The sequence below is a fragment of the Lygodium microphyllum genome, chromosome 29 (assembly GCF_053477565.2).
Source record: "Lygodium microphyllum isolate KBCC chromosome 29, Lygodium_microphyllum_v1.1.10, whole genome shotgun sequence".
Lineage (NCBI taxonomy): Eukaryota > Viridiplantae > Streptophyta > Polypodiopsida > Schizaeales > Lygodiaceae > Lygodium > Lygodium microphyllum.
The window spans coordinates 88,524,802-88,596,890 of NC_141163.1; positions in this window are offsets into that span (position 1 = coordinate 88,524,802).

Here is a 72,089-nt window from a genome sequence, read left to right on the forward strand (position 1 = left end):
TCCTCTAGGGAGATGTCACCAAAATTCTTATCAGCTATACATTGCCAAGAGCTAGGCGCATTGCATAACCCAAAGGCCATCACATGATACGTAAAGGTATCGAAGATAGTGATAAACCTCGGTTTCATCTTGTCTTCCTCCGAATAGCCATTTGATTGTATGCAGCAAAGCAATCCATAAATGAATAGATTTTTCTACTCGTCACTAGTTGATCTAAAATGTCATCAATGAATGGTAACAGATAGTGATCCTTAACCATCTTCTTATTAAGATCTCTGAAATCTACATAAAGCCAAATTTGATTATTATTCTTCTTTCCTAATAACAACTAGTGAACATCATTATGTGTGCTGAATCGGAAATATCAAGCAAGCTTGTTGTAGTAGCCCGTCCCTTAGTTCAAAAGGCATACGCCTTACTTTTTTACGCACAGAGTGACTATCTTCATTTAGGGGAATGGTATGAGTAGCTAGGCTAGGAGGAGTATCTTTTAGCTTGCCATAACTCCAAGCAAAGATATTGTGGAATTCTGCAATCAAGAACACATAATCCTTTCTTTCTTTCAAACTGAGCATGGACCCTAACTTAATTAGTTATGAATCATTCATCATACCAAGGTTTAACTCAATTACATCCACATCTCTTATCCTCTATTAAGCCTCTATTGGCTTATTCAAAGTTACTTGATAGATATCCTTTGTAGTGGGCCCCTCGTTGGATTCATCACTTGATGATGTCTCACTAGCAGATGGAGCATCTAATGTATCTAACTCTAACGAGGACAGATGAACTCTCTCACTTTGAGGAGATTCAGATAGGTGTCTACTACTATGTGTCTAGCACCTCTTCCAAATATCAACTAACCAACTGATATTTCAATGTGAGAGTCTACTTGTAAGATCCATGGCCTACTTAGCAATACTTGATAGCTAAGATCCCATCTTACAAACATGATAACCCTAAAGTTAAAAATGCATTCCACATTGGTAACAGTCACATGGACTTTGAATTGTCTTAAACTCATAATGTTGATGGAGGATTGTGTGTCTATAATGGCATGATCCACTAATATTCCATCAACATATGTTGCTACCCTTGGACAATGCTTTTGACATGCTCAAACCAATCATGTCTTATTATTCCTAAGGGCTAAATGATATATCATGTGCGAGGAATCTTCTTGAATTCCTTACGCACTGCTCGACACAACTTGATTAACTGTAGGAGGTTTACATACGTCTTAACTTTGCAAAGAGAACTCACTAAATCAAATTCATGATAGCTAGCAAGGGCCCTTTTTTCTTGGCAGACCATTTGCTGTTTAGATCTTTAAACCAGCTTTGGTGCCTCTTTCTTGGCTTTTTCCTTCTTCTTTGGCAACGCTTTATCCTTCTTGGGGTCAGTTTTAGCATCTAAAGCTTTTAGAGATTTTCCTTTCATATCAAGATTAAGGACTTGCGTCCCCTTATCATCTTGCTTTAGGGTTTTCCTAGACAAGTTTCAACTTGTCTTCATTAGTGTTTTTACCCTTTCGACCTCTTGTAAAAACCCGTAGGTTAGAAGGTTCAGTACCATTGACACAAACAACCTCAATAAGTGTAACTCCACTACCACTAGGCAGCTCCTCTACCATAGCTTTCCCTCTTTGTAGTATCTCTTTCAATCCTTCATCTTGTTGGAGATTATTTCCTTACGCTTGATGGTTAACTGGACCTAATTGTTTACTTCCTTGCTAGAGAGATCTAATCTTACTCCAACAGGTACTAGCTAAGTGGTCGGACTTTTTGCATATGTCACACTTGACATTTAGACAATTCGTAGGGAAATGTTGGCTGGCACACCACTTACAACAACTGAATCTTGAGGGGGCACCCTCTTCATAGCATCGACTCCTTGATCAAATTTTACTACTTCTTCAAGTACTTGAAGTAATAGCTATTTTCCTATATTGTTCAATGATCACGACAGTACTGTGCTTTATTATATCTTTAACTTCACCAAGGACATTAGAGGCACTTGACTCATAGTCAAGATTGTCTACATGTCATTCCATTGGTCGAACCACTTGATTGGGAATTTGTTATTGCTGATTCCCTGGAACAATGTTATGGTTTATTTTTTGGCCTCCAACACTTCGTGGAGACATTTGACTAGCCATAGGCATGGTCACACTAGGAGGAGTTAGCAACATGGGCACATTTAGAATCATGCTTCCTCTCCCATTGGAACTACTCATTCATGAGTGTCCCTTGACCTCCATTTATCAGTGCTAAAGTCCAAACCCTAAACTCGGATTCCAGTTTTCCCTAGAGGTATAGACCACTTGTAATCGTGACTCTACCTCCTCTGCTCATGTAATGGCCATATCAATGTTGGCAAGAGCAACATTGATCAATTGAACTTGAATGTTAGAGTCCAGTCCATTCAAAAAGTATTGTAATTGAGCAGCAACTACAATAGGAATATAGATTTGTAACTTATAGAATACTTCCTTTAGTTTCTTGGCATAATCACGAACATTCTCATGAGGTTCTTGACATGTGACATTGAGAACACGTAGCCAGTACACTTACCTCCCCTTTTAGGGGCAAACTCTCTTCGCAAGGCTGCAAAGAATAGGTCAATTGTAGCTATGTTTCTAGCCTCTAGGCTATGATACCACACTATAGCTTGTCCTTTTAGAGTCATATTGAAGAACATCATCAAGTGTCCCTCATATTGGATTAATAGTTAAACATTAAGTTTTGGAACTCATTGAGATTAACTTTCGCGTCTTCCTCTTCTAGCACATTAAAAATGGGTAGAGGGAATCCTAAGGTTGGGAAGTTTGGTGTTCTTGCTAGGATTGAAATGGGTTCCACCATCATAACAACTAGATTCGCCAAAGGGGTTTGAATGATGGGAGCTATTAGTCCACTTGAAGTGGACTGACTAACTAGGAGAGGGAAAGTACTAGAACTTCCTCCTCCTCCTAACCATTTATGCGAAGAGCTAGGGTTACTAAGATCCCTCTTGTATAGGGTTGTGGGACCATTCCTTTGCAGAGAAATTCTTCTAATAATTTCAACCCACTGTCTAGCTCGTTCAACTCTTTCTTGCTTCAAAAACTCAGCTTGATGGTCTTTTAAATCTAGCTCACTGCCTTTTGGAATACACTAATAAATTGGTCCCTATTGATTGAGATTCGAAAACTGCCACTTATTAGCGGATCCTAGCAAATGTACCACCTATTGGGACCTAGAACGGGCCTAACACTAGCTCTATGGCACTAGACAAGCCTCTACTACACACACCTCAAACTACCCCCACACGGCCTCGCGGTCAGGAGTGTTAAAGAACTTTGTGTTTGTATGTTTCGTAGTCCAACAAATAATTATTTTCTCACACTCCTCAGAGGGAGTCCCTAAACATATTGGTGTTGCATACCACGTAAACACCCACAAAGGGAGTGCCCCCCGTCAACTGATTATCGTGGCTCCACTATAGCTCTCCTACATGTCGGGGATTAGCACCAAGTTGTGTCATGAACATCGAACACATTCGAGACATAGTCTGCTTTTTTAATTGAATTAATTAAGGAGGTAATAGATAATTTTCACTAAACATCCCCCAAGGAATCGAATATCTAGCCTTATGACTTAGCGTACCTCACACTCTCCCACGTAGGTCATCATTCATAAAACAAGTGCCATGCATCCAGGATACGATAGCATATGGAGCATGCAATGCAATTCTGTATGACCAACGTACTCAAACAAGTTTATTGATTAACAATCTGTATTGTGAAAGTGCAAAGACGATTCTTTTCATGCTTTTCTTCTAATCCGAGAGTGCTTAGGGCTAGTAACGAGCTTTCTCATGCTATTAGACCCTTTTTAATTTAAACCATATGTGTACTATATGTAATGCATCATAAAAACATCAGAATTCAGCATACTTTGACCATTTAAAAACCCCTTCTCCCTAATGTTTAAAGTTATGCATTTGTTGGTAGGTTTAAGGCATATTTTTCTTGTATTTTTATTTCACGAAAGCAATAAAAATCCACTTTAACATGGACATAGGGTTGTAAACTAAGACTAAACCTCATGCTTCAGCTCTACCACACATTCACAAACACAAATCTTATTTTTTCTTATTTTTCAAATGTAAAAAAACTATTTCTTGTAATTTTTTATTTTTTCATTATTTATTTATTTTTAAATATTAATATTTTTTCATTTTATTATTTAGATCTCTTCATAGAATACATAATTTCTTCTCATTTTTGCGGTAATGGATGGCAAGGAAATTGAAGAATTTGTTGCCCGAAGCTTGCCTCTAACGATCAACAGGCTGAAAATAATTTAAAAATGGAATTTTTTGGGGTGCCGAAAAACATATGACCCCCCCCCCCCCCCCCCCTTCCCCCACATTTAATGAAAGGTATATATGGAGTAGCGAGTAGGTTATGAGGATTTAGAGCATCCCAAATATAAGTAGCTAGTAGGTATATATGAGTAGCTAGTAGGTGTATATGAGTAGCTAGTAGGTTATGAGGATTTAGAGCATCCCAAATATGTGTGTAAGCTAAAAACTGTGCTCTATGGATTGAAGCAAGCACCTAGAGCATTGTCTAACAAGATCAAAGCATTGGCTTTTATATTTCTAATGTTTATCACTCACTTTATGTGAGAAAGGGAGATGCGAGTTCGGTCATCATTGTCATCTATGTGGATGACTTGATTATTACAAGTGATAATGATGGTGGGATTGTTGAAGTTAAAGACTTTTTGAAGAAGAAGCTTGAGATAAAGGATTTGGGTGAGTTGAGGTACTTTCTAGGTATTGAGGTGATTAAATGTGATGATGGTATATGGTTGCCCCAAAGGTAGTATGGCTTTGATATGCTATCCAAGTATAGTATGACAACTTGTAAGCCTCTTTTAGTGCCCTTGGAGCAAAATGTGAAGTTGAATGATAATATTGGTGATGAGATAGAAGACCCTATTATGTTCATGGAGGATGGTAGGAAATTTGCTTTATATGACTATCACAAAGCCAAACTTGAGTTATGCTATTGGATTTGTTACTCAGTTTATTGAGATGCCTAGAAAGCGTCATTTGGATGCAGTTAGACACACAATGAGGTATGCGAATTTCACTTTGCATTATGGAGTTTTTAATGAGGCAAGTAAGGATAAACAGGTGTAAATTGGAATGATGGTTTGTCTCTAATAAAAGATCTACCAACATATTCATATTTTCTCTTGGTAGTATAGCAGTTATGTGGAGGAGCAAAAAGTAAACTACATTTGCTTTATCAAGTATAGAGGTTGAGTATGAAGGTGCTAATATGGCATCATGTGAGGTGGTATGGCTGAAAAAATTAGTGGGTGATTTGGATGTGCAAGGAGGTGGTCCAGTTATCATTCATTGTGATCACATGAGTAGCATACAGTTAGCTACGAACCTACATTGAGATGCACTACCACTGTGAGAAACCACTCCTAGAACAAGGAGAAGAGGAAGTTCATGGCTTCCTAAAGAATCCACCATAGGCATCACCTTCACCAATCAAGTAAGGAATATCTAAGCCACCTCCCTCTATGTGACTAACCTGAAGCATCAATTCCACTTGCCAAAGATCGATGCATCTAGTTTCGAGATAGATGCCCAAAACACCCAAACCTTGATCAAGACAACTTTGCATTTTCCATGTCCCTGAAGCATGCCATTTGGTTTGGAGACATATGTGTGAAAATCTCCTAAAGCTCCTCATCTATATGTTGTCTGTTCACCTAACTCTCCAGATGATCTATAGTGACTTCGACAACCAAAAATAGATATCAGGAGATTCAATACAAAGGTGAAAGTGAAGTATAATGGCAATATATATATGTGGATTTGCAAGTAAGTTATAAAACATGTAATAAAGTATCAATGAGAGCTAAATTTTAGTGCCAAATTTAAAGTGCAATAGAAGCTCCAGATCTATAAAAGTGGCATTTTTTGTAGGAAATGCTTCAGCCAAAAATCAAAGAGCTCATGTTTTCCTAGGTGTATTTTGACGTCAGAAATCCAACAGAAGCATCTGTTTGTCGATCAAAGTTAGTTTGACCCCCTATTCAATCATCGTAGGGTGCATTATAAAGTAACTACTTGATTCAGAAGTCGAAAATAGAGTTTTAGATGGAATTCCAAGGTGCTTGTGAGAGCAAAAATAGAGTTTTAGATGGAACTGCAAGGCATTTGTGAGAGCAAAAATAAAGATTTTAGGCTCCAAAGTGATTCGTGGTTCAAAGTGATTAGGGCACAAGAAACAAAGCATTTTGAAGTTTGAGGTGCAGTAAAGTGTCAACTTAGGTCTATAATTAATGAAGAACCATCTAGCCATCACTTGGGCATTAATTCCACATGCTTGGGGTTGAATTTAAGGCCATAAGACCTTATTTATAGGGGAATGCAGAGTGGATAGCGAAGGAGGTCAAAAAAGGCTCAAAAATCATGTGGACATACCCAATTTCAATGGGCACTTATGGTAGGCCTCAAAGGGGTGCTTTTTCTTACTGTGTCTAGTCATTTTGAAGAGAGAAAGAAGGGGAAAAAGTGGGCAAAAAACAAAAAATGCCATCATGTTGGATTTCCAATGATTGCTGCGTGTGACATCCTCATCATTTTTCGTGTGTGATGGATGAAACAAAGCCTCATTGCCGTCCTCTATGTGATGATGTAAATTTTGTGGCTTAACATGAAGAATAAATGCTTGTTTTTTTAGTTTTTCTCTCTCCTCCCTCAAAACAATCTTTCTCTCTCCTTCCTTTTCTATTGTATAATGGCTATTCTTATGCGAGAAGGTCGATGGGTGAAAGAGAGGGAGAGGTGAGAGTTATGTGAAAGATACAGTTTGTGGCATATTACTAGAGCATTGTGGACTATCACCAAGTGTGTTAGTGGCTATCTCAAGCGTCACTGGCCTTTGAATCCACATGGCACCTCATTCATGTCACGACGTGCAAGTAATTTTTAGGTAAGCTCATTAATTTTCATAGTAAATGTAATGGTATTGGAAAATTATTTTAGAGGGTGGAAAAGAGATATTAATACTTATATTTCAACACTTCATATTTATTGTTTGCTATTTTTTGAATTTTTATTAAATAAATAGATAACAACAAGAAAATCTACAAAATAGAGAAAAATACAAATATAGTGGAATACTGAGAATAAACCTGAGAGCTATAAAATACATTTATATTTCATGTATAAATTTAAAAATAATTAAAATTTTTATTTTGTATCTAAATAACACCTTTTGGTAGCAAGAAAGTGGTCCCAATGCCATTCGTGGCATGCTAAAGGAGTCCATGTGTAAAAAATTAGAGAATAATTACTAAAAATAATGATTTTTTATTGCACTTCATGAGTAGGATGGTCGTGTGTTATTTATGTTCCCAAAGATAGCATGAGTTGGGAGAACTTAGTGCCTTTTGGGTGTGTTTAGCAACCCCGCAACAAGTAGAAAATTCATGGAAAGATATAAAGGAATGATTGTTGCACATTCACACTTGGGTTGTCTTATTAAACATATTTATGCATATCCATTCACATTTTGCATACAAGCATATTCTTGCATATAGCGTTGCACTACAATTGTATTTTATTGACCAAGCGTGCAAGATATATCCAAGACATTAAGATACAGGGTCATATGGAATATTAGTAAGGAAAGAGCAAAGTATGTTTCATTGTTCTTCATATATTAAGAGGGCATATCCTGGGGCCAATCCCGGGGTGTAGGAGAGTTGTAGGAGCCATATCAATTAGCTAGGGGATGCTTTGTATGTGTGTGCAATGCAGTATTAGTCACCTATATGTGTGGGATACTCCCTCTTCTTGGAGTTGGGAAGGGAAAATTTTGTTGGACTATAAATCAATAGAAATGCATGATTTAGCTAGATTAGTGTGTATAGCTTCTAGACACTCTTGGTCACCGCAAGGGTGGTTTGGTGAGCATAAAAGGCATGTGCCGGCTAGAGCCCTAGAGCCAGTGCCAGGCCCATTTTTGGTCCCAACAAGTGATGCATTTTTCAGGAGATGCTAATAAGTGGAAATTTTCAAATCTTAGTTAATAGGGATGAGTTTTTCAATGTATGCCAAAGAACCTTGAAATAGATCTATTATTTCCTAATAGATAGCGTCAACATTAAGAAAAAGATGAAAGAGCTGGATGATAAGCTAAGATTCTTAGGAGATATTCTCCTAAGCATAATAGTTTGATATCCTTGAGAAGGAGATGCTAATAAGTGGCCGTTTTCAAATCTTAGTTAATAGGGATGAGTTTTTCAATGTATGCCAAAGAACATTGAAATAGATCTATTGTTTCTTGATAGATACCGTCAACATTAAGAAAATATGAAAGAGCTGGATGATGAGCTAAGATCCTTAGGAGATATTCTCCTAAGCATAATAGTTTGATATTATTGAGAAGGAAATATCTTATTGACCCTATTATCCTAGCTAGCCTACTAGGGGAAGGAGGAAGCTCTAGCCTACCTTCTACCTCGATAAGTTAGCCTACCTTGAGTGGGGATATAGTACCAAGGGATTCCACCTTATAGAACATGTAAGATACCATGTGAGTTCAAAAGAAACGGTATTATATTTAGTAAAATTTACAACATTATAATTTAAAAAGAGGTCTTTTAATTTTAATTCAAAAAAAATTATAAGTTTAGTAAAGTAAAAGGGGTTTTTTAAAGTCCTTATAGATGTAAAGAAAGGTTATTTCATAATATCCTTTGAATGCACATTATATAGATGATTTCTTATAGGTGGACCCTCTGGGGTGTAATCCCACTGATAAAGACCCCTGTAGCAAATCCGGTCATCATTATCGTGTAGCCATTGCAATACTTGCAAGAACACCGAATTCTCCAGCCCTAAGTTTCTCTCTATCCATTTTTAATGGGTTAGGAGAAGAAGGTACAAAGCTCCATATAATCGAGTTTTAGAAATTAATGCTCAATTGCCAAATTCAAGACGAACGATATCTCGTGATGTTTTTCAACATAACTTTGAGAGGAAGAGCTACAATGTAGTATTATGGCTTGAAAGTCAAAACCATAACCTTGATAGATCTATTTTATGCAACTTTTCGAAGAGAGTTTGTCCCTAAGAGAGGTGCCTATAGATACCACTTCACTAGATTGATTGTGACTGCTTACTCGAATCATCTCTATTGGAGCTTATAGGAGATGGATCCCCATATATCCCAAGAGGATTTTATGGAACAACTTGTTGGAGTACTTCACAACTTAGCTACCATGTATTTTCTCGACACATGCACCTATTTCACCCCTCGCCAAGCAAGAATGTTCCATAGAATAGATAGTATGACAATGAGTGCAAGGAAATCTGTCTTCATCTCCAACAAGGAAAAGCATGAGGGACCTACATATGTAGCTAGACATGCTTGATCTATCACTGCCTATCATGGCAGAAGAAGAGGGCATTTCTATCAACTCTAGAGCACACATTTTACCATCTATTCTTAGGAAAAGATAACAAGGAGACATGGAAGGCATTCTAGGAGTTGGGATCCCATACACCCACCATCACCTCCTCGAATACATGGCATGCATATGTTACCTCACTATATCAAGTACATGGGCAACTCCTATTGCGTTAACCACCAAAGGACAATAAACCCATCTCATTTTACCTTCTTTAGCATAGAGAGGGTTAAAAATGCCATCAATAGACTCTAGAATGTCCAAGCCCAAGACCATGATGGACTAGTAGCAAAGCATATATCACATGCCAAAGATATCCTCACACCCCTTCTAGCCCATCTATTCATCAAGACCCTGTATGAAGGCTTCCTTTTGCTAGTTGGTCAGCTAATACTATAGCACCGATCTTGAAAGCTAGAGGCCCCATGGTTCCTACAAACTATAGGATGGTCATGAGTGGCCACATGCTAACCAAGATTTATGAATTGATACTAGAGCATGAACTAAGAAAATGGGCAAAGAAGCACCAACATCAAGCATGTGGACATGCAGGGTTTATCAAGGGCTAGTCCACTCTTGATCATATCTTTATCCTCCAAGCCATCATCGAGGAGAGAAGGACATAGGGGAGGTGCATATATTGTTGCTTTGTGGATTTGCACAAGGCCTTTGACATAGTACCACATGCTAGACTTATGCAAAGACTATGGACTTAGAGCTCCCTATGGGAGATGAGATTGGGGATACTAGCACTATATGCGTTTGTTATAAGATAGGTACGAGCACTAAGAGGGCTTTTGCAGGAGATAACCAAAACCATTGGAGTGAAATAGGGATGCTCACTCTCACATACTCTATTGAGATTTTATATTGATGAGATATTAGATTACATTGATGGATGTGGAGGGGAGAGAGGTGGCATGTGGGGAGCATTGATACCCATATTACTATATCCCAATGACATAGTCCTCATCTCTAGCACACTAGAGGGATTGCATCCCACCTAGATACACTATAGGCCTTTTATTAGGACATGGATCTCAAAGTGAACCTTGGGAAAATCAAGGTTATGGTATTTAACGTTTCCTTCTAATGGATTTGGCAATCAGTACTCCATTTTACATATGGAGGGGAGGTAGTGGTCCAGATATATGTTTACTTAGGGATTACATTTTTAGGGTCAAGATTTACTTTGAGGAGAGTAGTAGAAGATATAGTGACACAAGGCTATCATGTAGCTCTAGAGTCGATGGAGAGCTAGTGCGCATGCATACAATTTCAAGAGCCTTAGACAAAGCTCACTCTTTGATACTTTAATCACACCAACATTTGCATATGGGACGCCCATATGGGGATTGAGCCACACACGATAGGGAGAGGAGATACATGAGATATGGAAGCAAATGGAAAGACCCCTAGTACTAATGATTTCATAGATGATTCATAGTGAGCCCTCTATATGATATGAGATTATCAGAGCAAAGATGGGAGCACCACCCATAGTGGTAGAGACCCTCTTCTAGACAATGACTTTCTTGCATAGGCTTTGGACCTTTCCTAGGTAGAGACACTCGCATTAGAGTCATCTAGATAGGTAACATTAGACGGGGATACTAAGTGCTCGTACGCTACAAAGGCATGGATATGGCTATAAGGATTACTCCTGGATCACCACCCACAAATATAGTATAACTTGGATTTACTTCACTTGGATCTCAATAGAGAGAAGCTAAATCCATCATCAGGGTGAGCATTGTTCAGCTACACCCAACTAGGACATGGGTGATACCTAGTAAGGATTTGATGATGAAGCCAACTTTCTACTAGAAGCATCTTTCACGCATATCCCTTGATGGCTTTGTTGTCCACTCAAGATACATGGATGCACACATGCACACATCCTCACTACCATTGCCTGTTTAGAGAGCAATGTGGTACACTATGTAGGGTGATGGATTTTGTGGATCAAAGATAACTAGGGATCTTCTTATTGGAGTTACACTACCATAGAGAGCACCTCTTATGGACCCATGAGTAGAGACACAAAACCACATAGTAGCGCATACTCACAAAGTTCTTTAGAGCATCGACTACTCTCTCCACCATAGAGCCCCTATCAAAGGCTAAGGAATGGCCCCACCACAAGGGACCACACTAGATATAGCCAGAAAGAGATGTAGAGCCCATTGTCCATGCTAAGCTAGTCCAGGCCCTTGTAGTAGGGGGGCACCATCTACAGATACATAGGATACTACACCATCATCAAGGGACCCTACCTCATCACTTCATCTTCTCTATGCTAGATAGATCCATGAGAAATATCTTGGGATGAGTGCCTCCTGAGCAATTCATTATTGTATTTTTCTTAGACATCATTTTGAACTCATGAGATGTATATTGTTTACTATTTATTTTCCATTTAGTTAGTCATAACATTAGATGACAACCATCTTCAAACTTGGGAAATTCCCAGATTTTTTAGATGTAACATTTTGTTCTCAAAGGACGACTTGTCCTTTTGTAGATATGTATCTAACTTTCTTTCTTATTTCTCTCTTTCTCTCTCTCTCTCTATATATATATATATATATATATATATATATATATATATACATATACATATACATATATATTTATTTCTCTCTCTTTGTCTCTATTTCTCCCTTTTCCTCTCAATATTTCTCACTCCCTCGCTCTCTCTATTTCTCTCTCCATTTGTGATATGCCCCAATAAGGCCATAGTGAACTTTTTTCTAACATGTAAGTAAATAATGTTTAAAAATGGTTTTTAGGTCATTTTGAATGTGTTGACAAATTTTGGTGTTGGAAAATTTTTGGTCAAAAGTTTTCTAACACAGATATTTCATGCTTTGAGCTTGCTTTTTTAATCAAATAGAGCAAAATTTGGTCGAAGTTTCTCTCACAGAGTTTAAATAGGGCATCAAGGAGAATAAATTTTTCTCTCACAGGCTTGGTCAGATTCCTCACCATTTTGAAGATATGATCCTTTAAAAATATAAATTTTTTCAATACAAAAAACACCATATCGTGTTTTTTATTCTTCCTTTTCATTTTTGGTAGGTTCCATACAAGTGCTAGTTTGGAAAGACCACATCAATTTCGGTATGTGCCTTTCTTTGAAAAGGTAGCATTTGTGAAAAAGCCTCTTTTAGATGGATGAAGTTGTTTTTGGTCCTCCACATAGCTACTCAAAGTGATTCTTCTTCTTTATCTTCATTCAGAAATTCAAGAATATGATTGTGGTTGTGGATGAGAGTGAGATTGGGGTCCCTTTTATGTACATGACATAAGCTCAAGGGTGGTCTCAAGAGGTTCAAACTCCATATTGGAGTGTATATTTTGATCACACTATTGGCTATTGCTCCTTAGTCTCCATTTTAAGTGTCTTGACCAATTTTGGTGATGGTAAATTTTTGGTGAAACACTATTGGCTATTGCTCCTTAGTCTCCATTTTAAGTGTCTTGACCAATTTTCGTGATGGTAAATTTTTGGTAAAACATTTTCTTAGGCATAAGACCTCTTTTGGAAGAAGATTTGTGATCAAACGAAGCAAAATTTGGCCAAAGTTCTTCTCATGGAGTTTGAAGAGGAGATCAAGGAGAATATTTTGTCATGTTATAGGCTCAGGGTCCAATTCTTCACTATTTTGGAGATATGAGTCTTCAAAAATAAAAATTAAAAAAAAAAACCATATCCTACTTTTTTTGCTCTCTTTTTGTTTTTGGCAGGTCGCATGATGCAAGTGATGATTTAGGAGGATATCATCAATTTCAAGACAAGATTCTCTTGCGAAACACATCCTTCTTGGAAAACCCTATTCTGAATGTGTAAAGTTGTTTTGGAAAAAAAGCTGAACAAATGGTTATTTTCATCATCATCTTCTTTCCAAATCCAAGATTGAGATTCTTAATGGGATTGTGATTGCGATTGATATTGTGAGGGAGAGTGTGATTGACAGTGAGATTGCGATTCTTTCATCATGTACATGAAGTCAACTTGAGGATGGTCAAGAGATTCGAGCTCAGCATCAGAGTGCAATTTTTGATTGTGCTATCAACTACTCCTCTCTTTCCTTCTTCAAACTCTAATATAGATTTCCACTTTTGTCTTTCTACTAGTGTCTCTCTATCCGAATTGTGTTGATTTTTATCAAATTGTGACTAGTTGTGTTGCAAGTGGTATCATAGTAGTTCTGATTTGTGAAGATGGAAAGCTTGGATCAAAGATTCAAGCAGTAAGAACTCATTCAACGTCTTCTTGTTGACTTGAGAAAAGAACAAGCCAATAAAGAAGCTACAAAGACACCTGAGATCATTGTAGATCTAGGAGGTGAAGGAAATACAATTGGCATGGGCGGATCAATTCAAGAGCCACCTTAACAACCTCGATCACAATAGCAGATGAAGAGAAGAGGAAAATCTTTTGAAGATGATGTTGGAGAATCTATTATTAAGTAGGTATTCAAGAAGGTGAAAAGAAGAAAGGAGAAGATCTCAAAGCATGGCTTGAAGAGCTTCAAGATTCCTTCATGTGGTGAAAATTTTCTGAATTATCTAAAGCCAAGATTGTGATTCAACAACTAAGCAGTGTTCCAAAGCTATGGTGGAAGTTTTATATGCAAAACAATACTCAAGTCTGTCCTATCACATGAGAGGAATTTCATACGCATAAGAGAAGAGGTATTATTCTTCTCATTACAATATGGAAAAGAAGATGGAATTTTATCATTTCAAGCTATAAAGGAAAAATCTTATAGCTTCATAATTATGCCCCTAAAGTGACTAGAGATTCCCTAAAAAGTAAGTTCAATATAAAAAGAGTGAAATGATGACTAGAGATATCAAGTCAAGGGATCAAGATGCATTAATTTTCTTAATATTGTTGCAAAGGCAGGCAATTATGATAATATGCAAAAAAACAACAAAAGAAAAGCAGCAATTTTCTCTAGTTCGTAGATTATTTCCATGGGTCATCATCCACAAGGTTCCTATTCTACTACCTTAAAGAATAAACCATGCCAGAATTTTAACAACAATAGAAGCCAAAATACTATGTAGAGAGGGCCTATACAAGGTTCTCAAAAAGCACTAGTCTAGAATTAGAATATCTTAGAAAGAGAGAGAGCCTCTTCAATGACACCAAGATCCTGAGTTCCTTGAACAAGCAAGAAGATTAAGAGTGTGTTATCGCTACGGAAAGCAAGGTCATTGTACTTTTGAATGTCCAAATAAGGTTTTGAACACTCCACTGCAAGCCAAAAAGACTGAGATGCACATAACAATCGAGGAAGCAAATGAAGAAGGTAAGTGTCTAAACTCTCCTATCAAATGCATGATTTCTTCTATTCAGCACCTTAGAGCTTCTATTATCGAAATTTGGTGAAATTGATAAATAGAAGATAAACTGTCTTATTGATTGCGAGAGCACACATGGCTTTGGGTCTCTCAAAATTCTTAAAGAACAGAACCTACATTTTGATAAAATAATAAAGTGACCAGTGGAATTGGCTAATGGGTGTAAACATTTTACTAAGGGCTTGATTTAAAACTTAATCTCCATGTTAAACAATGAGATATATAAGTGAGATTTTTATGTACTTGACATAGAAAAAAGAGATGTGATCATTGGAATGAATTGGTTAACAGAAAACCGTACTTGATTGATTGTGGGGAGATATTTAATTTTCAAAGAAAAAGATAACAAATTTCATAAAATTGATGGAAGGGAAAGAGATTGTAAATATTTAATCATTTCAATCACAAAACTTTTAAGGGAAATTAAACAAGGATGTGAGATCTTTTTCATTCCTGCTAGAGAATTGAAACAAGAGGAGATAGAGAGGAATCTTGAATACATATATACATTGTTAGATGAATACAATGATGTTTTTTTGAATGATCTGCCAGGTATACCTCCTCCTAAACCAATTGATCATGCTATAAAGTTGTATCCAAGAATAGACTCCTAATGTAGAGCACCGTATCGGTTTGATATAGAAGAGTTGAATGAGCTTAAACTGAAACTTGATGGTCTCTTGAAAAAGGGATTTATCAGACCCACTGTATCTCCTTGGGGTGCTCCTGTATTGTTCCAAAAGAAGAAGGATGGGATATATAGACTTTGTATTGATTACAAAGGTCTTAATAACCAAACCATAAAGAAAAAATATCCCCTTCCACACATTGATGATTTATTGAGCCAATTGAGTGGTGCAAAGGTGCTTTCAAAAGTAATTTAGACTTTGATGATTAGTTCTCAATTCAAATTTTACACCAAGTAAAAAATGTCTTCAATGTTATTAAACCATGAACTATAGCAGCAAGTTTCAAGTCATGCATAAGATAGTTCATCTCATGTCTCCTTAATTGCTGAGATTCATTAAGGCACTATTGTTCCCTCTTATATCAACATGCATCCTAAATCCTCCCCATTATCATCACAAGATAATACAAAAAAATTTCCCATCTCAAGAAATTTTAATGTGCAAATTTCAACCACTTTCCCTTTCAATGTTTCAAAGGCTTCTTGACATGCATGTGACAAAAAAAAAGATTTAGTTTTCTTAGTCAGTTCAGTCAAAGGACTAGCTACCTTAGAAAATATGGGTTCTCTCATACTGAGCTAATCCTAAGAAGCTTCTCACATCTCTCGCACATTTTGGTACTAGCCAATCAACAATAGCATTTACCTTCTCTAGATCTATATGAATTCCCTCTTTAGAAATTGCTCCTCTTAGAGAAATAATCTTATCTTTTGCAAATAAAAATTTACTCCGTTTAGCATAAAGTTTATGTTCCCTAAAAATTTGAAGAGTTTTTTTAAGATGTATCTCATGTTCTTGATGATCTTTAGATTATACAAATATTTCATCCAAGAATGTAACCAATAAAAGAGATGGTTGCAGTTGCTATGTGAATATGACTTTGATATTAAACATGTATCTGGAGAGGAAAATAAAGTTGTTGATACTTTAAGTCATAGAGACCAATGTGTAATAGTTTATCTATTATACAGAAGTCTGACTTGATTGATGATGTGTGACTTGAAGTGCATGATGATCCCATGTACTCTTAAAACTTTTTTTTTCCTTAAATAAAAATTTGAAAAAAAATGTATTATGGGAAGTTTCATACACTTAAGGAAAATCTTTATTACTTGAATCATTTGTGTATTCCTATAGCTTCAAAATTCAAGAAAGAAAATCCTAAGGAATGCCACAATTTGCCTTTCTCTCCTTATCTTGGATTTCCAAAGACTTAAATAAAGTCAAGAACTCATTCTTTTGGCTAGGGATGAAGAATAACAAAAAAGCATATGTGAATGAATGTTTGAAGTGTGAACTCGGGGAAGTTACTATATGTATATCCTCTACATCATGTGCATTCAATGCCTATTTATAAATATCCTTATCTGTAAATTTCTCATGAGTAAAACATAACCCTTTTCTATTCAATCTATAAATAACCCCTTTATATTACACCCATTTGTATGTAAAATAGGTATAAAAATGATATTTTTAAAATATCTTATTTTGAACTCACATGATGCATACATATATTCATGAGTAACTTACCCGAGAGTGCGAATAAGTAAAAATTGAACAAAAACATATGCATGTGAAATGTTGATGCCAAGAGGCATATTCCACGGTGGATTCTGTGAGACCACTGCGGTGGATTCCATAAAACTATATTTATTTGCCGGGGCTCATACACAAGGTGGATTCTTTATGTGAGAAGTTGACGGGGAGGGCTGTCCTTTTTGGGCGTCATGTTAATTTAATGTGCATGTGGGTGATTCCATGGCAGGTGATTCTCCAAAATACATATTTAAATTAATGTCTTATCATTAAAGGTGTGGCGCTAATATTTATTTAGGTGTGCTTTTTTATTGAAGCACTTGATAAATATTTATTATTTTGTATGTGCATGGGCGCATGCTTTAAATATTTCATTATTGGACATTGTGTTTGGGCACAGCCTGACTTTTGGACTGCCCAACTGCTTTATTCTTTATTTGAACAAAAGCAAACACAAAAGCTAAAGCATGCTTATTGTAAAATTGGGCTAGTTTTGAGCTTTGAGATGAATAAATTTATAAATACATGCCTTGTGAAGTGCTCACACAAGGCATGGGGGAGATTGTACCCAATTGGTCTCTTTTCTTCGTGTCATGCAACTCTTCCTTCTTGTTTTTTTGAGCTTAACTAGAGTTCTTTTGTTCTTGGGGACCTTCCAGCACTCGCTACGTACGCATCTAACATTCGATTTGCGCACTAGTGGTATTAGAGCAAAGCTGAGATCAAGGGCTTCCAATCGCTTACCATCTTATGCGAAGGCAAAGTTCCTAGAACGAATGGGCTCTATAGTCAATCTCACGACAATCTGTCAATACCAGTCTATTTTTGGCGGTGAAGAACCCCTTGATGTGCTGTTGGATCGCAAAGGACCACTCTTTGGTGACGGAGGACAACTTTCCAAGCTCCTTTATCAAGACATTTTTCTCAGAGAAGAAGACAAGAAAATTTCATTAGTTTCAATATTATAAAGCTTAATAAGCTTTATCATAAAGCTTAATAAGCTTTATCATAAAGCTTAACCCTCTTAATTCGAGAAATCAATGGCGGCAGGACATGTACTACAGGACGTCGACATCGTCAAAAAGCTCTTGACATCCTATTGCAACAAATTTGTTTGGTCAAAGTTTTTTATTAAAAGGCTTAAGCTTAGATTAAAGCTTAAGAATTTTACTCTTTAAATCTCCTTCTTAGTAGTAGCTGTTCACAATGAGTTAATTCCGAACTCGTTTCCAACCTTCCTACAAGCCCCTCTTCGTATCTGCACTCTGACAGAGCCAATTTCCAGCAAATAGATCGCTATACGCAGTCTACACGGACAAAGTATTTGTTTGAAGAAGAACTTCATCAATTTTCGTACACGTAAAAAGAAGAAAGATCGCAAAAAGTTATATTAAAAAAAAGAAGCAAGCTTTGTAAACGATCTACTACTATTGATCAACGATCTACTCTTCAACGATGTACTACTATCGATCAAGATGGATTGCAACCCGAAGATGTTATACAACATATGATCGATGCGACACTCAAAGCACAATCTATTAGAAAAGAAGCCAAGATAAGTAAAAGAAATTTCAAATTTTGTACTTTAATGGGCTATGTCACAGAAAAACTGCTCTCGCTTTTATCAGTGTAATGAACGGGGATCACGGGAATATGGCATGGGAACATACCAATCACACTGACGGTGTATAAGGTGTAAGAGGGTATTTTGAGGCATCACAGAAATTATCAAGAAACTCTCTTTTCACCTTCTCAAGCTTCCATGGCTTCCTCTTCTTCTTCCTCTCTCCCTCTTTCTCTCTCTTCTTCTTTCCTTTCTCTCTCATCTCCCTCTTCTTTTGCAGTCCTTCTCTCTCTCTTTCCCCTTAGTTAGGGCAGTTATGTCTCCTTCATTACAAGTGGTATCATAGCTTTGTCCTTGATCCTTCTCTTTCCCTATAGATTTAGGGCTCTCACAGTTTCCCACAGTTAGAAAGCTCTAGTTACATCTCTTTCACAGGTACACAGGAGTACTTAGGCAGGCTGTCAACCCTCTTGAAGACTGTGGCAGCCTTTCTTGGAGCTTTTCCAAGAACCATGGACAAATCTGGAGGCGGGCAGACAAATTTGACAGGTCGTCACTAATTTTCATGCAAGTTTTTTAGGGTTTTGGGTAAAAAGGAGGGCAGCACAGTTAGAGAAGGCCAAAAACTCAGTTACTTTTCAAGAAGACCTTCTCTCTCCTCTTTTCCCCAAGCTGCCATGGAAGCTCCAACTCAAGAAATTCAGAAATTCTGCTCCCCCTCCTCTTCCTCAACAAGATTGGCTTGTCCTAAGGTCTTCCCCTTAGTTGGAGGAGCATATTGAGCAGCAGCACCTTGGGTCTTCCCTGCTTGTGGCCCCCCTAGGAGCAGCCTGAAATTTGCGGCGCAAAAACAGGCTGCTTCTTGGCCTATAGGGCTGCCCTTCGAGCTCTCCCCTCCTTCCTGGTTTCAGCCCTAGCCCTTGGCAACTCTTTTGGGCAGCATCAGGGATATCTTCCTCAGCCATTGGACTCCCCTTTTGCACTCAAGAAACCCTGGTTTGGTGCAATCGATGGCAGCCATGGAACCTTGGCATCAAGCTCAGAAATCCTGAAGATTTTGGCCTCTCCTTGGTCCCCGGGAGTCCCTCTTCAACATTGCTCAAGATTTCAGCCATCAAGAAGAATGGGAAGAAGATTACAAGCAAAGTTTGAAGGCATGCACTTGTGGGCAGCCGTGGCTATAGAGTAGGACCTCAATTTCAGCAAGAACTCGTCATGGGGAGGTCCTAAACCATCCTACCCCAAGCTTGATTTCACCCTTTCTTGACGAAGCATACCCATTTTGGAGCCATGGAGCATTCGGGATCAAATGGAGTTCTCATGGAGGACTGAGGTGGCATTAGTGGCTACCTTCTTCTCCAAAAGACTCAAGGTAACTGATCCTTGGCTCTCATTCTCTCCGTGTAAGCCTCTTGTTGAATCCCATCCATTTGTTTGAGAGAATGTATGAGTCCAAGTAGATAATAGGAGACCCAGACCTTGAATGCATGCTGATTAATTGTCCCAGTCATTTCTCTTTGATCTTATAGTGCTGAAATGGATTTTACTCATGCTGAAGCTTCATTGTGATTATATTTTGCTTACCCATAACCCATTTGGCTTCTTGGGAATTGGCTGAGCCAAGAAGTGATTAAAAAATCCATTGTATAAGGGTGAGTAGGCGGTGAGTCACTGCCGGTAAGCTCCCTATCCCTATTTCCCATTCCAATTCCATGCATCTCATGCTGGTTGTTTAATTAATAAATGTCTACCATGTATATTCCGGGTGAGGAAAAGCCCGATGCCAGGCGAGGTGGCAAGACAAAAGAGGGGTGACCCCCCCTTGCATCAAAGACCCTGAAGGGGTGCACAACCGGGCCCGGGGGGAAACTTTGCCCACCTCCCAGTAATCCGGAGCCGAAATAATTATTACAGGTGCAGGTACATTTGATGGAATAGCCCGAACCCTGACCACTTGAGCCTACAAACCCCTACATGCATTGGTAATGTCATGAACCGCTTGGTAATGTATGGTGGATGCAATGCAAGAAGGGCAGGGTATGCAGTGTGGAACTGGTCTCAGCAATGAGCTACGGATGCAAGGAATGTATGGCTTTATGGGGCATTGAGAGCCACCATTGAGGCCTTGGATGTTTGGGATAAGACCCTCACCATTGGGATAAAGTATGCTCCTTGAGGGAGTCTTTGCAGGATATTGCAGACAGCCAGTCCTACGCAGTCAGCCTGCAAGAATTGATTACAGCAAAGCCTTCTTGTGTAATTGAGCACAAGCTCTATAGCTTGATTCGAAGAGGGCATCTTCCCCTTCGATCTGAGCTAAAAACCTCCCCATTCCGCCCTACGCTTTGGGAGATACACTCAGTTTTGTGCTGAGAGGTACTGTGGGATAGGCAGCAGTCCTACACAGTCAGCCCACAAAAACTGATTACAGTAAAGCCTTCTCATGTGATTGAGCATGAGCTCTATAGCTTGATTTGAAGAGGGCCTCTTCCCCTCCAATCTGAGCTAAAAACCTCCCCATTCCCCCCTAAGGTTTGGGAGATACACTCGGTTTTGTGCCCTGATCATTTACTGTCGGAGATATTTTTACATAGCCTCGTAGAGGGGATCAAGGGCTTTCATTTGAATTAGAAAGTTTGGCAATCGGAGTTCCCTAGCTCAAGTTATCATCATTTCTGTAACAAGGGGTCTGGTAGACTACACTTGGGATGGCAGGCCACAAGGATAAAGCAAAGGCCCAGGAGGAATTTCAGCATGAAATAAGGGACTCCCGTGCCTCAATGAACGATCCTAGCTCAACCTAGGAGGATCCTAAAGACTTGTTTGAAGAAGGTAGCACCGAGATAGATCACTTGTCTCTGCTCAACCAAACCCTATGCCAACATGAGACCCGGTCATGCTGAACGACATCGAGAGTTGGAGCAACGCCATAGGGAGATGGAAACCCGCCAAGATCAGTGTCATTCCAAGATGATGGCCAAGATGGACTTACTCATAGAGCGCATGGGCGCCCTCATTTCCGCCATTGCCCCCCCCTCGGATTGACCCAAAGAGTATGTCCCTCCCCATGAGGCTAACTGCCCTCCCCCCTTGGAGACCAGGCGTAGCCCACAAGGACTTGGTGGTACCCATGGCATCCCCCATAGCACTTATGAGATGGGTGAGCCCTCCACTCGACATGATGAGCCCCTCCTTCCCTCCCCCGTTACGAATCCTTCCAGCCCATCATTGGCACCCCAACTCCCCCGTAACGGAAGCTACTTGCACACTCAAGGGAATGGCTCCAATGCAAACCTTGGGCATCATGGAATGCACAGAGTGCATGGGTAGCATGCATATGGCAATGGGCAGCATGCACATGGAAATGGGCAACATGCATATGGAAATGGGCAGCATATATATGGTAATGGGCAGCATAGACATTTTGGACAGCAAGATCCTAATGGGCAATTTGGTCCTCATGTAATGCACGGGCAGCATGGCCCCCATGGGAATTTTGGACAGCAAGGCATGTATGGGTAGCATGTAGCACATGGCATTCATGGGAAACCAGGCCCAAATGAGCCACGTAACAAGATCGTGTTTACAAAATTCAATGGGCAATCCTCATCCCTAGCTGAACTAGAGGAATGGACCTCTAAATTGGAAGTCTATTTTCTCATCTACCCCCGTACCAATGAAGCAAAGATCATTTTTGCCTCCCTTCACTTAGAAGGTTTTGCCCACACATGGTGGAGATTTGTTCAATGAGAAAACCAACAGTTTCATGATTGGGAAGAGTTCAGGATGCACATGATCCAAGTTTTTGTCTCCCCGGTGGAAAAAGAACGCTTGGCTAGGCAATGGTATCAGTTTGATCAGTGAAATCTCACCGTGAGGGAGTACACCAACCAATTTATGAACCTATCCATGTATGTTGAGGCAGTTAGTAATGAGGCCAAATTGCATAAATACATTTATGGGCTGGATGCGCATCTCTCAGCTGATATAATGGCTCAAAAGCCAGCCACCCTATTTGCAGCCATAGAATTGGCCGAATGCTATGGTCGAAAGTACCGCCGCAATGAGAGCACGCAGCCCATTGCCGGATAGCAAAGATACCCTATTAGGCAACCCCCATATGCTAATAATTATCGCAGCAATAATGCAGGGAATGGCAGCCCCAAGATTCCTACTTACCCCACTTTTAATGCTGACAGGAAATATGGCAGTTTTGGGATAGCACCACCCTCCAAAAGTGACCCAAAGTATGCTGAAAATAAGGCCTTTGGTCCCAACGGTCAGAAATTCATTCCTCTTGAACTTGTCAAGGATAGAAAAGCCAAAGGCTTGTGTTTTAAATGCAGGGATAAGTACACGACTGATCATGCATCCAAATGCCCCTTTAAGAACGCCACTATCAAGTTCAATAGCATGTATGTGCTGGAAGATAGTGACAAGATGGAAGAGGAAATGCATGACAGCTCTCAAATAATGACACTCACTGAAAATGCTGAATATGAGGAGGATATTGATCTCGATCAGTTTTATGACTCACCGAACAGGTTCCCTTTTGATCTCGGTGGCTGCCCCGTTGATGGCATGCTTGGGAATGACCCTTGGCACCCCTCATTCACCACTATATCAGCCTGCTCAATCTCCATGGATGCATGGATGGGCTCTAGGAGTCCGAACACCTTACGCATGCATGGTAACATTGATGGCAAGAGTGTATACATCCTCATAGATAGTGGCAGCACACACAGCTTTGTAAATAAATCAACTCTTAGCCATTTGACATGTGTTCCCACTAAATTACAGCAACCCCTTTGGGTTCAAGTGGCCAATGGAAATGAGAAAGTGAGGTCCCATGTATGCACACAAGTGTCTCTCATGCTGGCTGAAAATTACACAGCAAAGGTGGACTTGATTACCCTTAATATGGGCCCCGTGGATGTTGTATTGGGATGTGATTGGCTTTAGTAGTTGGGAAAAATCTCTATGGACTTCTCTCAGTTGTACATGGATTTTGTAATGCATGGGCAGCTTATACACTTGGAGGGAATCAAAGAAAGTGCAGATTTTCAGCTTATAACAGCAAGACAACTCAAAAAGGAACTCAAGAAGAGCTCCCAAATCTTTGTCTTGCATTTTCATAAGGATAATGATGACCAACACACCTTGGGGAAGCAAAATGCAGCACTAAAAGCACTTTTGGCTGAGTATGAGGACCTATTTCAGCCTCCCACTACCCTTTCCCCTAAAATATTGGTGGATCACCCGATTGACTTGGAGCCCCATGCCAAGCCCATCAATAAACCCCCATATAGACTCTCTAAATGTGAGAGAGAGAAAGTAGCAAAGCAAGTCAAGGAGCTCATTGAGATGGGATTCATAGAGCCTAGCTCTTCCCCTTATGCCTCCCCGGTCCTATTGGTTAAGAAAAAGGACGGATCTTTCCAGTTGTGCATTGACTATCGTGATCTCAATAAGATTACCGTCAAAAATAGATACCCCATCCCTCGAATTGATGACTTGCTTGATGAACTCAAGGGTGCACGCTACTTCACTAAGATTGATTTACGATCCGATTACCACCAAATCAGAATGCGGGCGGGTGATGAAGTCAAAACAGCCTTTCGGACTGACCGTGGCTTGTACCATTTCCTTGTTATGCCATTTGGGCTCAAAAATGCCCCCGCCACATTTCAGAGCTTAATGAATAAGATATTGCAGCCATGGCTTTTGCAGTTTGTGTTGGTATTCTTTGATGATATACTCATTTACAGCACTTGAAGCATGTTAGGAAAATTTTTGATGTACTGAGAGAGCACCGCCTCTTTGCCAAAGAAAGCAAGTGTGTCTTTATGCAAACGAAGGTTGAGTACTTAGGACACATCGTTAGTGAAAAAGGCATCCAAGCTGATCCTAAAAAAGTGCAATGTGTCCGGGAGTGGCCCACCCCCACTATCACTACCTCCTTGCGTGGTTTTCTTGGTCTCTCCTCCTTTTATACGAGATTTATTCGCCATTATGCCACAATTGCAGCCCCCCAGCTGAAAAAAGAGGCTTTCTTATGGGATGAATTGGCTGCCCGCAGTTTTTAGCAGTTGAAAGACTTGCTCACTTCAGCCCCCATCCTCGTATGCCCCAATTTTTTAAAGGATTTTACCATCCAGTGTGATGCTAGTGGACGGGTATTGGTGCAGTTTTGCTGCAAGAACATGGGGTAATAGCATTTGAGAGCCAAAAATTGGATGATAAAGAGAGAGAGTTGCATGTCTATGATCAGGAGATGTTGGCAGTCATTCATGCTATCAAAAAGTGGCATCACTACTTGTATGGCAGTAGATTTAAGGTAAAAAGTGACCACCGTGTGCTCAAATATTTATTGACTCAGCCCAACCTCACTCCCAAACAATGTAGATGGGTGGCGACACTACAAAACTATGACTTTGAGATTACCCACACCCGTGGAAAGGACAATGTAGTGGCCGATGCACTCTCTCGCATGTGGGCATGCAAGGTCTCATCCATCACTGAACTCCACCATGATTGGATTGAAGAGCTCCAAGAGGCATACTTGCTTGATGCTGAATTCAGCCCTCTTTTCCAGAAATTATAGCAAGGTGTCCTGGATGAGAATTCCCAATATCAGCTCCATAATGGCCTCATTTGGATCCATGGTCGTATTGTGATTCCCCATGCCTCTCCCTTCGCCCAAAGGATCCTTGAAGAGATGCATTCTTCCCTGATTGCTGGCCACTTAGGGGTCTTCAAAACATATGATCGAGTTTCAAAAAGCTTCCATTGGAAAGGCCTATGGCGGGATGTAAAAGACTTTGTGTCTAGATGTGTGCCTTGCCAACAAAATAAAGATAGCTCTCTTAAACCGGGTGGTTTGTTGCAGCCTTTACCTATTCCCGAAGGAAAATGGACCCACATTACCATGGATTTCATCACTGGTTTACCTACAACCAAGAAGGGTTGGGATAGCATTTACGTGGTAGTTGACCGACTCATTAAAGCAGCCCATTTCATCCCTACAAAATCCCAGTTTACAGCATCCCAAGTTGCCACTCTGTTTATGGAGCATGTTTTTAAGTTGCATGGCTTGCTCCAAGTCATAGTACATGACTGGGACACCAAATTTATGAGTCAGTTTTGGCAGACCATTTTCAGCTCCATGGGGACCAAATTGGCTCTGTCTAGAGCCTATCATCCCCAAACGGATGGGCAGACCGAAAGAGTCAATAAGTGGCTTGAAACTTATTTGCGACATTTCTGTCATGATGAGCAGAATTCTTGGGATGTATGGCTGCACTTGGCTGAATTTTCTTACAAAAACTCCACTCATTCAAGCATTGGAGTCTCTCCCTTCGAAGCATTGTATGGTTATCAGGTGCCCTTTCCTACCGTGATCTTCAATGAAAAGCTCAACCCCTTGGGAAAAGAAGAGCTGGACCGCATGCAAGCTCTACTTCAACAATGCAAGGTAAACTTCAAAAGGGCTCAAGAGCACATGAAGCTCCATGCTAATGCAAAAAGAAGACCCCTTGACTTTCAAGAGGGTGAAATGGTACTCCTCAAGGTCCCCAAATCCCGTTATGCAACACTAAAGGACGGCTCTTGCAACAAGTTGGCACACCATTACTATGGGCCCTACAAGATCATTAAGAAGGTCGAGGACTTGGCTTACCGCCTCCAACTCCCTTCCACCACTAAGATCCATGATGTCTTCCACATGAGCCAATTGAAACCTTTCATTGGCACTCCCAAAGATCATGTAGAGGAGCTCCCACCCATAGATGAGGAGGGCCTTATTCAGTACATTCCGGAAGCGGTCATTGGGCAACATGAAAAGCAACTCCGCACCCGTTCGATACATGAATACTTGATCAAATGGCAAGGCCTACCAATAGAGGAAGCCTCTTGGCATCTAGCATCTATATTGGAAGAATTTCCACATCTCAAGGAGGCTGTATTGGCTGGCACCTCACCATGACCCCTGTTTTGGGCTGTAGTTTGCATCTGGACAGCCACTTGTTTTGTACCAGATTTGGTCTTGGTCCACTCTCAACCCCATCCTCCATACATGGCCAGAAAGTATGCCTCAAGGGCTCCGTTCCGACACCTTACTTGCCCCGATCGGAGTTCCCTAGTGGAAGTTATGGTTGTTTTTCTCCAGCCATACCATCTGGGACTGCACACTAGAAATTCTTGGACAGCCCTTTATTTTGTACCAATTTTGGTCCTGACCTGATTGCAGCCCCGCCCCAACCACATGGGCTGAAAGTACATCTCATGGGTTCCGTAAGGACACCTCAATTGTCCCATTCGGAGTTGCCCACACAAAGTTATGGCTGATTTCCTACAACGCACTCTTACAGTCCATGACTATATCCCTTGTTTTTTAGGACAAAAACTTTATGAGACGGGATGGTTTGTAATGAACGGGGATCATGGGAATATGGCAGGGGAACATACCAGTCACACTGACGGTATATAAGGTGTAAGAGGGTATTTTAAGGCATCATAGAAATTATCAAGAAACTCTCTTTTCACATTCTCAAGCTTCCATGGCTTCCTCTTCTTCTTCCTCTCTCCCTCTTTCTCTCTCTTCTTCTTGCCTTTCTCTCTCCTCTCCCTCTTCTTCTACAGTTCTTCTCTCTCTCTTTTCCCTTAGTTAGGGCAGTTAGGTCTCCTTCATTACAATCAGTCAGTTTGATGATCATTTCCATGAAGAATAGGATGCCGAAAAAGACAAACTCAAGTGTGTCACTAACCATTTAGTAGACAGAGCATCGTTATGGTGGACTGTTGTCTCCAAAAGCATTGATTGTCCTACTACTTAGGAGGCTTTTCAAAATAAATTTTTGTAGAATTTTCTTTCACCTCAATTCCATGAAAAAGCAATCAAATAGTGGGATCTTCTACAACAAAGAGATCAACGTGAGCCTATTTTGGAATACATTGAGCGTTTCTGGAATGCCTTATTGCAACTTCGAATGCTTGAAGACATATCTGAGGCAATCCACAAGTGCAAGTATAATGTCTAGTTTGTTTGGTCACTTCTATGCGGAGGTGAACATGTTCAAGCCAACGACTCTGGAGGATGCGATATCTTTGGCCCCTGATGCTAAAGACAAAATTTGTGGACAAGAGAAGCGACCACAACAATTTCCAACTACTAATAACTTCGGTACAAAGCAATTCAATTCTAACTTTCGAAGATTCAATCAAAATTGCTCTGTTCCATCTTCTTTCTGTAAATCCAGGACACGACCCCCTGCTTTACAATCAAACAAATCCTAAGCCATCTTTCCAACCCAATGCCAACATACCTAAACTCTCAGCCATTACCAATAATGTTTCCTAATCCAAGCCTATAGTCTGCCACAAGTGCAACCAACCTAGACATCTAGCGATGAATTGTCAATCCAAAAAGCCAACTGTTCATATCAACTACTTGGGAGCGAATAAAGACGAAGACAATAAAGAAATGCCAAATTTTACGAAAGACCATGATGATATCGATACTACTTCAGACACTTTACCAAGTATGCCAAATCCTTATTCATTATTAACGATGAAATGTCTTGTGTATGGTAACGAAAAGATTGTTTTGCGTGATGATGGGAGCACACATGGTGCGCAGATCGGTCACTGTATGCTCACGTAGTGAATCCCGGAAGGTCCCCAAGAACAATGAACTCTACCTTTTTGCACAAAAAACAATGTAAAAGCATGAACGACAAGAAGCAAGAGACCAATTGGGTTCAATCTCCCCCCATGCCTTGTGTGAGCGCTTCACAAAGCATGTATTTTATGTATATTTTCATCTTCATGCTCAATAATAATCCAATTTACAAAAATATGACAAGCTTTTAGCTTTTGAGTTTGCTTTCTACAAAAATAGGAAATAAAGCTAATGGACGGTGCCCATAGAGTTTGGCACGCCCAATCTCAATGTCCAAAATAGAAATAACATATCCGTGCGCATAGGCGCATACAAAATAATAATCAGTAAGCGATGTCTCAATAGACATAACAAAATATAGGTGTGGCGCCTATCAAAATATAATCCAAAGGTCTAATACTCGCTAGACTCCAATGCTTTCCTCCGCCACTACTGCTATCTCTACACATCAACTGAAGCATTCACAATCGTTAGTAAAATAATACAATTAAACCGACAAAAGTGAATACCTAGCAGTCTTCAGCTACATAAATAAATCAACTGGTTAGAAATAAATCCTAACCTTAATTTATTACGAGTGCGCACTCTAAACTCATAAACGTTTATTAATTTAATATGCATTTTGCGGAATCACCCGCTATGGAATCACCCACGTACACACTAAATTAATGAAACACCCGAAAAGGACATGCGTCCCCATCAACTTCTCGCACAAAGAATCCTCTTTGTGTATGAGCCACGGTCATCTAAGTTTACGGAATCCACCGTAAAACCTCACGGAATCCACCGTGGAATATGCCTCCTGGCATCAACACATGATTTTATTTCTACAAAATTAGTAAAAGGATTAAATTTACCTACTGTTTCAACTCATTATCGCATAAAGGCTACATTCTTAGCACTAGATACAATGGTACACAAGAAGTTAATGATTTAGAAATTAAAATTGGCAATTATGTTGAGCACACAAATTTCTTAGTTGTGCCTTTGAAATCTAGTGACATTATTTTAGGAATGCCTTGGCGTCATGTATATAATCCCGATATAGATTATTCTACGCATTCAACGAAGATTTATTCTAATGACAAACAAATCACATTACATGGTACACACACTTTAGATAATTTTACATTGCTTAGTCACACACAAGCTAAACACGCATTAAGAAAATCTAGCAAATCATATTTAGTATGGGTGAATGAAATTGAAGCTAAGTAAAATAAGATGCATCCTAGGCACACACAATTTCTTTCACAATTTAAAGATTGTTTTGCTGCTGCTGACTTACCACCTGGTTTACCACTGACATGTCCTGAAGATCATAAAATAGACTTAATCCCAGGTTCTCCACCACCATGTAAAGCACCTTATAGACATAATCAAATTGAACAGATAGAAATCCAAGCACACGTTGAAGAATTGTTAACCCGAGGACTCATTAGGCCTAGTAGTTCTCCTTTTGGTGCACTTATCCTATTAGTTAAGAATAAAAATAATACCTATAGGATGTGCATTGACTATCGTGCCCTAAACAAGATCACTGTTGAGAATAGATATCCGATCCCTAGGGTAGACGACCTCATGGATAAACTACAAGGGACCACAATATTTAGCAAGATAGATCTCAAATTTGGTTATGACCAAGGACGATTGAATACACCTGATATTTTCAAAACTGCATTTAGCACTCAATTTGGTCGCTATGAATTCCTTGTTATGCCTTTTGGTTTGACTAATGCACCAGCCACATTCCGTCGTATGATGAATTGCATATTTTTGAAGCATTAGCATTGTGTAATTGTTTTCTTTGATGACATATTAGTTTTCAGTAAGAATGAGAATGAGCATTATGAACATTTATCTTTGGTTTTCACATTATTGAAAGAGAATCAATTATATGCTAACCCTGAAAAGAGTAAAAATTTCCAAATCCACATTGAATACTTAGGACATATTGTTTCTTTTGATGATATTAAAGTTTATCCTAAAAAGTAATTTTAAATTGGCCGATACCTAAAAATGTGCATGAATTACATTCATTCTTAGGTCTTCATAGCTTTTACATAAAATTTGTGAGAAAATTTTCTTTGCTTGCATTACCTTTGACAAACTTGTTAAAGAAAGATATTGTATATCATTGGTTTGATAATCAGCAAAAGTCTTTTGATTTACTGAAATATGCCTTAACACATGCCCCTATTTTGCAATTACCTAACGTTAATATATCATTATTCCTAGTAGTCAACTGATGCTAGTTGATCTGGAATACGAGCTATCCTTATACAAGATTCACATCCCATATCCTAATCTAGCTACAAAATTAAACAATCTAAACTCAAATATTCTACCTATGATAAGGAATTTCCAGCTGTAGTACAAGGTTTACATCAATGGAGACACTATTTAACGAAATCTAATTTCATGATCAAAATTGACCAACAAAGTATCAAACATCTCCTTAGTTAGCCACAAATCTCTGACCGTCATACTAAATGAGCTGCTTTTATTCAAAGTTTTCACCCACTTATCCAATATCAACCGAGAAAAGAGAATGTTGTTGCCGATGCCTTAAGTAGAAGACCAAGTATCCACAATATCTCTATTATATCTTTTGATTCCCTTATCCCTCTATGAAAGATACCTACGACCAAGAGCCCAATTACAAGCTCATTGGAATAAATTAGTTGCAAATAGCTAGATTCCAATACATTCATTGTCTTATTCTAATGGACTTATGTTTTATGAGAAAAGGTTGTGTGTAAATGTTCCATTTAGATCATTTGTGTTGCACGAAATTCATTGTCCTCCATATCAAGGCCATAGAGGTATTATTTCTACTTTGCGTACATTAGTTGAAGATTTTTACTTGCCATAGATGGAATCTTATGTTTCTAACTTTGTATCTAAATGTTTAATTTGTCAAAGAGTTAAGCGACACCATGGTAAGCAATATGGTTTGTTAATGCCTTTGCCAATTCCTGAACGACAATGGGAATATATTTCAATGGATTTTATAACTGGTTTTCCGAACACCAAAGCTAATCATGATATGATTTGGACTATTATAGATGGATTTAGCAAACAAGCATATTTCATTCCATACAAGAAAACATTCACTGCATCTCAAGCTGCACAATTGTTTTCACTAACCATGGTTTACCAAAAGTTATTTTTTCAAATTGTGATTCCAGATTTTGCAATAACTTTTGGACCACTTTGTTTGTAAATTTAGGTACAAATATTGATTTTTCATTTGCATTTCATCTTGAAACAAATGAGCAAACAGAAGCTACTAACAGTATAATATTAGATCTTTTGCATGCATACACAATTTCAAAACCACAAACATGGGATACACACTTGCATTTACTTCAGTTTGTATACAATAATACACCACACACAGCTACATAGAAGCACCTTTTGAAATCATTTATGGACATAGATTGCCTACACCTCTTACATTATTATCAAACAAAGTTAAAGTTGTTGATGTTATTGCCAATATACATGCTACTATTTTTGCTGAAGTCAATGACATGATTGCGAAAGCCCAGCAATCATATACTAAACAAGCTAACAAGAAAAGAAAAAACTATGAAATTCACAGTTGATGATTATGTTCGGTTATGCATTGAAAAGAGAATATTACAAAACATTAAGAAACACCCTGTTGTTAAGTTAGCCCCTAGATTTTATAGACCTTTCAAGATCATTCACAAAATCAATGACAATGCATTTAAATTAGAACTACCCCAACACTGGAAATCCACAATACATTTGTATCTGTTTATTACGACCTTTTAGAGGAAAATTACCTGTTCACCCTCTCTATGAAAACCCTCCTTTGTTAGAAGAAGAAACTCAAATCCTTGAACCTGAAACTATTCTAAGCACTGACTTTATGACCGCTAGAACTTGTCGTAGATACTCTAGATATTTTGTTAAGTTTAAAAATCATCATGTTGAAGAGGCCCAATGGATGCACACCCGTGACCTAAGTGCTTATCCCTCACTGCTCACTCCACATTGAGCTAATAGCAATTGAGGACAATTGTTATCCCACGCCGGGGGTATGATGCCAAGAGGCATATTCCACGATTGATTCTGTGAGACCAAGATGGATTTTGTGAGGTTTTGCGATGGATTTTGTCAGACCAGGTGGATTCTGTGAGGTTTTGTAGTGGATTCCGTAAAACTATATTTATTTGTCGGGGCTCATACACAAGGTGGATTCCTTGTGCGAGAAGTTGATAGGGACGCCTGTCCTTTTCGGGTATCATGTTAATTTAATGTGCACGTGGGTGATTCCATGGCGGGTGATTCCGCAAAATATATATTTAAATTAATGGACTTTTATGAGTTTAGAGTGCACTCCTATTAAATTAGGTTAGGACAGAGTTTCAACTTATTTATTTATTTTGGAGGTGAAGACTACTAGGTATTCACTTTTGTTGGTTTAGATTATTTATTTTCTAACAATTGTGCATGCTTCAGTTGATGTGTAGAGCAAGCGTACGTGGTGCTGGAAAGCACTAGGTGATAGTGTGTATTCAAATTACCTAGAAGAAATTATCATTTTTGATAGGTGCATGTCTTATAATTAAAGGCCTGGTGCTAATATTTATCTAGGTACGCTTATTTATTGAAGCACTTGATAAATATTAATTATTTTGTATGTGCATGGATGGGTGGTTTAAATATTTTATTATTGGATATTGTATACACAACCTGACTTTTGGGCCACCCAACCACTTTATTCTTTATTTGGAAAAAAACAAACACAAAAGCTAAAGCATGCTTACTGTAAAATTAGGCTATTTTTAAGCTTTAAGATGAATAAATTTATAAATACATGCCTTGTGAAGTGCTCACACAAGGCATGGGGGGAGATTGTTCCCAATTGGTCTCTTTTCTTTGTGTTGTGCAACTCTTCCTTCTTGTTTTTTTCAGGTTAAGTAGAGTTCTTTTGTTCTTGGGGACCTTCCGACACTCGCTATGTATGCATCCAACATTCGATTTGTGCACCAGTGGTATTAGAGCAAAGCTGAGATCAAGGGCTTCCAATCGCTTACCATCTTGCGTGAAGGGGAAGCTCCTAGAATGACCGGGCTCTACAGTTTGTCTCACGACTATCAATACCAACGTGTTCGTGGCGGTGAAGAAGCCCTTGTTGTGATGTTGGATCACGAAGGACCACTATCTCGCGACGTAGGACCACTTACCAAGCTCCTTTATAAAGACGTTTTTCTCAAAGAAGAAGACAAGAAAATTTCACTAGTTTGGAGATTATAAAGCTTAATTAGCTTTATAATAAATCTTATCTCTCTTAATTTGAGCAATCGATGGTGGTAGGACATATACTATAGGACGTCGGTGTCATCAAAAAACTCTTGAAGTCCAGTTGCAGCAAATTCATTTGGTCAAAGCTTTTTATTAAAAGGCTTAAGCTTCAAGTTTTAAGCTTAGATTAAAGCTTAGGAGTTTTACTCTTTAAATCTCCTTCCTAGCAGTTGTTCACACTAAGTTAATTCGGAACTCGCTTTCAACCTTCCAGCAAGCCCCTCTTCATACCTGCACTCTGATAGAGCCAATTTTCAGCAAACAGATTGCTATACACAGTTTATACGCACGAAGTATTCATTGGAAGAAGGACTTCATCAATTTTCGTACCTGTAAAAATAAGAAAGATCACAAAAACCCATATAAAAAAAAAGAAGCAAGCTTTGTAAACTCAACCTTGAGCAATGCTCATCTCGCTAACAAGATTTTGAGTGTGTGAGATTGTTTGAGATTTTGCATGATGTCGATCAAAATATGGAAGATTTTATGACTGAAGGTGATTTACTGGAACGAATGATGGAGCAAAATATGGAACTAATTATGATACAGCTTCAAGAGGAACAAAGAGCACATCAAAATTTGCAAGCTCAACTGGCTACTCTTCAATGATCTACTGCTGTCAATCAAGATGGACCGCAACCCGAAGATGTTATATGACATACGATCAATGCGACACTCAAAGCACAATCTATCACGAAAGAAGCCAAGATAAGTAAAAGAAATTTCAAATTCCATACTTTTAATGGGCTATGTGACGGAAAAACTATTATCGCTTTTATCAGTTAGTTTGATGATTATTTTCATGAAGAACAGTATGCCGAAAAAGACAAACTCAAGTGTGTCACTAACCATTTAGTGGACAAAGCATCGTTATGGTGGACTATTGTCCCCAAAAGTATTGATTTTCCTACTACTTGGGAGGCTTTTCAAAAGAATTTTTTGTAGAATTTTCTTCCACTTCAATTCCATGAAAAAGCAATCAAATAGTGGGATCTTCTGCAACAAAGACATCGTGAGCCTATTTCGGAAAACACTGTGAGCGTTTTTGGAACGCCTTATTGCAAATTCAAATGCTTGAAGACATACCTGAGGCGATCCACAAGCACAAGTATATGTCTTGTTTACTTGGTCACTTTTATGCGGAGCTAAACATGTTCAAGCCAACCACTCTGTAGGATGGGATATCTTTGGCCCATGATGTTGAAGACAAAATTTGTGGATGAAAGAAGCGGCCACAAAAATTTTGAACTAACGGTAACTTCAATACAAAGAAATTCAATTCTAACTTTTGAAGATTCAATCAAAATTTCTTTGTTCCATCTTCTTTCCGTAAATCCTGGGCACGACCCTTTGCTTTACCATTAAACAAAAATTCAAATCCTAAGACATCTTTCCAACCAAATCCCAACATACCTAAACTCTCAACCATTACTAATAATGTTTCCAAAGCCAAGCCTATAGTCTACTACAAGTGCCACCAACCTAGACATCTAGCAGTGAATTGTCAATCCAAAAAGTAAACTGTTCAAATCAACTACTTGGGAGCGATTGAAGACGAATACCATGAAGAAATGCCAAATTTCATAGAAGAAGATGACAATATCGGTACTACTTTAGACATTTTACCAAGAATGTCAAATCCTCATTCATTATTAACGATTAAATGTCCTATGCACGGTAACGAAAAGATTTTTTTGCATGATGCTGAAAGCACACATGATTTTATGTCTGCAAAATTGGTAAAATGATTAAATTTACCTACTGTTTCAACTGATTATCGCATAAAGGCTGCATTCTTAGCACTAGATACAATGGTACACAAGAAGTTCATGATTTAGAAATTAAAACTGGTGATTATGTTGAGTGCAGAAATTTCTTAGTTGTGCCTTTGCAATTTAGTGACATTATTTTAGGAATGCCTTGGTGTCCTAAATATAATCTCGATATAGATTATTCTACTCATTCAAGGAAGATTTATTCTAATGGAAAACAAATCACATTACATGGTACGCACACTTTAAATAATTTTTCATTGCTTAGTCACACACCATCTAAATGTGCATTAAGAAAAGGTAGCAAATCATATTTAGTATGGGTGAATGAAATTGAAGCTAAGGAAAATCAAATGCATCCTATGCATGAACAATTTCTTTCACAATTTAGTGTTGCTGACTTGCCACCTGGTTTACCACCCACACGTCCTGAAGATCATAAAATAGACTTAATCCCAGGTTCTCAACCACCACGTAAAGCACCTTATAGACATAATCAAATTGAACAAAAAGAAATCCAAGGACAAGTTGAAGAATTGTTAACCCGAAGACTCACTAGGCCTAGCAGTTCTCCTTTTGGTGAGCTTGTCTTATTAGTTAAAAAGAAAAATAATACCTATAGGATGTGCATTGACTATCGTGCCCTAAACAAGATCACTATTGAGAATAGATATCCGATCCCTAGGGTAGACGACCTCATGGATAAACTACAAGGAACCACAATATTTAGCAATATAGATCTCAAATTTGGTTATGACCAAGGACGATTGAATACACCTGATATTTTCAAAACTGCATTTAACACTCAATTTGGTCGCTATGAATTCCTTGTTGTGCCTTTTGGTTTGATTAATGCACCAACCACATTCAGTCGTATGATGAATCACATATTTTTGAAGCATCATCATTGTATAATTGTTTTCTTTGATGATATATTGATTTTCAGTAAGAATCAGAACGAGCATTATGAACATTTATCTTAGGTTTTCACATTATTGAAAGAGAATCAATTATATGCTAACCCTGAAAAGAGTGAAATTTTCCAAACCCACTTTGAATACTTAGGACATATTGTTTCTTCTTATGGTATTAAAGTTTATTTTAAGAAGATAGAAGCAATTTTTAATTTGCCGATACCTAAAAATGTGTATGAATTACGTTATTTCTTAGGTTCTCCTAGCTTTTACAGAAAATTTGTGAGAAATTTTTCATTACTTGCATTGCCTTTGACAAACTTGTTAAAGAAATGTATTGTATATCATTGGTTTGATAATTAGCAAAAGTTTTTATGATTTACTAAAACATGCCTTAACACATCCCCGTGTTTTGCAATTACCTGACTTTAATAGACCATTCTTCCTAGAAGTCAACTAATGCTAGTGGATCTGGAATAGGAGTTGTGCTTATGCAAGATTCACATCCCATATCCTATTCAAGCTGCAAAATTAAACCATTTGAACTAAAATATTCTACCTATGATAAGGAATTGCCATCTATAGTACAAGGTTTACATCAATGGAAACACTATTTAATGGGATCTAATTTCATGATCAAAACTGACCAACAAAGTATCAAACATCTCCTTAGTTAGCCACAAATCTCTGATCGTCATACTAAATGGGCTGCTTTTATTGAAAGTTTTCACCCACTTATCCAATATCAATCGAGAAAAGAGAATTTTGTTGCCGATGCCTTAAATAGAAGACCAAGTATCCACAATATCTCAGTTATGTATTTTGATTCCCTTATCCCTATGAAAGATACATATGACCAAGAGCCCAGTTTTCAAGATCATTGGAATAAATTAGTTGCAAATAACTAGATTCCAACACATTCATTGTCTTATTATGATGGACTTATGTTTTATGAGAAAAGGTTGTGTGTAAATGTTCCATTTAGATCATTTGCATTGTACAAAATTCATTGTCCTCCATATCAAGGCCATAGAGGTATTATTTCTACTTTGCGTACATTGGTTTAAGATTTTTATTTGCCACAGATAGAATTTGATGTTTCTAGCTTTGTATCTGAATGTTTAATTTGTCAAAGAGTTAAGCGACACCATGGTAAGCAATATGGTTTGTTAATATCTTTGCCAATTCCTAAACGACCATGGGAACATATTTCAATGGATTTTATAACTAGTTTTTCTAACACCCAAGCTAATCATGATATGATTTGGACTATTGTAGATGGATTTAGAAAAAAAGCATATTTCATTCCACGCAAGAAAACATTCACTGCATCTCGCGCGTCTTATCATTAAAGGTGTTGCGCTAATATTCATTTAGGCGCGCTTATTTATTAAAATACTTGACAAATATTTATTATTTTGTATGTGCATGGATGCACAATTTAAATATTTCATTATTGGACATTGTGTTTGGGCACAACCCGACTTTTGGGCCACCCAATCACTTTATTCTTTATTTGGACAAAAGCAAACACAAAAGCTCAAGCATGCTTATTGTAAAATTAGACTATTTTTTAGCTTTGAGATGAATAACTTTATAAATACATGCCTTGTGAAGCGCTCACACAAGGCATGGGGGGAGATTGTATCCAATTGGTCTCTTTTCTTCATGTTGTACAACTCTTCCTTCTTGTTTTTTAAAGCTTAAGTAGAGTTCTTTTATTCTTGGGGATCTTTCGACACTTGCTATGTACGCATGGAGCATTCAATTTGTACACTAGTGGTATCAGAGTGAAGGTAAGATCAAGGGCATCCAATCGCTTACCATCTTGCGCGAAGGCAAAGTTCCTGGAATGAATGGACTCTACATTCATGTCTCTCAATGATCCGTCAATACCAGCATATTCCTGACAGTGAATAACCCCTTACTGTGCTGTTGGATCACGAAGGACCACTCTCTGGTGACGCAGGACAACTTTCCAAGCTCCTTTATCAAGACGTTTTTCTTAGAGAAGAAGACAAGAAAAATTTATTAGTTTGGAGATTATAAAGCTTTATAATAAAGCTTAATCCTCTTAATTTGAGCAATCAATGGTGGCAAGACATGTACTACAAGACGTCAGCGTCCTCAAAAAGCTCTTGACATCCTGTCACAGCAAATTCTTTTGGTCAAAGCTTTTAATTAAAAAGTTTAAGCTTAAGGTTTTAAGATTAGATTAAAGCTTAATAATTTTACTCTTTAAATCTCCTTCTCAACAGCTGTTCACACTAAGTTAATTCCAAACTCGTTTCCAGCCTTCTTACAAGCCCCTCTTCATACCTACACTCTAATAGAGCCAATTTCTAGCAAACAGATTGCTATACGCAGTCTACATGGATGAAGTGTTCGTTGGAAGGACTTCATCAATTCCCGTCCCCATAAAAATAAGAAAGATCGCAAAAAGTCATATTAAAAAAAAGAAGCAAGCTTTGTAAACCCAACCTTGAGCAATGCTCATCCCGCTAACAATATTTCTAGTGTGTGAGGTTATTTGAGATTTTGCAACATGTCCGATCAAAATATGGAAGATTTTATGGCTGAAGGTGATTTACCAGAACTAATGGTGCAACAAAAATTGGACCTAATTATGATGCAGCTTCAAGAGGAACGAAGAGCACATCAAAATTTTCAAGCTCAACTAGCTACGCTTCAACGATCTACTACTGTCAATCAAGATGGACTGCAACCCGAATATGTTATATGACATACAATTGATGTGACACTCAAGCACAATCTATCAAGAAAGAAGCCAAGATAAGTAAAGAAATTTCAAATTTTGTACTTTTAATTGACTAACTGATGGAAAAAATGCTCTTGCTTTTATCAGTCAGCTTGATGATTATTTCCATGAAGTAGTATGCCAAAAAAGACATACTCAAGTGTGTCACTAACCATTTAGTAGACAAATCATCGTTATGGTATACTATTGTCTGCAAAAGTATTGATTTTCCTACTACTTGGGAGGCTTTTCAAAAGAAAATTTTGTAGAATTTTCTTCCACGGAAATTCCATGAAAAAGTAATCAAACAGTAAGATCTTCTGCAACAAAGAGATTGTGAGCTTATTTCAGAATACACTAAGCATTTCTAGAACACCTTATTGCAACTTCGAATGCTTGAAGACGTACTTGAGGTGATCCACAAGTGCAAGTATATGTCTAGTTTGCTTGGTAACATCTATGTAGAGGTGAACATGTTCAAGCCAACAACTCTGGAGGATGCGATATATTTGGTCCATGATGCTGAAGACAAGATTTGTGGACAAGAGAAGCGACCAAAACAATTTCCAACTAACAGTAACTTCGGTACAAATAAATTCAATTCTAACTTTTGAAGATTCAATCAAAATCACTTTGTTCCATTTTCTTTCCATATATCCTGGACACGACCCCCTTTTTAACAATCAAACACAAATTCAAATCCTAAGCTATCTTTCCAACCAAATCCCAACATACCTCAACTCTCAACCATTACCAATAATGTTTCCAAAGCCAAGCCTATAGTCTCCTACAAGTGCCACCAACCTAGACATCTAGTGGTGAATTGTCAATCCAAAAAGTCAACTGTTCAAATCAACTACTTGGGAGCGACTGAAGATAAAGGCCATGAGAAAATGCCAAATTTCACAGAATACGATGACGATATCGGTACTACCTCAAACATTTTACCAAGAATTTCAAATCCTCATTCATTATTAACGATTAAATGTCCTATGCATGGTAATGAAAAGATTTTTTTGCATGATGATGGGAGCACACATAATTTTATTTCTACAAAATTGGCAAAATGGTTAAATTTACCTAATGTTTCAACTCATTGTCGCATAAAGGCTACATTCTTTGCACTAAATACAATGGTACACAAGAAGTTCATGATTTAGAAATTAAAATTGGCGATTATGTTGAGCGCACAAATTTCTTACTTGTTCCTTTGCAATCTAGTGACATTATTTTAGGAATGCCTTGGCGTCATAAATATAATCCCGATATAGATTATTCTACACATTCAGTGAAGATTTATTCTGATGGGAAATAAATCACATTACATGGTACACACACTTTAGATAATTTTACATTGCTTAGTCACACACAAGCTAAATGCATATTAAGAAAATGTAGCAAATCATATTTAGTATGGGTGAATAAAATTGAAGCTAAGTAAAATAAGATGCATCCTAGGCACGCACAATTTCTTTTACAATTTAAAGATTGTTTTGCTACTAACTTACCACCTGGTTTACCACCGACACGTCCTGAAGATTATAAAATAGACTTAATCCCAGGTTCTCCACCACCATGTAAAGCACCTTATAGACATAATTTAATTGGATAGAAAGAAATCCAAGCAAAAGTTGAAGAATTGTTAACCTGAGGACTCATTAGACCCAGTAGATCTCATTTTGGTGAACTTGTCCTATTAGTTAAGAAGAAAAATAATGCCTATAGGATGTGCATTGACTATCGTGCCCTAAATAATATCATTATTAAGAATAGATATCCGATCCCTAGGGTAGACGATCTCATGGATAAACTACAAGGGGTCACAATATTTTGCAAGATAGATCTCAAATCTGGATATCACCTAGTATGATTGGATACACCTGATATTTTCAAAAATACATTTAAAACTCAATTTGGTCATTATGAATTCCTTGTTATGACTTTTGGTTTGACTAATGCACTAGCCACATTCAGTCGTATGATGAATCACATATTTTTGAAGCATCAACATTGTGTAATTGCTTTCTTTGATGACATATTAGTTTTCAGTAAGAATGAAAACGAGCATTATATTGAACATTTCTATTTGGTTTTCACATTATTGAAAGAGAATCAATTATATGCTAACCCTGAAAAGAGTGAAATTTTCCAAACCCACATATTGTTTCTTGTTATGGTATTAAAGTTTATCCTAAAAAGATAGAAGCTATTTTAAATTGGTCAAGACCTAAAAATATGCATGAATTTCATTCTTTCTTAGGTCTTCCTAGCTTTTACAGAAAATTTGTGAGAAATTTTTCATTGCTTGCATTGCCTTTGACAAACTTGTTAAAGAAATCTATTGTATATCATTGTTCTGATAATCAATCAAAGTCTTTTGCTTTACTGAAACATGCCTTAATACATGCCCCTATTTTGCAATTACCTGACTTTAATAGACCATTCTTCCTAGTAGTCAACTGATGCTAGTGGATCTTGGATAGGAGCTATCCTTATGCAAGATTCACATCCCATAGCATATTCTAGCTGCAAAATTAAACCATCTGAATTCAATATATTCTACATATGATAAGGAATTGCTAGCTTTAGTACAAGCTTTATGTCAATGGAAAGAGTATTTAATGGGATCTGAATTCATGGTCAAAACTAACCAACAAAGTATCAAACAACAAATCTCTGACTGTCATATTAAATGGGATACTTTTATTTAAAATTTTCACCCACTTATCTAATATCAACTTGAAAAAGAGAATGTTGTTGCCAATTCCTTAAGTAGAAGACCAAGTATCCATAATATCTCCGTTATATCTTTTGATTCCCTTATACCAAGAGCTCAGTTTTCAAGCTCATTGGAATAAATTAGTTACAAATAACTGGATTCCAATACATTCATTGTCTTATTTCGATGACTTATGTTTTATGAGAAAAGGTTGGGTGTAACTGTTCCATTTAGATCATTTGTATTGCATGAAATTCATTGTCCTCCATGTCAAGGTCATAAAGGTATTATTTCTACTTTTCGTACATTGGTTGAAGATTTTTACTTGCCATAGATGGAATCTTTTGTTTTTAACTTTGTATCTAAATGTTTAATTTGTCAAAGAGTTAAGCGACACCATGGTAAGAATTATGGTTTGTTAATGCCTTTACCAATTCCTGAACGACCATGGGAACATATTTCAATGGATTTTACAACTGGTTTTCCTATACCCAAGCTAATCACGATATGATTTGGACTATTGTAGATGGATTTAGCAAACAAGCATATTCCATTCCATGCAAGAAAACATTCACTGCATCTCAAGCTGCACAATTGTTTTTTAGAATTATTTTCACTAACCATGGTTTACCAAAAGTTATTATTTCATATTGTGATTCCAGATTTTGTAATAACTTTTGGACCACTTTGTTTGCGAATTTAGGTACAAAGATTAATTTTTCATATATATTTCATCCTGAAACAAATGGACAAATAGAAGCTACTAACATTACAATATTAGATCTTTTGCATGCATACACAATTTCAAAACCACAAACATGGGATACACACTTGTATTTACTTCAATTTGCATACAATAATACATTGCACACAGCTACAAACAAAGCACCTTTTGAAATCATTTATGGACATAGATTGTCTACACCTCTTACATCATTATCAAACAAAGTTAAAATTGCTAATGATATTGCCAATATACATGCTACTATTTTTGCTGAAGTCAATGACATGATTGCGAAAGCCCAACAATCATATACTAAACAAGCTAACAAGAAAAGAAAAAGCTATAAGCTTCACAGTTGATTATTATGTTTGGTTATGCATTGAAATGAGAATATTACAAAGTGTTGAGAAACACCATGTTGTTAAGTTAGCTGCTAGATTTTATGGACCTTTCAAGATCATTCATAAAATCAATGACAATGCATTTAAATTAGAACTATCCCAACATTGGAAAATATAGAATACTTTTTATATAAGTTTGTTACGACCTTTTAGAGGCCAATTACATGTTCACCCTCTCTATGAAAACCCTCCTTTGTTAGAAAAAGAAACTCAAATCCTTGAACCTGAAACTATTCTAGACTTTGACTTTATGACCACTAGAACTTGGCGTAGATACTCTAGATATTTGGTTAAGTTTAAAAATCATCCTATTGAAGAGGCCCAATGGATGCACGCATGCGGCCTAAGTGCTTACCCCACACTGCTTGCTCAACATTGAGCTAATAGCATTTGAGGACGATTGCTATCCCACCCCGAGGGTATGATGCCAGGAGGCATATTCCATAGTGTATTCCATGAGCCCATAGTGGATTCCGTGAGGTTTTGCGGTTGATTTCGTGAGACCACGGTGGATTCTATGAGGTTTTGTGTTGGATTTCGTAAAACTATATTTATTTTCCGAGGCTTATACACAAGATGGATTCCTTGTGCAAGAAGTTGACGGTGTCAAGTGTTTTTGTGAAAACTGAAAAGCCCTAGTCAAATTGTAGTTGGGTTTGATTTTTGTTAGCTTAGTTGTTTGCGTGACTGTTTGTTTTGTTATTTCCCAATTGGATTTCTTGTGTTTGTTTAGTTTAGGATTTGTTTCTATCATTTTGTTTGATTTGTTGAGTGTGAAACTTGATAGCCTTGGTTGAGCTTGGTATTTTTTTGGACAAGATGAAGCTTGTGTTTGTCAATAGCTACTGAACATTGAGAAACTAGGTATGTTTTCTTGTCGAGACTCTTGCACATCACAGGGATAATGGATTCACGAGCACTTCACGTTGTACTTGTTGATGCACTGCACTCGAGGGTTGTCTCCTGTTCTTATCAAATCCTTCCATGCCATGGATTGGGATTATGCATGTTTTGCACCATCATTGAGCACTAGCACAGCATGAGGTCCGCTGTAGCTATATGCAGTAATTTTTAGATGCACGCGCACATGAGAGAGCACCTGTCATTGAGCACTCACATTTCTTGCAGGCACGATATTTGGGATGCTCATCACAAAGTTAGGAACCTCTGGTTGAGTGTGTAAGGAGGTTGGGTGAGTTAGAGGGTCGTGAAGGACGCCACCAATTGTGAGATGGTTTGTTTTTATCTGGTCAATATCTTGAGGACCATCATTTTCTAGAGTGATTGTGAGATTTTAGATGGGTGGAGCAGAGTATATCATATCTTTTTTATGAGAGTTGAGAGATGAGGATAAGAAAATTTAAATTAATCAAGAAATTTTGTTTGCATTTTGCATGATGCACGATCACATGTAGATAGACTATGCACAATTTCTTCAGTGCATACATTATTTTTGTGTGTAGCATCGATTGATTGGTTGCATATCATGGATCCAACAGTGCATATTTTTCCAAATCATGAATGATTGGGCACAGAGTTCATTTCAAAAAACCATATTCCTGCTAGGGCTCACTGCATAAAAAACAGGTTCATATCCAGAGAATATTTATTTTGAAGACTTAAGGATCAAAGGAAAAAGGTCATACGTTTTACATCATGAGCGAGTATTTCTTGAAGGAAAAGAGGACATATGTGGTGAAAGTGTGTGCAATTACAAGAACAATAGGTCAAGGAAGGGAATAAGTCGTCCAAGATAAAAGATGAAGAAAAATGGTGTGATTTACGAATATCAATATTTTTATCCATTTTTTATGGATTTTCGTAATTCTGCCCGCGTTGGCTTGTCGACCAGATGCGTTTCAATTGTTTTGAGTACTGAATAACTATACTCGGAGTTCAAATGACGAAGTTATGATCCAAACAAGTTGCAAACATGAATAGAGCAAAAAAAAAAGAAAATATTGAAAAGCAGTAGAAAAGCAAAAGCCAAAAGCTGAAAGCAAAAAGCCTAATGTGTGTGAGTGTGGATAGAAAACTATATAAGGATATGAGAATGGAGAGTTAAGGGCCTTTCCCCTTGATTACAATTGTATTTTGTGAGAGAGGAGAGTGAAGGGTCACATGCTAAAGTGAGCTCTTGTCATGCCAATTTGGAAGTTGGAGCTTTTGGGTATCAAAGCGCCGAGCATCAACTCAAGGTTGTTAAGGTACGAAAATATATCTCACTTGGTTTGTTTTCAAATTGTTGGTATTTTCGTTATGTTGTGGTTGTGTGATGCTCTACCCACATTCATGTTTTTACTGGTTTTGAGCTTCAAGAGGCATTGTGTTTTGTCTTGTTTTTATATGTGGCTTGTGGTGTATTATCGAATATTTAAATTTTTGAAGTTGTGTTTGCATTCTACAAATTCAATTACCCCAACCAGCACTCCTTAACATTTCCTTATCGGGTTGTGAGTGAGGCTTGTTCTCAATCACCGCTCGCGTAACATCTCTTTTTTGGTGTCTCCACTGAGGAGTGCCAAAATTGACATTGTTGTGATTTTGAATGTGAGTTTGTTTTGATTTCTTGTGATTGTTGAAAATGGTTGATAATTTTTCTGAGTTCCATGGTAATCATACTAAAGATCCTGAAAGATTTTTAGAAAAAATAGAGCTGTGTTGTTTGATAGAGAGAGTGACTAATCTTGAGGATAAACTCCAGATTTTTAGATATCAATTGCAAGGAGAAGCACGAAATTGGTTGCTTGACTTTGAGAGAAGCTTGAAATTTAGGAGACAAAATTTGGACTATGAGACCATTAAAAATGCATTTCTATCTAGGTTTAAAAAAAGAGAAAGTCAAAGTGAGATTTGGGTGAAATAAGAAACTTGTGTTCAAAAAGATGATCAGTGTGTTGAGGACTTTGCTAGGGAGTTTGAAAGATTGTGGAATCAATGGAGTTTAGCATTGTTAGAAGGTGAGATGGTCCCAGTTATGTTGAAGATAATGTATTTTGTAAATGGGTTGAAATTAGAAGATTGAAGAGTGAAATTAGAGGTAAAAAACCCTAAGACTTTTGAGGAAGCGGTGAAGATAGCTCAATATCAAGAGAGGAAGACCAAAAGAAAAAAAGAGTTAAGGTTTGATGAACCAAGGGAAATGTTGAGTTCAAGGCGAGTTGAGAGAAAAGTTTTTGAGGAGAAGAGAGTTAGTTATGCCTATCCTAAGAGAGGTATACTATAATCTCTATTTAGGAGAGATGAGTTGACTTGTGAGAAATCAATTGAAGTCTGTGAGGAGAAACTCCCTAGGGTGGTTGAGGAGAAAAATACTTGTTTGATTGATTGGAGTGAAGATTCTAGGAGTGTGAATTCATATCCATTGACCATGAATACTTCTAGTTTAGTGATTAGTGATTTAACTAAAGAAGAGGAATCAACTAATGATACCTTGGAGCTTGAGGACTATAAAGATGAGCTAGAGTTGGATCTGAGTTGTAAAGAAGAAAATGAGAGACCATATTGTTTTAAGGACCAAGAGTTTTCATGTTCCTTGGGAGAGGATGAGAGTCAAGAAAGTTTTGATATTTCTAATGAGGGAAGGTGTGATGAAAGTTTTTATAGTCATGGCCGTGTTGCAGAGGGTAAAGACAATTTAGAGAGTGAGCTTGTTTGCCTTAGTGATAGTATAGATGGATCTGATTGCTTGAAAGATGAAGAGAGAATTGAGGATGAATTTTGAGTTTTTTAAGAAGACCATGAGGGGGATGGCTTAGAAACTGTAAGTTTTCAAGATGAAGTTAAGGGTTCGAATTTGTTGCCTTATGAGTTTGTTGAGATTTGTTGTGAGTTTGATGATCAAGAGAGTATGGAGTTTTAGGTTCTGACTCTTGTTGTGATTCTGGTATTAGTGTTGTTGACTCAATTGAGTCTTATGAGTTGGTTGTTGATGGTTTGTGGAGAGGCTTTTGTTTGTGATGTTAACGATGTTGTTTTGAGTAGACCTAACCTCATGCTTCTTGATAGTTGTGTGGATAATTGTTTGGTTGGTTTAGGCAACAATGTCGAAGAGAAAACTTCATTTGATAGTCTTGTAGTTTCTTTGAATTCTCTAGAAGTTTTTGATGAAGTTTGTGATGATTCTGATTGGGGTTTTAAGGATCCTGAGAGTAACATTAAAGAGGATGTGAGAGAGAATTTGAGTAAGGCTTTAAAAAGATTTGAGAATTTGAGGGGAGAGCTGTTTAAAATCAAGAAAATAGAGTTGAAAGGTATTTGTGAGAAGGTAGTTGGGGATTTGGTTAGTGAGTAGTCTCTAGTTGAGGTTTTAGACCCAAAATTGTGGTATTGTGAAGATGTTATTTGTGATTATGAAGATGTGAAAGTTTCTTCAATTTCTTATGAGGTTTCTTGTAAGGATACTGTGGAAGATGTTTACCACTCTTTATGTGTGAAAGACTCGATGGAGTCTTGTATTGTTGATGAGTTGAGTGATGTGGCTGGGTGTCCTGGAGTGACCCCATTTGTGGATGTTGTTGGTTTTTGTGGTGTTATGAGTCCGGAGTTGACTCCTTTTGATGTTGTGTTTGATTTGGATATTGAGTTGTGAGATCCTTACATAGTATCTTTAGGAGAAGTTGTAGATGAATCAATGGATGAATTTGAGATTGGCAACAAAGAAAGGGTCAAAATTTTATTTAGAGACTCTAAAAGTAACATGGTTTTTCCTAGGGAGGATGGGTGGAATATGAAGATTTTGGATTATGGTTGGGATTTGAAGAATTTGGAGAATGATGTATTTTCCTTGGATGGAGAGGATTATCTCAAGGATTTTGATGAGAATTTCATGGATGAGTTTTTCCTACCTGTAAAGGAGTTTTTTGAGAGAAATTTGCCATTTGTGTTTGTTGAGAAGGTTGTGGATAGATAATTGGATTTGATTTTTGATTGGCTTATAAATGTTGCATCGTTTTATGAAAGAAACTGCTACACATGAATGTTCGCAGACTAGGGGGAGGGCTAAATATGTTAAGCGTTTTTGTGAAAAAGCCCTAGTCAAATTGTAGTTGGGTTTGATTTTTGTTAGCTTAGTTGTTTGCGTGACTGTTTGTTTTGTTGTTTCCCAATTGGATTTCTTGTGTTTGTTTAGTTTATAATTTGTTTCTATCATTTTTTTAATTTGTTGAGTGTGAAACTTGATAGCCTTAGTTGAGCTTGGTATTTTTTTGGACAAGATGAAGCTTGTGTTTGTCAATAACTACAGAACATTGAGAAACTAGGTATATTTTCTTGTCGAGACTCTTGCACATCACAGGGATAATGGATTCACGAGCACTTCACGTTGTACTTATTGATGCATTGTACTCGAGGGTTGTCTCATGTTCTTATCAAATACTTCTATGCCATGGATTGGGAATATGCATGTTTTGCACCATCATTGAGCACTAGCACAGCATGAGGTCCGCTGTAGCTATATGTAGTAGTTTTTAGATGCACGCGCACATGAGAGAGCACCTGTCATTGAGCACGCACATTTCTTGCATGCACGATATTTGGGATGCTCATCACAAAGTTAGGAACCTCTAGTTGAGTGTGTAATGAGGTTGGGTGAGTTAGAGGGTCGTGAAGGACGCCACCAATTGTGAGATGGGTTGTTTTTATTTGGTTAACATCTTGAGGACCATCATTTTGTAGAGTGATTGTGAGATTTTGGATGGGTGGAGCGGAATATATCATATCTTTTTTATGAGAGTTGAGAGATGAGGATAAGAAAATTTAAATTAATCAAGAAATTTTGTTTGCATTTTGCATGACGCACGATCACATGTAGATAGGCTAGGCATAATTTCTTCAATGCATACATTATTTTTGTGTGTAGCATCGATTGATTGGTTGCATATCATGGATCCAACATTGCATATTTTTCCAAATCATGAATGATTGGGCACGGAGTTCATTTCAAAAAACCATATTCCTGCTAGGGCTCACTGCATAAAAAACAGGTTCATATCCAGAGAATATTTATTTTGAAGACTCAAGGATCAAAGGAAAAAAGTCGTACGTTTTACATCGTCAACGATGAGTATTTCTTGAAGGAAAAGAGGGCATGTGTGGTAAAAGTGTGTGCAATTACAAGAACAATAGGCCAAGGAAGGGAATAAGTCATTTAAGATAAAAGATGGAGAAAAATGATACGATTTACGAATATTAGTATTTTTACCCATTTTTTATGGATTTTTGTAATTCTGCCTGTGTTGGCTTGTCGACCAAATGTGTTCCAATCGTTTTGAGTACCCGAACAACTATATTTGGAGTTCAAATGACGAAGTCATGATCCAAACAAGTTGCAAATAGGCATAGAACAAAAAAAACGAAAATAATGAAAAGCAGTAGAAAAGAAAAAGCCAAAAGCTGAAAGCAAAAAGCCTAATGTGTGTGAGTGTGGATAGAAAACTATATAAGGATATGAGAATGGAGAGTTAAGGGCATTCCCCCTTGATTACAATTGTATTTTCTGAGAGAGAAGAGTGGAGGGTCGCATACTAGTGTGAGCTCTTCTCATGCCAATTTGGAAGTTGGAACTTTTGGGTGTTGAAGCACCGAGCATCGGCTCAAGGTTGTTAAGGTACGAAAATATATCTCACTTGGTTTGTTTTCGGATTGTTGGTATTTTTGTTGTGTTGTGGTTGTGTGATGCTCTACCCACATTCATGTTTTTACTTGTTTTGAGCTTCAAGAGGCATTATGTCTTGTCTTGTTTTTATATGTGGCTTGTGGTGTATTATCAAATATTTGAATTTTTCAAGTTGTGTTGTGCATTCGATAAAGTCAATTACCCCAACCAACACTCCTTAACATCTCGTTATCGGGTTGTGAGTGAGGCTTGTTCTGGATCACTGCTCGTGTAACAACAGGGATGCCTGTTCTTTTCAGTTTAATGTACACGTGGGTGATTCCATGGCAGGTGATTCCGTAAAATATATATTTAAATTAATGGACGTTTATGAGTTTAGAGTGCACTCATATTAAATTAAGGTTAGGACAGTTCCAACCTATTTATTTATTTTATAGCTGAAGATTACAAGGTATTCACTTTTGTCGATCTAATTTTATTGTTTTCTAACAATTATGAATGCTTCATTTGATGTGTAGAGCAGGTGTGGGTGGCGTTGCAAAGCACTGTGCGATAGCGTGTATTCAAATTACCTAGAAAAAATTATCATTTTTTATAGGTGTGCGTCTTATCATTAAAGGTGGGACACTAATATTTATTTAGGCATACTTATTTATTGAAGCACTTGATAAATATTTATTATTTTGTATGCGCATGAGCACACAGTTTAAATATTTCATTATTGGATATTGTGTTTGGGCATAACCCGACTTTTGGGCTACCCAACCGCTTTATTCTTTATTTGGGCAAAAGAAAACACAAAAGCTAAAGCATGCTTATTGTAAAATTGGGCTATTTTTGAGCTTTGAGATGAATAAATTTATAAATACATGCCTTGTAAAGCACTCACACAAGGCATGGGGGGAGATTATACCCAATTGGTCTCTTTTCTTCGTGTCGTCGTGCAACTCTTCCTTCTTGTTATTTTGAGCTTATGTACCATTGCACGTCTTCAATTGAATGAGTTTTGTTTTGGAATTTTACAAAGTATCTATTATAGGATAATGAATCAATCAGACTCTAATTATTAGCATACAATTGATTATAATAAGATAAAAAACTAGTGTTAGTGCCATAGATGTCTTTCATGGGAGTGAGAGAGTTAAAAGATAAGACATAAATATTATGAATGCTAGGTCTCATACTCAAAGCATCAACAACAACAAATAAAATTTTTATTCTAGTTTTGTAGTAAGTAAAAATTTAACTAAGAATTCTAGGGGGCAAAAAAGACTTACCTATCTTACCTTGATTGGAGATCTCTATCTTTACTAGAAAGCATGAATTGGAAAGAGAATTATGAAGTTGAAGAATCTCTCAAAGTACTTTTAGTAAAAATTTGTTAGTCTCAATGTTTATCAAATCAAAAGATAACAACATTAAAGGCATACTATAATCGTCAAAAATAAGAGTGAGAATCATATTAAAGGCCTGCTTTGAATAAAAACAGCTTACATCTTCGTGTGACTAAGACTAAAATTAAAAAAAAAACATATTAAAGGTAAGGCTAAAGTTGGATAAATTACTAATCTCTTGGTAAAAAAGTTAGTAATATTCAAGTTTTATGGCATATTTAGATATGATTATCTTTTAATACATGCATCTTTAGACAAAACCATGTCTAAAAGTTTTAGATCTTTGTACAAGCTAAAAAATTTTCTTTTGGGAGTATATTCAAATTCCAAATGTATTAAAAGCTATCCTACTAGGAAATTAGATGTCTCTATAGGTTGAAATTTACAAATTTCATTGAGTTCGGGTTAACCGCGAGGCCTACTTTCAAGATAAATAACTTTCTTTGTAGATAGAATCAAGTCATGATGATAACTAGAGAGTTGTAGAGAGTAAAAAGGTCTACAATTCATGTCCATATCATGGATTTCCAAATTGAAAGGTAAGGTCATAAAAAATAGGGCTCAAAATTGGCTACTACACAGTTTTCTATATATTGTTGTGAAATTTGCATTCAGGGCCACTTTAGAACTCAAATAACTCACTAAATATTCAAAATTTGTAGAATATCTATCAATAACAATTGTAGATCTTTTTGAGGGCTAAAACTTTTGTTTTAACACCATCCTCAAAATATGAACCAGTAAAAAGTTACATTACCTAAAAAATAGTTGTTCGAGAGGATTTTTATGGTAAAGCATATACAACAGCTAGACTACTTTCAAGTGCCTCTTCTATATAGCTTGTTACATAAATAAAGACTTAATATGATTAAACTTGAAACTTTTATAAAATAAAACAAAGCTATGATTTAATATGAAATAAACTTCAAAAGCTTTTTGACTATAACATCCTGTTTGCATAGCCAAGTTCATACTATAATCCAAATTCAAAGAAGAACAAATTGAATCAATTCGAGTCAATCAACTGTAGATATAAGGCTCTCCAAAACATGAGAAATGCAGCTACAATATTAACATGTAGTGATTTGCCTTGTAGATTGCAAATATTCCACAGTGTTCACATTTATACATTGATATCATATAATTGAAAACTTGAAGTGTAGCCAAGCTCTGATACCAATGTTGCAAAGCGAAACACGTGGCAAATCTAGCAAATCAAATCCCAATCATTAATAACTTTGTGACATATATAATTGAGCTTAGTGGAAAAATCTAACAAATCAAACATCTCCACTATTAAATACAAACAACATTATAATACATAAGAGAATTTCAATAATTCAATAGATTGAGAAAGACAAGAGAAAAACATACGATTAGAAAGACAAGAGAGAAACGCACGATTGGGCCCAACCTCCCCTATGGTAAAAGCCATGGTTTGCCATCCTTAATTATATATTATAGTTTTATATGGATATTTACATTCATATATTACATATAATTACAAAGAAAGTATAAATATCAATTGAAGTACAAAGTTTTAAGATTCAAGAGGTATCTTGTAACATGCTATCATGTTGCATAAAAATATGTGCTCTTAATCTTAATGTTTTGACATCACCATTGCGTCTAGAGCATGCCGAAACCCCCAAAACGACTCCTTAAGCTCTAAATTTCGATTCCGAATGAGGGAAAACGAAAAAAACCTCAATTTTCATATTGTTCTCCTCTTTTGCGCGCGATCTTGTTGCTTTTATAAAGAAAGCTAGAAAAGCCTTCTAAACTTAACCACATTAAGAAAATAGTAAGGTATTCTACAAAGAAAATTTATTTCAATAAAAGCATATCTTAAATCTCATATTCTAAAATAATATATATTAAAAATAAATTAATTAATAGTAATAAGGATAATGATCTAATTATTATTAAAGAAGTTTAAACTTATAACTTACAAATAGAGTAATAATTTCAATAATACAATATCATATAAATACATAATATTATATACAATACTTAAAATAACTAATCATAATTATGAAATTTACACTTGGACTTACGCTAATGCCTAGTGCTACCCAAAACTACCGCTACCTGCTCTACATATCAACTGAAGCATTCACAATTGTTTATAAATAAAATAAACAAACAATAGTGAATACCTAGTAGTCTTTAGCTACAAGTCAACTTATCGCACAAGGAATCTATCTTGTGTACGAGCCGCGGCAAATACATATAGTTTTATGGAATCCACTGAAAAACTTCATGGAATCCACCGTGAAATATGCCTCTAGTTTTATGGAATCCACCGAAAAACCTCATAGAATCCACTGTGGAATATGCCTCATAGCATCATATCCTTGGGGTGGAATAGCAATTGTCCACAATTGTTATTAGCTGCTCAATGTGGAGCTAGTAGTGTACGGTAAGCACTAAGGACGTAAGCGATCATCCATTGCATGTCTTCAACTGAATGATTTTTTTTTTGGAATTTTACAAAGTATCTATTATAGTTCAATGAATCAATCAGAGTCTAATTATTAGTAAACAATATATTCTAATAAGATTAAAAACTAGTGTTAGTACTATAGATGTCTTTCATGGGAGTAAGAGAGTTAAAAGATAAGACATAAAGCTTATGAATGCTAGGTCTCATACTCAAAGCATCAACAATAATAAATAAAATTACTATTCTAGTTTAGTAGTAAGTAAAAATTTAACTAAGAATTCTAGGAAAAAAAGAGAGTAAAAGACTTACCTATCTTACCTTGATTGGAGATCTCTATCTTTACTAGAAAGTGTGAATTCTTCAGGCTCAAGGATTTCAGTCTCTTCATCTAGCAAAGGTCGGTTTTCATAGACAATGTGTATAGGTAATTGGCCTCTAAAGGGTCGTAATAAACTAATATGAAAGGTGCTGTGAATTTTCCAATGTGGTGGTAGTTCTAACTTAAATGCATTGTCATTGATTTTGTGAATGATCTTAAATGGTCCATAGAATCTAGGTGCTAAATTCACAACTGAGTGTTTATCTATACTTTGTAATCTACGTTTTTCTATACATAACCAAACATAGTCATCAACTTTAAAATTCATAGCCTGTCTTTTCTTATTTGCTTGTTTTGTATATGATTGCTGGGCTTTGGCAATCATATCTTTAACTTCATCAAAAATAGTAGCGTGCATGTTAGCAATATCATCAGTAGTCTGAATTTTATTTGATAAAAATGCAACAGGTGTAGGCAATCTATAACCATAAATAACTTCAAACGGTGCTTTCTTTGTAGATGTATGTGGTGTATTACTATATGCAAACTGAAGTAAATGTAGATGTGTATCCCATGTATGTGGTTTAAAAATAGTATAAGCACGTAAAAGATCTAAAATAGTACTGTTAGTAGCTTCCGTTTGACCATTGGTTTCAGGATGAAATGTAGATGAAAAATCAATCTTTGTTCCTAAGTTAGCAAACAAAGTAATCCAAAAATTATTACAGAATCTAGAATCACGATCAGAAATAATAACTTTTGGTAAATCATGATTAGTGAAAACAGTTTTCAAAAACAACTGAGCTGCTTGAGATGCTGTTAAAGTTTTCTTGCATGGAATGAAATATGCTTGTTTACTAAACCTGTCTACAACAGTCCAAATCATATCATGGTTAGCTTTAGTGTTAGGTAAACCAGTAATAAAATCCATAGAAATCTGTTCCCATGGTCTTGATGGAATAGATAAAGGCATTAGTAAACCATACTGTTTACCATGATGTCTCTTAACTCGTTGACAAAACTAAACATTCAGAAACAAAGTTAGATACATCAGTGTCCATATGTGGCCAATAAAAATCTTCAGTCAATGTACGCAAAGTAGATATAATACCTCTATGACCTTGATATGGAGGACAATGAATCTCATTCAAAACAAAAGATCTAAATGGAATTGTAACACATAATCTCTTTTCATAAAACATGAATCCATCATTGTAAGACAGTGAATCAATAGGAATCTGATTATTTGCAACTAATTTATTCCAATCAGCTTGAAAAGTAATATCTTGATGATAAGTATCTTTCATAGGGGTAAGAGAATCAAATGATATCACAGAGATATAATGAATGGTCGGTCTTCTACTTAAAGCATCGGCTACTACATTCTCTTTTCCTGGTTGATATTGGATAAGGGGATGAAAACTTTAAATGAAAGCTGCCCATTTGATATGTCGGTCAGAGATTTGAGGTTGACTAAGGAGATATCTAATACTTTGTTGGTCAGTCTTAATCATATACTCAGAACCCATTAAGTAATGTTTCCATTGTCTTAAAGCTTGTACTACAGCTAACAATTCTTTATCATATGTAGAATATTTAAGTTCGGATGGTTTCAGTTTACAGCTAGAATAGGCTATGGGATGATTATCTTGCATAAGTACAGCTCCTATTCCAGATCCGCTAGCATCAATAACTACTAAAAAGAATGGTCTATTGAAATCAGATAGTTGTAATACAGGAGCATGGATTAATGCATGTTTTAATAAATCAAAAGATTTTTGTTGATTATCAGACCAATGATAAACAATATCTTTCTTTAAAAGATTAGTCAAAGGCAAAGCAAGTAATGAAAAATTTTGCACAAACTTCCTGTAAAAACTAGCAAGACCTAGAAAAGAACGTAACTCATGCATATTTTTAGGTATGGGCCAGTTTAATATTGCTTCTATCTTCTTAGGGTCAACCTAAATACCTTTTGATGACACAATATGACCTAGATATTCAATTTTTATTTGAAAGAACTCACTCTTTTCTGGATTAGCATACAATTGATTATCTTTCAACAACTTGAAAATCTAAGATAGATGTTTATAATGCTCTTTCTCATTTTTACTGAATATCAATATATCATCAAAGAATACTATAACACAATACTGATATTTCAAAAATATGCGATTCATCATTCGACTAAATGTAGCAGGTGTATTAGTCAATCCAAAAGGCATCACTAGAAATTCATAATGTCCAAATTGTGTTCTAAATGCAGTTTTAAATATATCAGCTAATCTAACTTGATGATAACCAGATTTAAGATCTATTTTACTGAATATGGCAGAACCTTGTAGTTTATCCATAAGATCATCTACCCTAGGAATTGGATATCTATTCTTTACAGTAATTTTATTTAGGGCATGATAATCAATGCACATCCGATAAGTATTATTATTCTTCTTTACCAATAAAACAGGTGCCCAAATGGAGAACTACTAGGTCTAATTAATCCTCTGTTTAACAATTCTTCTACTTGATTTTGAATTTCTTTCTGTTCAATCTGGTTATGCCTATATGGTGCTTTACATGGTGGTTGTGTACCAGGAATTAAATCTATTTTGTGATCTTCAGGACGTGAAGGAGGTAGTCCAGGTGGTAAATCTTCAGCAAAACAATCTTTAAATTGTGCAAGGAATTCTTTATGCCTAGGGTGCATATGTTTTTTTAAAGCTTGAAGTTCATTCACCCAAATTAGATAAGATTTACTACGTTTACGTAATGCACGTTTAGCTCGAGTATGAGTAAGCAGTGGAAAATTATTAGATGTGTGCATACCATGCAATGTAATTTGTTTTCCTTGAAAATGAATTTTAATTGCATGCGTGGAATAATCTATGTCAGGATTATGCTGATGACGCCAAGGCATACCTAGGATAATATCACTGGACTGTAAAGGTACAAACTAGGAAATTCCTTAGTTCAGTGTATTCACCAATTTGAATTTCTAAATCATGCACCTCTTGTGTTCCATTATATCTTGTGCCTAAGAATGCTGCTTTAATGTGATAATGTGTAGAAACAGTTTGTAATTTCAATTCTTTCACTAACTTTGTAGAAATAAAATCATGTGTACTACCATCATCGTGCAAAATAATCTTTTCTTTACTATGCACAAAACATTTCATTGTCAACAAAGAATGTGGAGTTGGAATACCTGGCAAAGTATCTGAAGGAGTATCAATGTCGTCTTCATCTCCCGTAAAGTCAGGCATTTCCTCACGTTCTTCTTCTTCCATTGCTTCAAGATAATTGATATGGACAAGTGGTTTCTTCAATTGGCAGTTGACTGCTAGATGTCCAGGTTGATGGCATTTGTAACACACTATAAGTTTGGTTTTAGATACATTGTTTGCAATGGAAGGAAGTCTAGGAATATTAGGATTTGGCTATGAGGATGGCTTAGGGTTTGGATTGTTATTTGATGGCAAAGCAGGTGGTTTTGTCCAAGACTTACGGAAAGATGATGAAGAAAAACGACTTTGATTGAATCTTCTATAATTTGGATTGAATTGCTTGGAACCATAGTTACCATTTTCTTGAAATTGTTGTGGACGTTTGTCTCTTCCTCGAATCTTGTCTTCAGTGTCATGAGCCAGAGAAATTGCATCTTCAAGGATTGTAGGCTTGAACATATTGACTTTATTTTAGTAATGTCCAAGTAATCCAGACATAAACTTGCGCTTGTGAGTCGCTTCAGGTACATCTTCTAACATTCGGAGTTGCAGTAGGGCATTCCAAAAACATTTGATGTACTGGGAAATAGGCTCACGATCTCTTTGTTGTAGAAGATCCCATTGCTTTATGGCTTTTTCATGGAATTGAGGAGGAAGGAAATTCTGAATAAACTTCTTTTTGAAACTCTCCCAGGTAGTGGGACAATCTATGCTCTTACGAACCACGGTCCACCAAAGAGATGCTCGATCAACTACATGATTAGTGACACATTTAATTTTATCTTTTTCAGCATATGTCTCTTCATGAAAGTAATCATCAAACTGACTAATAAATGCAAGTATAGTCTTTCTATCTCGAGTTCCATTGAAAGTACGGAATTTGAAATTTCTTTTACTTATCTTTGTTTCTTTGCAGATGGATTGAGCTTCGAGAGTCACATCGATGGTTTGTCGGATAAGATCTTCGGGTTGTGGTCCATCTTTGTCGGTGGTCGATTGTTGCAAATTGGCCAATTGAACTTGCAAAGCTTGTCAGGCTCTTCGTTCTTCATCAAGCTGCATCATAATTAAATTCGATTTTTGTTCCATCGTAGGTTTAGGAAGATCGCCTTCAGCCATTAAATCGTCCATATTTTGTTCCGTCATCCTGTAAAAATCCAAAAGACCTCACACTCTCAAAATCAGATTAGGGGGATGAGTGTAGCTCAAAGTCGGGTATACAAGGCTTATAGATTTTTGTTTGGCTTTTACAATCTTTGTCTTTTGCGGTTGCGGGATTCGTAGTCTTTGTAGAAACTGTGTATGCCCTTCTGCGTGTGCTGAAACTGGTTCAGCAAGTCTACGTATATGAACAGAGTCTTTGAGGGAACAACTTTGTAGTTCTGTGCTTCTGAACATGAACAGTCCTTATGGGAGTAATTGAGGTAAGTCAGTTTTGATCTCTGAGGACTTGCAGAGTAATGAAACTTGCAAGACTTGATAAACTTTGAAGATTAGTGACTTGTGGCTTAGTTGATTAAGCTTAAAACTGATGAGTCGACGATTTTGAGGGGGGGCGCCGTTTTTCTGCACCGAAAATCACGCTGAGGACATGTCAATTTACTAGACATCGAATTTTTGTGGGCTTTAAGCTTTATTATTAAGCTTAGTACTAATCAAAGCTTTTAAGCTTTTGAAGATATAGAGCTTATCTATGTTCACTGTTACAAAACGCCTTGTTGAAGGAGATATTGACGTGGTCCTCCGCTTCCTCAGGCCGGTCCTTCGCGATCAGAGGCTGTAGACAGAGGTTCTTGATCACCGGGAATCCACCCGTATCGACCGTTCGCGATGAAACTGACTATAGAGCTCGATCGTTCTAGGAGCTCTGCCTTCGCACAAGATGGGTAGCGATTGAAAGCTCTCGATCTCAGCTTCGCTCTGATACCATTGGTGCATAGATGGGATGCTGTAAGCGCGCGTAGTGAGCGTCAAAAGGTCCCCAAGAACAAAAGAACTCTACTTTTTGCACACAAATGAATGTAGAAAGCATGCACGACATGAACAAGAGACCAATTGGGTGCAATCTCCCCCTATGTGAGCGCTCCATAAAGCATGTATTTTATGTATTAATCATCTTCAAGCTCAAATAATAGCCCAAATTACAAAATAGCACGCTTTTGGCTTTTGAGTTTGCTTTAGTACCAAATAGAAATAAAGCTAATGGGCAGGTACCCAAGAAGTCAGGCATACCCAATACAATGTCCAAATACAAATATCTAAATCGTGCGCCCATGCGCATACAAAAATAATGAATAAATATCCAACGCCTTAATAAATAGGCGCGACAAAATATAGGCGCCATGCCTAAAGTATGTGCCCATCAAAATATAGGTGATAACTCAAATACACGCTATCCTCCAATGCTTTTCACCGCCACTGCTGCTTCTCTACACATCAACTGAAGCATTCACAATCGTTAGTAAAATAATACAATTAAACCGACAAAAGTGAATACCTAGCAGTCTTCAACTACATAAATAAATCAATTGGTTAGAAATCAATCCTAACCTTAATTTATCACGAGTGTGTACTCTAAACTCATAAACGTTTATTAATTTAATATGTATTTTGCAGAATCACCTGCTATGGAATCACCCATGTACACACTAAATTAACGAAACGCCCGAAAAGGATAGGCGTTCCCATCGACTTCTCGCACAAAGAATTCACTTTGTGTATGAGCCCTGGTAATCAAAGTTTACGGAATCCACCGTGGTACGCAATCCACCGTGTAATATGCCTCCTGGCATCATTATATGATATTTTATTATTTAAATTATTACTCTATTTATAAGTTATAAGTTTAAATTTCTTTAGTAATAATTATATCATTGTCCTTAGTACTATTAATTTATTTATTTTTAATATACATTATTTTAGAATATGAGATTTAAGATATGCTTTTATTGAAATAAGCTTTCTTTATGAAATACCTCGCTATTTTCTCAATGTGGATAAGTTTAGAAGGTTTTTCTATCTTTTTTTACAAAAGCAACAAGATCACGTGTAAAAGAGGAGAACATGGTAAAAAATGAGGTTTTTTTCGTTTCTCCCTCATTCGGAATTGGAATTCAAAGCTTCAAGAGTTGTTTTGGGAGTTTTAGCATACTCCAGACATAATGGTAATGTGAAAACGTCAAGATTCAGAGCATAGAATTTTATGCAGCAATGACAGCATGTTACAGGATATCTCTCGACTCTTAAAACTCTGTATTTCAATTGATATTTATACTTTCTTTGTAATTATATATAATATATGAATGTAAATATCCATGTAAAACTATAATATATAATTAAGGATGGCAAACCATGGCTTTTACCATGGGAGAGGTTGGGCCCAATCGTGTGTTTTTCTCTTATCTTTCTCAATCTATTGAATTATTAAAATCCTCTTATGTATTATAATGTTGTTTGTATTTAATAGTGGAGATGTTTGATTTATTAGATTTTTCCACCAAGTTCAATTATATGTGTCATAAAGTTATTTATGATTGGGATTTGATTTGCTAGATTTGCCACGTGTTCCGCTTCACAACATTGGTATTAGAGCTTGGTTACGCTTCCAGTTTTCCATTGTATGATATCAATGCATAAAGGCAAACACCGTAGAATAATTGCAATCTATAAGACAAATCACTACATATTAATATTGTAGTTGCATTTCTCATATTTTGGAGAGCCTTATATCTACATTTGATTGACTCGAATTGATCCAATTTGTTCTTCTCTAAATTTGGATTATAGCATGGACTTGGCTATACAAACAGGATGTTATAGCCAAAAAGCTTTTGAAGTTTATTTCATAGTAAATCATAGCTTTGTTTTATTTTATAAAAGTTTCAAGTTTAATCATATTAAGTCTTTATTTATGTAACAAGCTATATAGAAGAGGCACTTGAAAGTAGTCTAGCTGTTGTATATGCTTCACCATAAAAATCCTCTCGAACAACTATTTTTCAGGTCATGTAACTTTTTGCTAGTTCATATTTTGAGGATGGTGTTAAAACAAAAGTTTTAGCCCTCAAAAATATCTACAATAGTTATTAGATACACATTATAAAAATTTTGAATATTTAGTAAGTTATTTGAGTTTTAAAGTGACCCTGAATGCAAATTTCACAATAGTATGCAAAAAATTATGTAGTAGCCAATTTTGAGTCCTATTTTTATGACCTTACCTTCAGATTTGGTAATCCATCATAGGGACATGAATTGTAGATGTCTTTCTTGTCTACAACTCTCTAGTTATCATCATGACCTGATTCTATCAACAAATAAAGTTATTTATCTTGAAAGTAGGTCTCACGGTTAACCCAAACTTAGTGAAATTTGTAAATTTCAACCTTAGACATCTAATTTTCTAGTAGGATAGTTTTTAATCCATTTGGAATTTGAGTATACTCCCAAAAGAAAACGTTTTAGCTTGTACAAAGATCTAAAACTTTTAGACATGGTTTTGTCTAAAGATGCATATATTAAAAGATAATCATATCTAAATATGCCATAAAACTTGAATATTACTAACATTTTTTACCAAGAGACTAGTACTTTATCCAACTTTAGTCTTGTCTTTAATATATTTCTTTTTAAATTTTAGTATTAGTCACAAGAAGATATAAGTTGTTTTTATTCAAAGTAGGCCTTTACACTACAAGATATAGACCTTATAGCGACGTTTAAAGCGACGAAAATACAAACAACAAAATTTGCCCCCGTCGTCGCAAAAAGCGTCGTTATTGACGACGCCATAGAATCGTCGCTATATGCGTCGCATATAGCGACGGTTATAGCGACGGTTACAGAGAATTTGCGACGCTGATAGCGACGACAATAGCGACGCGTGCAATAAATTTGCGACGCAAATAGCGACGGTAACAGAGAAAAAAAAAAATTTGTGGCAGGGCAGCAAGCTGCCCTGCCACATATAGCACAGTGTGCTGTATGAGAGCCATACAAAATAGTTTCTGCACTGCTGCATACAAAGCGTTTGCAAACAAAAAGAATGTATACTGAAATCATAAAACTGATAGATGAAATAAATACATGATATCGCATAAAATGCGATTGGTACAATCATAAAACAATATCACTAATACATAGAAAATATCTACAGAGATCGGGCGACTAAAAACTAAAGGTATGTGAGCTCTAAGGATCCAAGGGCGAGCTACAAATCGTCATCCCCCGAAAGCTCTTCCCGCTGCAAAGGAGCATCAAACGGATTCTGCAGAAAAAGAAACAACATATCAATTCACCATACAATAATGCATTCAAATATCTCATGGTAACTACGGACAAGAAAGATGAGTGACTTACTGGGCCGCCGCGTCTATACAATCGGTCGATCAATGATCTGAGACCGTGCCTCTCTGCATATCAAGTCTCAAGGCCTTGCGGATCGCGATTTGTAATGGAGTGCTGCAAAGAAAACAAAATGCTAACTGTTAGAAACATGATTGTCAGTACAAAGAATATCTCAAAAAAACAAATAAGCAAAACAAAAGAGAAACTTACAAAGTCCTCCAAATATGTCCTGTGGCCGCCACTCCCAAGATGATGTACCGATCCGGCCTCGATTCGTGCCCTCACCGCCTCCCGCTGTTGACTCCAACGTCCTGGCGAATTTGTAGCCTCCTCCCTCAGTTGACGCCAGTCGTCTGCATCTAACCACTCGGGCTTTGGAGCCCCACTCTTGATTGCCTTGCGTGCGTCGGATCGTCTATGTGACATGTATGCAAGCATGCAATCCATCATCCAGCCCATAGAGAATCTATCCACTGCGGCTGGCACCGGGAACTCCTCGTGCAAGGATGCTACTATGTACTCCTTGCTCCCCTCCGGTATGTTCCTCCAATGATCCAGGACGTTGTGCCGAAAAAATTGTTGGCACAACTCCCTCATGCGAGCCATCACCCTCCTCCCCTCACCATTCATGATGATGGCTCCTAACCTGCCATCCACTAGGTATCCATAATCCCTAGGAGTGTGCCTTGTATGGGCCCTCTCCCATCTCCGTCCACGCTCCTGGGCATATCTAGGAGACCCCTGTACATCCGGTGTACCGACGGGGGTACCCTCTCCCGGAGTGCCACTCAAAGGGGTGCCACCAAAAGGAGTGCCACCAAAAGGCGTGACATCTGCCGATGGCTGCGCAAAAGCCGGAGTAACTGGAGTGGACGTCCCCACAGGTGTGACAAATCCTGGAGGTGACCGAGCTCCAGCTGAACGATGAGACGGAGACACCGCGTCCGTGTCTCCACAGCAGCACCCCCCTGATCCTCCTGCAGTCGCAGTCCCTCCCTTTGGCCCAAGTCGCGAGCGTTGAGATCGTCTGCTCGAAGCTGAAGCATCTGATCGCGCTGAAGCTGATCTAGCAGAGCGCCCTGACGAAGAACGAGACAGCTCCTGATCTGTTATCTCTCTGAATCTCGCGAGCTGATCTGGAGACATACGTGCCATCATCTCCTGAAACTCCTCATCGCTCATCCCTCGACTCATCCTGAAAATGTCGATACCTGCACAGATTAAAAATGATGTTAGAATAATCAATTTAAACTATACAAAGCACATTAATATAAATCATTTTTGAAAAATCCCTCTTAAAATGCATATCTTATGTACCTTTATGGAAGATCTAAACAACGAATTGAGTAATACAATTCTCCAAGAATGAAGTATTCTATGGTCCCATGTTAATCTCCTGACACAACTCTGCATACACTGGAAGGTCGATAGACATGTCACCACAAAAGAACGAGTTTGCCTCGTTCTCAAAAAATTCTACGACTTCTGTATTTCCATCATTGTTAGCCGATGCAGGCTCCAAGCTTGCGGTGGCCTCCACCCCTTGTAATTTCGATCCCTCTATTTGCATATTTCCTTCATCTATGCCTGGAACATCGCTTTGATCGTATACTCTCGCACCTCGAGGAGTTGAAGGTATAACATACCACTATCGAGGTTGTCCGGGATTTGGATAGAAGATTACCTGTTCACAAACACTTACAAAGCGGCTTCAAACCATTGTGACATAAACCATGTCGTATTACAATTAGCAAGCAAATGACTAGTTGTACCTGTTCACAATGGGCCGGCAATACAAAGGTGTCGCGCAAATCCATCCATTTTTTTTCGAAATCTATTTCGAGAAATCCAAATGTACCTCGTCAAACTGTTGCGCCAGCTCCTCCAAGTACCACTTTGAACCACTGCACATCGAATATTATCATGGAGAAGCTACGGTAATCCACCGTAATAATACTTTGCAAGTTCCCAAAATACTCCATCTCATCCACAACCGTGTTCGGATCCGTTGCTCATCGCCGGCTCTCTTGCTCAAACCTTGCCATGACACCACAGTCCATTGTGGAGCGTATTTTGTCAATACGCTCCACCCGAAAATGCCGTCCGTGCGACCACGCTGCACTATATATTTTGTACTACACATTGAAACACTCGTATTAGATGTAGCAAGAAAATTTATATATGACACATTCTAAACCCCTCATTACCTTTGGACTACATCCCCTCGAGAACTCCCACTCCTCCATTGAGACCTCTATCCCTTCGCTAGATGCTGCGGTCAAGGCTCCATGCAACCATCGTGTTGACATAAACCGCGGCATCTCCTCCATGCCTTCGGGATATCGAATCGGTCGGTGACGCGTAGTGCGTCGGAATTCAGCTCGCGCTTCCTCTCGATCTTGCCTTGCAATCTGGTACTTGGCGAGCCACGTCTCCATGGAGGCATGGTGCAACATACAAAAGTGATTCACCTTCTCTTCCATTGAGGCATCCATTCTTTTTTCTACCCCATTTCCAACCACCACATCTCTAGTCAGCCTGTCATCGTCCTTCAGCGTCCATAGCATTTCATTGTCTGGTTCCATCGTTGGTAGCCATTGTGAGATATGCACTAACGCCTCTGACATCAACCAACCTTCCGCCATGCTACCTTCCAGACGAGCTCGTTGTCGCACAAAGACTTTCAGGGTTTTCATGAAGCGCTCCAGGAAGAACATCCATCGCATATGGACAGGTCCAGCAATCTCCACTTCGTCCACAAGATGCACAAGAAGGTGAACTTGTATCGTGAGTATGCTAGTGGGCAGGTATTTCTCAAAGAGACGGACCGTCTCAACTGCTCCCCGCCTTGCGGATTCAATAGAGGACGTCTTAATCTCTTTCTGTGAGATCCATTGCACCAAAGTCGACATTTTGTAAATGGCCCCGCGAATTTCTAGAGTTAGGCATCCCGCGATCGCGATCGGTAGGACAAACTGCCACAAATGAGAAAGCATTAAGAATAATGGTCACTTTTCAAATTTCAAAATGTCCACGCTAATTAAAATCCATTCTGTTCACAAACCTGACATATCTTATGCCAATCATGGGATTTTAGCCCAGACATTTGGACATCTTTAGAAAATGCGGACCTGAGAGAACGCATCATACCCGTCGGAGTGCGGATAGACTTGATTACTTGCTTCACAATGCGCTCTTCTTTGGTAGACAAAACCCAGGGAGCGCGAGGAAGCTGCACTCCCCCTTCAGCACTCGACTGCGGCCAAAGCGCCTCCATCTTACCTACCTCCTTTAAATCCATTCATGACCCTATAGTGTCTCTCTTTCCTGTGATGTGGTCCCATAGCAAGCTGCCGACATTTTTGAAAATATGCATGGGATCCAACAAGTGGTTGACCTGTAAGTGGGTCCAATATGGCAACTCGTAGAAAACTGAGAACCGTCGCATTCCATTTGGATGTGATTCCGGGTTTACCATTTTCAGCTCGTACCAGCTTGCAGCGTTCATACGTGTTGGAGGTCGTCCAAGAAAACCTTCCCTGAGTTCATGATCCTCCGGCAAGAAAGCGACGTGTCCTTGATATACCATCTTCTTCATGGTTCGTGACCTTCGGGAGTCTAACTGTGGCCCACACAATGGACATGCATGATAACCTGAGGTAACGAGACCTGCAAGGCGATCCACGACCTAGTGAATACTTGATTGAATGAAATAAAATATAGATATTACCGGCGAGAATAAAGGTCTGCTCACCTGAGCACTCTCCCAATCCCGGAAAGTCATGCATCGTCCACATGAGAATGGCTCGAATGTTGGCTGACCTCCGACCATCGCGCCTGCTCATATCTTGCACCATGACCCCCTCCTCCCACAAAATCTTAAGCTCATCGACTAATGGACGAAGATACACGTCCATATTTTTTACTTTGTAGCGGCCCGGGACGAGCAAGCTAAGGATGAGATGTCCTTTCTTCGTAGAAAGCCATGGAGGAATGTTGTAGTTGACAAGCACTATAGGCCACACACTGTAAGAAGTCGAGCGCAGACCGAATGGGTTCACACCATCCATGGCGAGACCGAGCCGAAGATTCCTTGGCTCTCGCGCAAAGCCTGGGAAGGTAGAGTCAATGTGGCTCCATGCGCGCGAATCTGCTGATATTCGTTGCACTCCATCCGTGGACCTATTCTGCACATGCCACGTTGTCAAGCTTGCTGTGGCAGACGTGCGAAACATGTGGTTTATGCGGGGGATGAGCGGAAAGTGTCTGAGGACTTTTTGAGGGATGGTCTGCCCTTGCAAGTCCTGTCGATACCTGTGAGCACCACATTTTGGACATGTCTCCATAGTCTCGTATTCATCTCGAAACAATATGCAGTTGTTGATACATGCATGGATGTTATTGTAGTCCATGCCAAGCTTCCGTAAAACATGTCGTGCATCATCACGAGACTCAGGCATGGTGTTTGCAGGTGGCAATATATGATATTTCAATAACCTGAAAAAATCATAAAACACCTTGAAAAATCCATCCATGTTTGCAATAATACTGTTTTTAAAAAAAACAATGAAGTTTGTGTGCAAGGTGAAAGGTGAGAAGGATCGAAGCTTGCACGCGAGCTATGGCGGGAGAGCAAGAGCAAGAAAGAGAGAGACAAGAAATGGGAACTCCAACAGTCACAATGTGTGACCGGGCCTTCCTTTATTCAAACTGTCACTAAAAGAATAAAGAATAAAGTGACGTGACGGGCGCCCGCCACCTACAGTGTGCAGTGGCGGGTACTGTCAGTGTAGTAATACACGGGGCGGCACGGCGGAGGCGCCTTTACCCCCAACAACCTCCCACTTAAAGGCGAATCTGCCCTAGTGAGAGAGAAAAGAAAAAGAAAAGACAGTACAAATGTACATAGGTACAAGGGATGAGGAAAGGTGACATCTCATCCAACGCCCATCAACCTCCTGAGGAAGGCAAAGCGCTCAGTAGTGAGGCTCTTCGTGAGCAAATCTGCAGGATTCTCGTCAGTGGAGATCTTGACAAGGTCAACAGACCTGTCCTCCACGACACCACGTATGAAGTGATACCTCACCTCAATATGTTTCGTCTTCGCATGGAAGACCGGATTCTTAGCCAACTGAATGGCACTCATAGAATCCGAATGCAGTGTAGGTGTAGCATCAATCCCAAGGTCAGCAACTAGACGGCCTAACCATATGGCCTCCTTGCAAGCCTCAGTGGCTGCAACATACTCGGCCTCAGTGGTAGACAAAGCCGTACACTTCTGAACCCTGGACATCCAAGAGATAGCCCCTCCAGCATAGGTGAATACATAGCCAGAAGTGGACTTCCTACTATCTGCATGTCCTGCATAATCGGAGTCAGTGTACCCCACGACCCCTGTATCCTGGCTGCCATAGCAAATACACATATCTGTTGTGCCCTTCAGGTACCTCATGATACCCTTCACGGCATCCCAATGTCTGCTGCCAGGTGTAGCCATATAGCGTGCCACAACACCAACTGCATGTGCAATATCTGGACGAGTGGCTATCATGGCATACATCAAACTGCCCACGGCTGATGCATAAGGGATCTTGGCCATCTCGGCCCTCTGCTCATCTGTCTGCGGACAATCGGCCTGTGATACCTTCACATAAGAAGATAATGGACAGCCAATAGGCTTTGCGTCCTGCATGCGGAAGCGCTCAAGGACTTTATGAATGTACTCCTGCTGTGAGAGATACAAAAGTCCCTGATGCCTATCGCGCTTAATGCGCATCCCAAGTATATGTGAGGCCTGTCCCAAATCCTTCATCTCAAAGCTCTTCTTCAGCTGAGATTTAAGAGCATCTAGCTCATCATGAGCTTTCCCTACTATCAGCATATCATCAACATAGAGTACCAAGATAAGCAAACTGCCATCACGGGCTTTCTTCGTGTAAAGACACGGATCCATAGCACTCCTGCTGTAGCCCTGTGACTGCATAAAGGCATCAAACTTATGATACCATTCCCTAGGTGCCTGCTTCAAGCCATACAAGCTCTTCTTCAACTTGCACACTAGGTGCTCCCTGCCAGGTTCTGCAAAGCCCTTAGGCTAATCCATATAGATCTCATCATGCAAGTCCCCATGTAGAAAAGCCGTCTTGACATCCATCTGATATAGATCTAAGTCAAGCTGTGCAACCAAAGCCAAGACTAAGCGCAGGGTGGTCATCTTAACCACAGGAGAGAAGACCTCATCAAAGTCCACACCATGTTCCTGCTTAAAACCCTTTGCTACCAATCTAGCCTTGTATGCCGGCTTGGGGTGTCCAGGGGTACTTTTCAGCTTGTACACCCACTTGCATGGCAAAGCCTTCTTGCCCTTAGGCAAGGCAACCAAATCCCAAGTCTCATTCTTATGCAGGGAGTCTATCTCAGACTGCATAGCCCTCTCCCAGGAGTGACTGTCACCCCTGCGCATAGCCTCATCATAAGTGAAAGGCTCTCCTGCATCTGTAACCAAAACATAATGCATAGAGGGCTGAAATCTGTCAGGTGGACGTCTATCTCTAGCAGACCGTCTCACCGCAGGCTCTGCTGCCTGTCTAACTGCCTGTCTAACACCCTCGCCCTGTGGAGAAACTGCTGCAGGCTGTACTACTGGCTGTGCTGGAGCTCTAGGCTCCTCCTGAAAGATCACTCTGCGGATCTCAACCACCTTCTCAGGCTGCCTATGCATCTTGTCTTCATGGAAGACGACATCATGGCTGCGTACTATTTTCCGCGCCTGCGGATCCCATAGGCGATAGCCCATCTCTCCTGACTCACCATAGCCAAGGAATATGCATTTAATGCTCTTTGGATCCAATTTACTCCTCTTGTCCTTGGGCACATGGCAGAATGCCTCACATCCAAAGACACGGAGATGCGCATAAGAGGGTGGCTTACCAGCCCAAACTTCCTCTGCAACCTGGAAATCCAATCCACTGGAAGGCGATCGGTTTATGACATGCACTGCCGTACTAACTGCCTCAGCCCAAAAACTCGGGGGTAGGCTTGCATGGCTAAGCATAGAGCGCACACGCTCCTGAATAGTCCTGTTCATGCGCTCAGCCAAACCATTCTGGGGTGGGGTGTAAGGGGCGGTCAACTGACGCTTAATACCCCTGTCATCACAAAACTGCTCAAAAGCATGCGAGACATATTCTCCCCCATTATCTGTCCTAAGGCATTTCAGCCTATACCCAGTCTGGTTCTCAACAAGAGCAAGCCATCTCTGAAAAACTGCCAAGACATCGGACTTCTGCTTTATGGGATAAGCCCACACTTTCCTAGAAAAATCATCAATGAAGGTAACGAAGTACTTCGCGCCACCCATAGACATGCAAGGCATAGGCCCACAAACATCGGAATGCACCAATGCCAAGGGCTCACTCATGCGTGGCCTACCCGATTTCTTATGCGTAGACCTATTCTGCTTACCATAAAGACAATGATCACACGAGTCAAAACATGCATAATCCAAAGGCGGAAGATACTGCAAACCAGATAACATTTTCATTCCTTTCAAAGACATATGCCCCAAACGGGCATGCCAAAGTGATACATGTGGGACAGAGCCCACTGCCAAAACATGGTCTACAGAAGACCCAGATACAACAAGAGGATAGAGGCTGCCAGCCTTGGCGCCTCTAGCAAGCACAAGTCTACCTTTGGTAATCTTCCAGGCAGAATCCCCAAAACAGACATGAAATCCTGCATCATCCAACTGTCCTGCAGACATAAGACTACGCGTAAGCGCAGGTACATGATGTACATCCCTGAGCAAAAAGGAACTGCCAGTGGAAAACTGCAACTGAATATCTCCACAGCCCACAATATCAAGAGACCTGTCATCTCCAAGTCTGACTGATCCAGATACAGTACGGTAAGAGTGAAACCACTCACGGTAAGGCGTCACATGGAAGGACGCACCTGAATCCAATAACCAGCACTGTGCATACATACTAGGTGTCTCAGTCAAGTGTGAAGCATCAGAAGAACTAGCTGCAAGTATAAACTCATCACCACCATCGGACTCTTCAGTCTGCGTGACATTAATTTCCTCAATCTTGACGTTGGACTTCGCAGGTACTATGCTGCGATCAGAGGACTTCTCCTGCACTTTATCTTTCCCCTTATCCTTGCGCTTCTCATTGCGCAACTCATGACACTGTGGTCTAATATGGCCCTTTTTCCCACAATGATGACAAGTGACATTTGCATTGCGTCCACGCGACTTACTACGCGACTTGCCACCACGAGATTTAGACCGACCCTTCTGCGAGTCACGGCCTCGGCCATTACCACGGTCATACCTGTCATTCCTGCCTCTAATTGTCAAAGCATGACTACCACGAGAGGCATCCAAGTTTTTGCGATTCACCTCTTCCTGAAGAAGAGCACTCTCAACATCTGCCAATTTTAGAGTAGCACTAGAGGCACAAAGAGCAGTGCGGAATACATCCCATGACTCATTCAGAGTTCCAAGCAAGAAAAGAGGAGTTACTTCCTCTCCAAAGGTGATATCCTGCGAAGTCAGGTTCTTCAGTATAGCATGGAACTGGCTCAAGTGAGCAGACATAGTCGCATTATCCTTCATGCGCAGATCCATAAGCTGCTTCAACCAGTACATCTGACTCTCCGGACTTTTCTTATCATAAAGATTCTTGATCTTATTCCATAGATCCCATGCACTCTGTGCTTCCTCAAATACATTATAATGTACCTGTTCAGTGAGAGACAATACAATCGTGGACTTGCATAGCTCATCAAGTTCAAGCCAGTCGTCAATGTCCATAGTTTCAGGCTGCTCCCCACTCAACCGAAGTGGCTTAATCTGAGATTTCTGCACCAAAACCTGCCATATTTGACTCTTCCAGTAAGAGTAGTTGGTACCATCCAACTTTGTAATGTTAAAGATGGCATTATCATGCGAAGATGACGCCATTATACAGGCTGGAAATGCCCAAACAGTCCAAAACTGCTTGCTGTTTTACTGCAGAAACTGCCCAAAAATGACCAAAACGGGGTCCAAAGGGTGAGCAAAGTGTGCCAAAAGTTGCTGCCCACTTAGTACTAGGTGCCGTACACCAAATCAGGATATTTCAGCATGAAAAGTACACCTCAGTCCACCAATAACTGCTTGCTGTAATAAATTGCAGGTATGCAGTCTAGAGAGCAAACTGTCCCAAAATAGGATCCAATGTCAAGCAAACAATGCCAGGTCCAAAGCCGGCATGAAACGGACATAAGCAAGGCCAATGACAGTGAAAAGAACATGAGCTCAACACCAAGCATGTCAAAATAACATCTACCAGTGAAAGGCACACCCCCAGACACTCTAGGCAAAGTGTTCCTGTAACTGCCAAAACCTGACACAAATAGGTATCTACTCAAAGAGAAAGATCCAAATATGAGACTCAGCTCATAAGCATCCTGTGAACCAAGAGTACATCAATGCATATCCATAAAGATCGGAGTATGATCCCAAAGTCTCAATGTGTATGTAGCTGCTCAAGACATAAACTGCTTCAAATACATGTAAGTGCTCCAATAGCATGCAACTGTCAAAGGTCAAGAAAGCATGTAAAATGCTCCCACTGGCACAAAAGGCGTACAAAGCGAGCTCAGAAGCTCAAACAACCCAAGAGAAAGCACCAGTGATAAGTGACCCTGTCAAAGCATCAAGCGCATCCAAGAGAGCATGACATACATGAAGCACCGGTCATATTAACCATGAAGCAATACATAAGCC